Here is a 64,358-nt window from a genome sequence, read left to right as displayed (position 1 = left end):
TTGCCTCAGCGTTAATGTCCAATGAACCGGGAAAAAATGCAACTAGCCACCAAACCCAGTGGAGATGTCAAGATTATAACCTCAAAAAGTGGAAGCAGAATGATCAGCTGCTTTCAAATACTTTAGGAATGACCAAAAAGAAGCCTAAACTGTCGAGTTGGAGGTATGTGTCTTAATCTTCAAGCTCAATAATCTTAACGACGGATGTGTCACCAACTTTTTGGCAGACAACAACTCGGTCGTGTGCCTTTATAACCCCTGACGCTTTTCCATGATCAAGGGCAACCTTCAGGATTGACTCATTCGATGCTCCTGTTGACTCCGCCTGCATGCACACACTTATGACATCAAATTCTAGTCATTACGCATACCATGGAACATGTGAGAATGACAGAGACATGCTCATCAAGCAAGCGGGTCCCACTCCTTCCTCACTGCTCATTCATGCTGACAACTATGGTGCTAAACAGTAATATACCCGGGAGGCCGGGACAATAACACAGTAAATTAATATTTGTTATTACTGTGCATACAGATCTCTATAATGAAGGTTAAGTTCAGAAAACGTAGCCAAAAGATGAATCATGGGAACAGCTAATCAATGTTGGTGGTCATAATCAGAGTTTCACAGATCAAAACTATGGTATTCTCTACATCTCCCTCGAGGACAAGGGAATTCTACGGATCTAACTTCTGACAATGTATTGAAGCAGAACTGTTAGTATGCACACAGCTCTAAGTCCAGCATCTCTGTGCCTACATCTAGATTCAAAGACTTTGCCTCCTCCACGGTAAGATAAACTAGATGCGGAAAACTAGAAAAACAGCAAACAGTAACTTACAGGGTGTCGTGGATCAGCAAGCAAAGGAAAGAGAGCTCTCACTATAAGCGATTGTCTTGCCTGTGACATAGAAATAGAACTTCTTTACAAATTTGGAGATGTTCCCACACAAATGTGAGCAAATTATACTTCATGGTAATAATGAGCGGAACCACAACCAAGCCAGTGAAGCATCATCTTCCAATGTACAGCATAAATACTGACCACATGTGCTTTTATACAAGTATAAAGGATGAGTAAAAGGCTAAAGGCTGAGAATATGTGAAAGCAAAATTAAGCTGCAATGAGGTATTCTAATGATTCCATACACGCAATATTTAGTAAAGAGTAGTATACTAATTACATTAGACGAAAATAAGCTTTCCCACATATCAGTTGACAGTTGTTCCTGGACAAGGAAAAAGGGGGAAAAAAGATTAAATAGTCCTTGTTTAACAATATAAGGCACTGAAATGTTTCTTTAAGAAGTAATAATCAGCTATCAAAATTATTAATAATCATTCTTCAGAAGAACAGTCATATATTCGATCAAAGTCCAAACATAAATTTAAACAGACAAGTGAAGATAGATAAGAATGCAATAATTATCAGAAATTTTCTCACCATATTTAAGCCTGAAAATCAGTAAATTCCAACCATTAAAAAAAGTTGGGGGACCGGGCTCAGCCACATATACAGATAGCTAACAGAAATCAAGCTATAGATGAATCAAAAATCAAGATCGAACCTCAAAGGCTCCAGTAAAGCTCCACTTTAGCTGATCTGTCTTAATTTGAGGGATCACAACAGAGAGAACAGGCATGGGAGGCCTATACTTTGCTATTAATCTGATGAGGAAATGTTGCACGTTCAGAAAGAAAGCCTTCGAGATGATGTGATAAATGAAGGGGATGAAAATAAAACTTGCTCATGGATACCAACATAAGCCACTATAAAATTCCTGAATTTAACTAAATTTGAGACAAGTTAGCTATTTCAAATTTCCATGAATTAAAATATTTAAACTCTTCTGCTACTCATAGATGAGGTACCTTGCAGCCCTTCCAGTTGTAGTGAAGCAAATAATAACAGAAGCCCTCACCTTAATAGCCGCCCGTACCTAACAAAAGAAGAACAAATAAAAGAGGCCTCCTTCTGTTAATGACACAAGTATAAAGTAATACCAGGGAGAGAGATGAGCCAGAATCTGCTATTGTGATACAAAATTAAAGTATAAATACCGAAGAGGATGCGATAGATTCCAAGTGGGTCATTGGTTCTCCAACATATTTGACCGTCTTCTTAAAATAGAGGTCTTGGTTGAAAACTTTCTCGGCCTGCGGGAGAAAAAACAATGAATATTAACTCACATGCAGAGACACACATTAATCCAAGGAGTTCCTCACAAATGATTCACAGAACCGATGCCACATTGATAGCCAGAGCCAGTCCTTCAGTCCAATAATTTGTTTTTGGGGGGCTAAAGAATAAAAAAGAAGTACACGTCCAAGATAAAAGAAAAAATTGAACAATGTAGGTATAAGGGCCAAAAATCTTGGAACCTAACATCTTATCTAGGTATATCTTGATTCTTGTTTTCTAGAACAAATTGAATACATAAAGTCACGGCTCCCTGTTCAACTACCTCCCATGTTATGTTTGCATCACGGTGCACATTCTCAAGAAGTTCCAACACAATGGCTTAATAATCAGAGTGGAACATAAAAATAAACATAAATTTGCATTGGTTGTTAGAAAAACCATATCTGAGCCAAACAGGAAAACATTAAGTGATGACTATGGATGGCCACACTACAGCAGCTAAGACATCTATCACGAACAAACTCAAAGGTGCGTGCACAAACCAAAAGGCTAACTCAGCAAAATAAAAAAAAAAAATCATAAAACTACAAAAATCATTGATCAATGCCAAATCATTAGGAACTCAAGCCATAGCTCAACATTTAACGAGAAAGTTTTTCAGGAATGTCCAGAGAAATTTAAATTAATCACATCAGCATCTTAAGTACTGAATATAATTTAGTAAAAAATAGGATTTACCTCTGCACAAATTCGGCCAACAGTAGAAATAGTCTCGACAGGGTAATTCCCACGTAGGGTCTCAGCACCAAGAAGAATTGCGTCACTTCCTGTATTTACTCATAGCAGCTCAGCAAACATATCCAGCTTAAAGGCATCTGAGTTCTAACTAGGTTGCATTGGACAGAAAGTAACAAAAGAAAAACAAAATAATCGAAGACTTAAATGCTCAATATCAGTATCAAGATAAATTTTCCATGTCTTTGATAACCCAAAAAGGTTAGTTATTATCAAGCAAATTAATACAGCAGAGCAGCCCAAGGCACACTGGATACGAAGGAGAAACAAAATATTATAGAACCTAAATCTACAATTTGAAGAGAAATATTTTCTCTCTATTAGTTAACAACATTTTTAAAAGCTTGATAAATAATAAAGCGCATGACGTTATACAATCTATGTAGCCAAACCCACCTAGTAGGATAAGGCTTATTGTTGTTGTTGTTTTATCAGATAATCACACACGTAAAAGTTCACTGGAAAACATGCAAGCTAATGTAGACATGACAGCATTTTAAGCACTCACCTAACGAGAAATCATAAATCAAGAGACTTACCATCCAAAACAGCATTGGCAACATCAGTGGCTTCTGCACGAGTTGGTCTTAAGTTGCTGGTCATGCTATCCACAACACGCGTAAGGACAGCAGGTTTTCCAGCCATATTACATTTGTAAAGAGCAGATTTTTGAAATAAAAATACCTGCAAAAGCCTTACAGCATATAGTTAACATTTCTTCAACATTCAGTCTGAAACAATCTAAAATTCACTAAATGCAAAGAGTCACAAGCATATGTCATGTTACCCGAGAGAAGTTAATTTCATTGGGCATGTACAGTTCAAACAAAAAGAGTCCCATTTCATTCCAAAAGCATGCAACAACACTCAATGCGTGCTATATATAAATTGTTTCAAATTACTCAAGGAATACCAATCATCACCATGCATAAGAAAGTATAAAGTACATTATAATATGCCATAAGAATCAAATCCAAGAAATCAAGACAAAGACACAACAAAACACAATTCAAGAAATTCAAACTGTGGACACGGATTTCAACAAGGAAACTTGCCTTCTCAGGTGGCAGATCTATGCCCAAATTCCCACGGGAAAGGATAATTCCATCAGCTTCTTGTAGGATCTCATCAAAATGGTTCAATCCCTGGTGGGGGAACAGATGTAAACACAAAATTTGAGGCAGCACTGCCAACAGGAATCTATCTTCTGAAGAGATGAAAATTGTCCAGTACACTATGAAAGTAAGCTGCTAACCTCAACATTTTCAATCTTTGCAAAAATTTGAGTCTGGTTGAGATCACCTAATTTGGAAAGGAATTCCCGAGTCTGCATTACAAAAATATGAAGGCATGTTAATAATAAAGCTGAAACAGCAATAGAAGCTTGAAGTTAAATTAGCAATTATGAATTTGAGGTGATTCAAACCAAGTGATGCCCATGAAACTTACCTCACGAACATCTTCTGCATGTCGGGTGTATGACAATGACAAAAAATCTATTTTATTTTTCACACCCCAGGTGCTTATAACCTGCAAAAAAATTAAAATAATAGTAATAATAAAAGCCTCATGCTCTAACATGAACAAACAATATCCACACAAATACTGAAAAGTTTGTGGAATAATAGGCAGATCAATTAAACGAGCACGTTTTGGACAGAAACTACCTCCTTGTCTTTTTCAGTAAGTGTGGGCAAATCAATATGAATTTGAGAGGCATGCAAAGTGAACAATGCACCAGCTAATGTTGCTGAGTTTTTTATTACACAGACAACATCTGAGCCTCTGACTTCAGTAACCTGCACAAATTATGATAAAACTTATCATACATGGAAAACCTCAACACTTCCTATTTATGCACAAGACCTTTGAGATCAAATTATTAAAAATAATTTTTTTGAGAACTACAATTAACAAAATTGCTACTTTAATAACACAGTATCCCAGTATAGTCCCACATGAAAAAATTGATGCACGCACTGGTAACTCAAGTGAAAAAAATCAAAGCAGATTATTTAAGGCAAGATAAAATGGAGAGCTCCAGCAATAAAGACTCACTGCTATGTTTTTTCAAGTTACCTCTAGCCATACAGAAGTAGTTTCACTGCCAGTGAACAAGTATTGACCAACAAAAATAGTATCTCCCTTCTTCACTGACTGAAAAAAAGAACAAACATTGAATATTGAGTTCAAATCAACATAGACATTCAAAAAGTTGAGTTATAATAATAATTGACACGATCGACTCCAGGCATACACCCCATATAATAACTTGGCATGAGGACGGAAGGCAGAGAATAACAATGAACCTTTGCTAGTCCATCAAAATTGATAGGCAATATTTCTGACGAGGCTTCTTGCCCCTTGTCCGGAGTAAGGACAACAAGACCATCTGCCTGAAGGGATATAGATGTCCCACTTCTGTTAACAACTTGCATCTCTGCACCCACCGTATCCAACATAACCTGACAAAGACATAGAATAACAAACACTAACGCATCCCGTACATGAATAAGAATCTAAGAGAAATGGAAAAACACAATTGCAGAAATGGGTGGAGCATAATTTGAAATTGCTCAGGCACTCAACGTAAAAATTAATAATGGATTGTCACGACCGTCTAGGCAGCGACTTTCTGCTTTCATTTTAACCAACGCATCAGGAAAGCATAGTAGAAAACTCACAGCACAGAGCTTGTTAGTACTCTTGATAGCGGTCTTCAAATTCCCCAAGGTCTCCTGGTGATACTCCACATCACCCCAGGAGAAGTCGAAACGAGCCACTGCAAGAAACAATAAACAATCCATGTAAAGCCTCCCCATTGATGTTATAGCAAAAATAACAAAATGCTAGTCATCTACCAGGCGGGAGGCCACGAGTTTACGAAGAAATGACTATCATAGGTCACGAGTTGAAACAGAATTGGAAAGCACCAGAGGATACCAAAAGGTAGCGTAATCTCATACCAGACATTCCAGCCTTGAGGCAACTAGAAATAACCTCGACAGATCGAGATTTGGGACCCAGTGTACCAACGATTTTTGTCATTGCAGGAAAGAAACTCTGAAAAGGTTCGAAAAGAACGACAAATTTAGGAAGAAGATGAAATATGAATCAAAGCTCAAATCCAACAGAAAAATGAAAAGAAAAGAAAAGGCCCCCCAACAGCACGCCATGGATCAATCTTGACAGACATTCAAAGTGCCACATATCACAACGAAAAAAAGAGAAAAAGACGAGAAAATAACAAAGAAACTCACAGGCTTGGATGGCTCTATAATAGAGACCATCCTAATAGGTTCTTCAAGAAGCAAGTTGGTAGAATGCATGGTCGCTTATCGATGGCTTGGAGGCAGAAGCAACTCCTGTGGAAGAGAAAGAGAATGAAGATCAGAAAGAAGGGAGTTCGCTTAGAAGAAGGGCTTCAAACATCAAAAGCGAAGAATATGCCTACGCTCTTTATGTTTCTTCCCCACTTGGCTTTCCATTTAGCCATTTTTTTAATCACCACATTTATGGGACGCATATTATTAATTATTATAAGGAAACTAAACTAATTCCTTGATATCATTTTATTAAAATAAATAGCCATGGAGAACTCGAACTCTTCATTGCCACACTTTTGGAAAACCTAAATGGGGTCCTAACCTTGTCAGGTTGCTTAGATCATTGTTGTTTTCCGCAATTCTTTTTGTTCTCAACAAAGAACAATCCTCATGATAGTTTTCAGTTTGCCATTATCTATCACCCCCACTTTTTAAGATTATAAAAGAAAAACATTATTTATATCTCAATCTGAGATTTGTTAACAATACTATAATTTTCATAAATAAAAAAATATAATTTTTAAGTTAAATTATGCAGCATTTATGATGTCATTATAATTGAAGCACATAATAATCCACCGATGAAACCAAATCTATGTTTTATCGTTTTTTAAGGTCAATCCCTCGGGAACAGGGACGTGGAAGGTTGGAGTGACCCCATCAGCCGCGGTCGTTTTGCGGTAGTACGGCACCGTGCAACTATTTATTGGGTGTGATGATGGGACGGAGCTTGGTCTGGCGTGGAGGCGTGACGCACGCAGAAGGTGACGCGTGGCACGGGATGGGGAAAAATGCCAGGAGGGTGGGTCCCTCTTGCTCCCTGGTCAGCCACGTGGGCTTCAGGCGCAGCCTACTTCCAGGTCAATTTCAATGGGCCGTCGTTGATGGTTTGGCTCCTGGCAATCTCAAAGGTCCTTTCAATTTTTCATTTAAATATAAATAAAATTTTAAAAAAAATTTCTACACAAAATTGATAACCTAACTGATATTCTTTAGTTTAATAAAATGATTAGAGGTGTTTTATAATAAATATAAAAAAATATGTATAAATTATTGAGTTGTATATGTGCCCCGTCTTTTTTCTTTTTGGTGTTGTATTAACGTGATTCATGAAATCCAAGAGTAATTAAAATGTTTATAAATTTCATATTTGATATTTTGAGGTGCCACTGCATTATATAATAATAGTAGAAATGATAAGCTACGAGGCCAAAATTATGAACGTTTGCGGTCATTTTTCAGGCCTGATGGATGGGAGCTTACCTGATCTTGTCTTATTTTTGATGTCAACATTAACGAGATTGGACTCAAAAAATATACTCCTGTTACAGAATAAAATAATTATAACGTTAATTAACTATCATAATTATATTTAAAAATAAAAAAATTAGACTAAATACTTTATATTAATCAATATAAATATATATTAATTATTTTTTTATCAATGTAAAATATGAGGAGTAATTTGAAAAATTATAATAAATGCTTATTGAAATATATGATTTTATTTATATAAAAAAATAAAAAATAATAATTTTTTTTTCAAATAAAAATGGAGGGAGTACTATAAGTTGATTTTTGGCATCCGATTTGTTGCATGAAACAATACTCTCTTTTTGTCGAGTCTTCATAAATAAACCAATGGATGAGAATACTTCATCAAATCGGGGGGACAAGAAGATTAAGACGGGAAGGGACCACTCGAATGTGGATTGATCTGTCCCCTTTTCACTCGGGGCCAAAAGTTGACCCTAGTTTTCGCATCAACAAAAACTTTGTTATTCTTCAACTCAGACCTTAAAATATTAGAATATTAGAATTATTCTAAAATTCATCGTGTTTCGCATGTTTTTCCGATTTTCATGTTGCCATTAATGCGACTTTGAATAAGCACTGGCACTACAGCCAATAAAATATTGTTAATTTTCTTTTTTTTTTCTTTTTCATTCACAGAAGCGGTTTTTCAGTTTTCACGTTGGAAGTTGGAACATCTCTCAATAGCATCGTGCGAAAAAGTACTGAAAAACAACAAAACTGGTTGACCAAACCAAAGCAATGAGCCAACGGAGCTAAAATTCAACATCATCTACGACTTTGGAACCGGCTTCCTGTAGAAGAGACACAGACATCACAAGCTTGATAGGTTGATCAAGCATGGCATCTAGTGGTGGAAAATTGGGATTTTTTGAAAATTAGTTGAAGGGTAATTTTTTGCCCTTTAAAAATGCACACTTGTTATTTTCGGGTTAATTGTAAGAGTAAGGCACTAGTAATTGATGCAGACAAGCAATTCAACACAGATTTAACTTCGTTGCGAGGATTTATTCCTACGTTGAAATGGGGGCTCAGAAGTTTCTGGATTCTAAATGCCTCCATTACGCCCAAAAATTTCTTGTTTTAAAAATATTTATAGTCAAATCACATAAAGTAATATATCAAAGACTCACTTTCACATTACTCTTGAACATTCAGGAAAATAGTAATATATTTTTTTAAATGGTGATTCCGAAATTCGGACTCCAATAGTCAAGAAAAGCTCCTCTTCTGATCAAATGATTCAATTCTTGCAGCTAACAAGTTTGAATTCATGGCACGGGTCTTGATCTTCTAATAAGAAATTAAACGCATAATTAGCTTTCAAAAATAAATATTTAATCTTACTGGCTCTTGTTACCGCAATTCAACGCAAGATTTGGTGCTCTAGGGCAATTAAAATTCTAGACCGTTGCGTCTCACGGCCCAGCACTGACACAAATACAACGCTTATTCTAAGCTCCACCACAATATCGTCAGATTCGTCCTCGGTGCAACAAGGAAAGTTTCACAGATCTTGGGAAATTTCACAAAAAAAACACATGAAATAACAGAATATGAATAGCTAACCATGTTGATACATATGATATTGCTAACAACTAGCCAAAGTGCAATGAGACAATGCATCAAATACCTGGCAGTGAACAGTCTTAAGCTAGTCCATCTTCAGTGGTCGGAAGGGAAGGTGAAAGCGAATTGCGAGACTCATCATAGTCTTCGCCTAGAGGAGATTGCTCCACCCTGATGTCCTCAATCAACTTAACAACTTCCGCCATGGTTGGCCTCTTCTCTGCCTCCGTCACCACACACGACAAACCCACGTGTAGCATGGACACGAGCTCTTCCTCAATGTTCTTGTACCTCAACAGTTCTTGATCGAACACTTCCGCTGTCCATTCTTCCTTCACTACAGATCGAACCCATTTGGGGAGATCCACGGTTTGTGCATCTTCAACCAACCTAGGACGTGTCGGTGAAGGCTCCTGGGACGGGGTTTTCCCAGTCAGAACTTCCAACAGCAAGACGCCAAAGCTGTACACGTCTGCCTGCTGAGACAGCTTCTTGCTTTCTTCTTGCTCGGGAGATCTGTATCCACCCAATCTTGCGATTGCATGGACAGGGTTCAGAAGCAGAGACAGGCCAAAGTCAGAGATGCAAGCAACGCCATTCCTGTCGAGTACAACATTGGAAGATTTGATGTTGCCGTGAGGTATTTTTGCTGCACTGTATTCAGCATGAATCCGAGCGAGTCCTCTGGCTGCCCCTAAAACCAAGCTTATTCTTGTCGTCCAATCCAATGGGATTCTTCCAGGACCACGGTTCCCTATATATCAAAGGGATGATCAGGTTAGATTATATGAACTCAAGAAATTGTATCTGGAATCAGAAAGACCGAGACTAACCGTGAAGAAGAGAATGCAAGCTTCCGTTGGGAAGATAATCATAGACGAGGAGCTTTTCTTCTCGGGCATAGTAATAGGCTCTGAGTCTCACGATATTGGGGTGCTTGAGCTTTCCAATCACATCCATGTACTGCTCGAACTCCTTCCGAGAGCATGGGTTGGCATCTTTGAGTCTCTTCACGGCCACGGTACACCCATCGTCGAGCACTGCCTTGTACACTGTGCCCAAGCTTCCTTTTCCCAGCATCTCCGCCGATGCTCGGAGCAGATCTTCCAGCTCGAATTGACTCCTTCTGTCAAAGAATACAAGCCTGCTTTGGTCTGTCCCGCTAGTTCCATCACTGTCTACACACCCACTCGCGTAAACCTTCTTCTCGCTTCCATAGCTACTCCCGCTTTTCCTCTTCCCAATCTCACTGCCAACCACAGAATCGGAGGTTCGTCCTCTGGCGCAGCAATGGGCAACGATGAAAGAGGTCAATACCAGCAATGCCACACAATTCGCCACCACAATGGCTACGATAGCTCCGGTGCTTAACCCCTTTCGGGGTTGGTTTTTGGGAGGAGGAGTTGCGCTTGTTTGGGGAAACGGGGTTGGCTTAGAAGGAACTGTCGGAGCCGATGCTGAAGAAGATGGCAGATTCTCTGTTGTGGCGGAACATACCGGCAATGGGCTTGATCCACATAAGCCTTTATTCCCAGAGAAACTTACGTCGCCGAATTTCTTCAACATTCCATCAGGTAAGCTTCCATAAAACTCGTTGTTGGTCATGTTGAGCTCCTTGAGTTTGAGCAGAGAGGCAGAAAAATCAGGGATTTTCCCAGAGAGCTCATTATTCTGTAGCCTGAGCGTGAGAAGCGCGGTCAATTTGGACAGTTCCTTAGGAATGGGACCTCGGATGTTGTTGTCAGAGAGGTCAAGCCTGAGTAGACGCGTGAGCGACGCTATCTCCGCCGGTATCCCGCCGGAGAAGTCATTCCCGGAGAGATAAAGAAGTTCAAGACTCGTGCAGTTAGAGAGAGGCGCAACGCTGCCATTTAAGCGATTATCATGGAGGTCAAGGAGGCGCAAGTAGCCTAACGAAGACAGAGAATCAACAGGGCCTCGGAGATTAAGAGAAGGAAGCGAGACGCCGACGACATGGCCTTTAGGGGAACACTGAATGCCGCGCCAGAAAGCAGCGCAGGCGTCGGCGCCGGTCCAGTTGGCGAGAAGATAGCCATGGGCATCAGCCTGGAAGCGGAATTGGGTGAGAGCGTGGGTGTCATTTTGGGTTAAACCCAGAGATTGTGTGACACAGCAAACTAATGTGAAGGCCAAGGCCAATGCAATGCTTAGAGGATAAGCCTTGTTCATGTTATGAAGAGAGCAGAGCTTAGCGTGCGTGCTCCGGCGGGAAGACGAGGAAATAATGACAGTGTTTTAAAACTAAAAGAAAGGGAAGGAGATTCTCATACCCTTCCTGTGTCCTGTAAATCAAAACACAAAATAGAAGAATTTTTGAGTTAGGTGAGAAGGAATATCATGATTAAAGGGGTCGCAGTGGTTTTGGGATTAGGAACGTGGGTCGCAGTGGTTTTGGGATTAGCGATGGTCGTGTGAATGATTGCTGTTATGCACTCCTTCGTTAGATGTAGAATATGGACCAAGCGATTCGCTTTTCCTTTCGTTTTTGCCTATTCTGTAACAGGGAAATATGGTTATACTTCTTGATTCTTGTGCTCTGCTCTGCTTCTTTGCTCCTTTATTATCTTACCAATGATATAATATAATTTAACTCCCCGTCATTAACCTGATCTTTTGTGATATAGGGAAATAGATTAAACGACGGAATGAAGGATACTGTGCTGAGAGTAGATGAAATAACAAGAACTAGATCAATAAATGAGTGATAACCTTGTTTGATTTTAGAAATTTAGGTTCTGGCTGTCCACTGTCTACTTTAGCACTCTACTTCATTAGTATCTTCTCTTGAGCAAAGAATGATCGGCTCACTGTCGCGACTTTCCTATCCATAGAATGTGAATGTGCGTAGTGGGTATCTACCATCTAACAACACAGTCCTGCATATGCTTACAATGAAGGCATTTGATAAGATTTCAATGAAGATAAACATGATAATTTTACCCTTTTCTTTACCCTTTTCTAAAGGTTGAATTCCCTTACTAATATTGTACTGATTACTGAACAAGAAAGGCTGATGATCGCGTATTTCAATCCATCCTAAATAATTGCTGGTAATTCATTCGCTCTGTTTGCTTTTACTTTTCTTTCGATTGCGCTCACTCGATTGGTCAATTAATATTAATAGGTTAATAATATGGTTGCTCTTCCTCAGAATATTTTATTTTCTGGGCAATCTAGTCATTCTAATTTCTATCAGTGTAATGATACATGTGGCTCTGCTTATTGATTTCGTCCCGGGCATTCACACCCCCCCCCCTTTTTTGAATTTTTTTGGTGGGCGAGGAAACACTTGAAAGTCAATGGTCCATTTTCACCAAAAGTTGGAAAAAAAAATAATGAAGAGACCGCTTTTGAATAAAGATCCTGCTCTGCGTTGAGCTGTGAACCACTGAGGCTATGACTGCATATTATGCAATTTGTTTGTGCTACTTTCACTGCTCATAACTCCTAAGTTTAACCCAAAGAAGAAGCTGGTTAATTATTTTGGGTGGACAAACTTTTTGAGGCTATGGCCTAAAGTGAGTGGCTCATCTCATTATTTGATATGTCAGCTCAGCTGCTACTTCTCCTTTCCATGTCGGAGAAGAAAAAAGAGGTCTCTACTTTAGGTCACGAAGCAGCAAAGTTATTCTCGCACCAAGCTAAAGTAATGGCATTCAATAATAGACTTGCAAATTCAAGGTCGCGACTAAAATTCAAATTCAAACTTCAATTACGTGGATGCACCAACAAATTCAAAGCAGAAATGGTAAAATATTCAGAATCGTCCAGAGCTACCCAAGTGACCAATGAAGAGCTCGTTTTCTTTCCATTTTCTGCTTCTTTTCCTTACTATTTACTCCTTCAAGGGAAATGCTATACGTGGACAGAACATTATTCGAGTATTAAAACTTATTCAAGCTTTTCTTTCCCTGTTCCTGTTCTGTAATTATGGGTTTTTGGGAAAACACGGAGGATAGATAAATGGCACATGGGTGGGGCAACCAATGTGGTAAAACATTTGAATTCTCAGCTTTGAAGTTTCACCAATATGGCAATGCAATCCTGTCGCAAAAAGTGAGGGAAATGTTTCAGCTTTTTACTTTTTCTTTTATTTTGTTAGTTGTTGTTCCAGTTCAATTCGACTCTGCTTTTTCACCGATAAAGAAATAACAAAGAAGCAGAGATTGAAGGCGAGATTGGCGTTCTAAATGTGAAATCCTTATCAATCCGAGTCAGCAAAACACGAAAAAAAGGAAGGAAGTGCTGTGGAATCAAACATATTCCCCCTGTGTTGATCATTGGGAAATGGAGCAGAGAACAAGGGCTCAAGTCGTTTAGGTACTTTCTGAATAAATAGGAGCCTCGGTTGAAGAATTCTTTGGTCATTAGCTTCATATTTCGGGTTCCGACCATGAATATCGGAGACAAAACAAACCATGTGTGTTATCCAAGACAAGAACTTCTTGTCTGCGACAAGATAAGACTCGTCGGAGAGAGACAACAGTGTCAGTGTGTAAAATTACAAAGGCTGCTGTGAAATTTGACACACACATGCACTAATTTGTGGAATGAACTGACGCTTGCTTGAGCAATGAGCATGGATAGGGGAAAAAATAAACACCAGAAATGGGAAAGCAATTCCCAAAAGACAAAAGGAAACATTATGATCAGTGAGATCCAAATGCAGAGGAAATTGCATTGCCTTTCGCGCGCGCGCTCGCGCATATGTATATATGTATACATAATATAGATGTAGTTTAGTGATTGAGGAATGTCTCCACCCAAGGGGCATCGACCATGTTTAGAGGCAGAGCCCAAATTACTCATGGGTTAGATTAATTATTCACCCCAAGTTTCACATATTAATTTAAAAAAAATAATTTTTTAATTCTCTAACTTTTAACTCATTTATAACATAATTTTTTAATTATGACTCACTGTAACTCAATTCTTAAATTATGACCTGTTATAATTAAATTTATTAACTTTTAACTTGTTTATAATTTAATTCTTATTTTTAAATTAAAAAAATTCTTATTAAATAAAATGAATAAAAAAATATTCATACCTTATTTTAAAATATCTTCCATGTGAGATTTCAATTAATATCAAATAATAATAATTCATAATTAAAAGATTGAAAATTAAAAGTTAAAGATCGAGATTTTTTTTTTTTTTAAAGAATTTATATTGAAATGACTCAAGGCTTATCTCCTACAGTCATGTGGGAGCAATGCTTTGGCGATTCACCCCAAAAACAGGCTACCTTCTACGGTGAGGAATTGACAGCAAGGTGGTTCAGATGATAATAATCCGAAAATACATCACTTTTAATCTCTATATTTTATTTATATCTTATTATAAATCTCTATATTTTTTTAATATTTTAAATTCTTAAAAACTGTAAAAATACTGAAAAAAATATAAAAATTTATAATAAAATACAAGTAAAATATAAAAATTAAAAGTTATATTTTTTCTGACAATTAAGATAGTTTAGAAACCCTCCGTTGATAACATTCGAGGATTACATCAAACCCCTGGTTTCCAACTTTTCACGGAGCAATGGTGAAAGAATCCTACACGGGCCAGTCCTGTTGACTAAAACCCTACTTAAGCGGGTATACTACACACAAATCCTCCATGAATACAGACACGCGCGCGCACGATATACAGTTGCATTAGTTTGATTGCCTACGCATCAGGAAGAAATAAATGTTATCCCGAATGTTTGTGGCATCTTCAATCTTCGGAAGATCAGAAGTCCCTTTTAATTGGTCAAATTTCATTTTCACATTCATTGTTGTCGTGTCTTTGCATGAATCTCGATGCCCGCTGCGGACAGCCTGCTGAAGATATGAAATTCTAACGAACTCCAGATTCTAGCAAGAACATCGCAGGACAAATGAGTAAATGCCTCTTTTGCAGCCCTACGTCGTGCTTCCAAAACTGCTTCGTCTGTGAATAGCTCAAGGAGAGCCTTTTCAAGCTCCAGTTTTCCAGAAACCTGCAAGGAGTGACAATGAATAGACCGGCTCCAGAAAAAAGATTAGAATAATTCATGGCCAGGAAAGTTTTCTACTATAAGCAAGAGAAACGAATTCCAACCTGAAGCACAGACAACGGATTCAGTCGTTGCATTTCCTGCACCATGTGGGAGAAATGCCCGATGTGGCAGCCTAATACCAATAATAATGAATTTCAGCGTCTCAAACAGCGTGTTGAAAACCATAAAGAGTATGACAGTCACCTGTCAAAACAGCACAGCCAGCAGCAGCAGCTTCAGATATATTATGACCAGCTAAACCAGGGGAAAAAGAGCCTCCAATCACAGCAATTGGTGTCAATGTGTACATGCGTCTCAACTCGCCTGAAAAAGAAATTGGATGACGCTTTATGATTGGGAAATTGTGTTACACACAACGTACCAGTGTCTAACCTATTTCTCAGTTATAATGACCACTACAAGACATCAAGATTAGATATCCAACAATTGATAAGTGTCAGCAATGCAGGATATCGATGAAGTTTGAGAGAAGAACTGCTTGTCGTTTATAAGCTTTTGTAAACCTGATAATTCCATTCACCCGCATAAGCTTTGAAGGCTATAGACAGGCTCAATGCAACATTCACAAATTGATACATTATTCAAAAGGTCAACATGGTCAACCAACAACCCAGATCAGCTGCTCCCAAATTTCGAAAATTGACTTGGTAGAGAAAGAATCAAAAAAGAATTTGCCAAATCTGCTGAGAGTAACTCTATTTTTAAAAGTTGAAAGTTGATAGCTGGAAAAACAGCTGGTCAATTTTCATATTTGGTGGTAAAATTTATGGGAGGACACTTGTCAATCTCTCCTTGAGAGCACTTAAATATCTTCTTGGCTAACATGAACGAGTGGCAAGCTATAAGGAAGATGGCAAATTGAGGCAAACAATGGAGCGGAAGGTCAGCAGCTATAGAAAAGCAAGTTTTCATTTCACAAAAAGGGAATTTCCCAAAAAGAGTACATATCAGTGAAAATAAAATCATACCCAAAGTGTCCACCACATAAATATGCGTTCCTGGCTTAAGTTCCTCATGTCGAGACCTCAAAGCTACATCCTGTCCTTCTTTCTCCAATTTCTACACTACATGAAGTTTAAGGATAATAAATAATAAAATTTACAAAGGGCGCAAAATGTCATAAAGCATGGCAGTAATCTGTTGTAAGCATCATTTCTGTTCAATGCGACTTAATGGGTATACATTTTACAGTTTGCACATTATTGCTTGTTTGAGCACTCGGTACTGCTGCTGTCAATGCAAGGGGAGATTAAAAAAATTGACTTAATAGATGGTAAATTATCCATGCGGTGGTAAAAATGGTGGTTTCAAAGTAATTACAAAAAACATACATACATATATATATATATATATCACATGGAGGACACTAACCCAATCGTGTTTTCACTGCTGATAAATTAAAATGGTTTATCATATTAACAGGGGCTTTCGGTGTTACATGCAGATAAAGGAAAAGGCTTTGAAGGAAATGCATAAGATAGAAGCAGGGACAAATACTTGACAAAAAACTTACTTCAGCAATCTCTTGTCCATGTCTTGGATGCCGAGGGACAATAATAGTGATTACATTAGGCAGCAGTTGCATGAGAAATCTGTGAACTCCAAATATGACTGCAGAGGGCACACAATACTCTCAGCATTCATTATCTCATTAGCATGTTAAGAAAACGGTTAAGTTAATAAATGCAGCACCAAAGTACAATGTACCACGAATTCAGCCATCAGGCCAGCACATTGTAACATATTCTTTCAGTAACCAGCAACCATGACAATCTTTGCAAAATGCCAGAGTACTAAATGATCAGGAACAATTGTTAGCTACTGTATTGCATACAATTAAAATCAACATTTACCTAAAAAAGCCAAAGTAAAATATTAAAACATAATCTGTTTGACAGCTGCCATATTTATTGCTCAGAAACAGTAAGAACCAGATGAAATTCTTTAAGTTGAGGGCAATTTCTAGCCAATGCATGATCTAACAAAACACCAGGAAGTAGAAAAAAACTGTTACAATTGTCATTTTAAAAATTACATTGAGTAAACCACCAAAAGATATCAATTTCTTGCAGAAACACAATCTAACAAAACACCAGGAAGTAGGAATAAACTGTTACAATTTTGACTTTAAAAATGACAATGAGTAAACCACCAAAAGATATCAAATATGCATATCAGTTATGTTGCTTTCAATTTTCATAATACTTGATCTGAGACCCAAACAAGAACTAAAATAAATGCATCACAAATTATCAAATGTTTAAATATTAAGCATAAATTATCAAAAGTATTCTGGATTCATTGTATGATATAATCAGGAGCAGAGTGGAGGGAACGAACCTTTTTCTTCTCCCCTATGAATGGAGGATGCCATCCAAACCTGGCAGGAGGCAAGCTTTGCTTTCAGTTTGTCTATATTTGTTATCTGCCCTTCATTGACTCCTAAATCTTCTACTACTGAATGAAAATAGTAAGAAAACAAGATTACTATATACCATTAACCACTTCAAATAGACCCCAGAATCTTATAAAAATACAAGGGGGAAAAACAAATGGAAAATGGTCAATAAAGACATCAACACAATGGCTTATCAGTTACACAAATGACAGTGCTGGGAAAGCTTACCAGGCAATGAGAGAAAAACAATGTTGAATGCTACGATGGATTAATATCAACATTAAATGCTAAATTTCATTTGATAAAGGCAAAAGGAAAACGTAGCATACCATATTTTAGGTCACCAGAAAAGTTTATGAGAAAAGGAGCAGCTTGCAGTAGCTGAAAACGGATAGCCTGAGTTGTACTCTAGCATTCAAAAATCAAAATTGTCAAATGGCATAACATTCCCTCTGTTCCTAATTATAAGACCCTTTTTGTAGAGAGGGAAAAGGGTCCTGCTATAAGAAACAGAGGGAGTAAAAGGCATAAACGTTCTAGTCCAAAAAGAAAGGAAGCGCTTACCAATGGGCAAATCAAGGAAAATTTTGATAGCATCAAAGAAATTAATGGCAGAAGCAGTGGACTTGACCAAACTTTAAAGGATTTTTTTGACATCCGGGCATTTAACAGTACAAGTGCTATCTGATGGGGAAAATCCATTTTAATCAATAAGAATAAGTGCAACCATGTGATATGATACATGTATCTAAAGGAGAACTGCAATTAAAATATTTTGTGGTCATGGACTAATGCATAACAAGCTTCTCTCACGTGCCTTTAACAATTCTTTACTATGAAAATGTGGTCTGATATCTAATTCACATGCACATACAACGATCATACATCACACTGCTTTCACTTGAACTCCCATAAATAACACATAGTACTTGAACTAATGAGAAAGAATGACTTACACCATTTTTGGAAGCATCCATAATAAGATTTGGCCAAAGTTCACTTTCCATTAGAACAATTGCTTGAGGTTTCCAGTAATGAAGGAAGGAATGTATGGAAGCAGGAGCATCAACTGGTGCAAGCTGATAAATCAGGCAGTTTCAGAAGACAAAAATAATGTGTTAAAACTGAATCTGTCAAATTGAAAGTTAAAAATATGAAGAAATCAAGTAATGCCTCAATGCAATTTTATATGTATTAGGAACTGATATCAGCAAGGGAGATAAAAGTGGATGACAGTAAGCATTACCGAGGAGGAAGTCATTCCAAGCCACTAAATATGTATTAGACTATTAGTAACTACTATTAGCAAAAGAGATACAAAGTGAATGAAAATAAGTAACGTTATGGAGGAAGACATTCCAAGAGTGCATTAGGTCCTTGGTCAAAAAAAAAGACATACAACCATAAATTTATTGTCTTGACAAGCAAGTTGACATTATATTAAGTTTTTTAGCATTTTTTTTCAAAGCACAGCTTCGATACTTGAGGGCAGGAAAAAATTGTTTCAGAAAAATGAGTATAACTAACAGTAGCTCTCTGTTTCTCAAAACAATTTAAGGAATGATAATCCAGTAGACAGAAAGCCCTAGATTACACACCCAAAAGAATGAATTATTGCACCCCAACTCTCCGTTAAAAATTATCTTTCCCCATTCTATCAACTTACATCAATTGTCAAGTTCAGCATAGCCTAAAGTGTTTCAGAAGTTAACATGAGGTCATTTTGCTATTGACGAGGCCAATAAACTTCATTCTAGAAAAAGGCAGGGTCGCAAACAGTTTACTAAAACCACATGAACATCCCAATAAATACCTGGAAAATGATATCATTTGGAAGCCAATTGTTTAGTACTTGACTGCATTACATCAAAAGGAAACCCCATAAAATAATGATAGAAATAATTGTTTCTTTTCTGGCAAAGTAAATTAAAGGAACATCCATATCAAGAAACACTGGAAGAGATAAAGTTGCTGCTATAGTCTCTCAGGGAGCGTCTGGTTTGATAGATGGATACACATCTTAAACAGTCCAAATCCTTCAGTAATTAATTTAATTGAAAATACTTGGCAAACGCTTCACCGTGCGTGACCAAAAGATATGCGAAAGCTTCAAGTCAAGCTTAAATCATCCGCTATAAGACATTAGCAACTATTCCGCAAGGCACTACATTTATGACGGAAAGTCATAACCTTTTATGGCTTTCCAGGAAAAAAAAAAAAAAAATTGGAGATCATTATATTAATTATTAATCAAGTCACAGCTAGTTCAAACAAGACCGAAGTCCTTTCTTACAATGCAGACATTGTTGTGGTGGTCATCAATATAGTTAAGTTAGGGATCGTCCGAATGCACTGCTTGACTACAGGAATGGCTGCCATTCCTTCACCTGCAAATAAGACAAAACTAAATTTAGAATAGAAGTTCGCCAAAATTTTCCATCCTACGAACGTCCTTCCCACCATTTCCAGAACATTTAGCATGCTGTTATTCTGAAACTTGCATCCGAGATACTCGAGCATCAGATACCAAAGTATTCAGTATTAAAGGAAGATCATTCAAAGGAAATGCAGTTACAGCGGTGTTGGGTTGAAGAGAAGTGGAGGTTAGGCGTCTCCAACAGTGAATAGAGCCAAACCTAATGATACAGCATGAAACCAGATGAGAGGTCCCGGAGGGCGTGGCTGAGAGGGGTAACCGAGACGCTCCGGCCAACGGTGGGGGTGTTCGAGGCCCCGGAAGCGACGCCAGCGCAAGTGAAGGTAAACCAACGGCGAAACACCGTAGCTCAGAGTTCTGTATAACTTGTATTGCAACAAACCTTTGCTTCCCATCAGCTCTCAGGTACCATAGTTGCTGGATCACTTCGGGAAATACTGCTTCAGAATTCATATTTCACCGCCAGCACAGTAGAAGGGCTTTTGGGTCCGAACTGTAGATGAAGGCCCAAGCCCAACTAGACGTGTCTTTCGACTTTTCTTTTCATTGCTCTCCAACATGGGCTTTGTGTCAGAATACCCCTCTGGAAAGCCCAAATATTTTAAGCGCACTAATGCCAACAAACTGGAGCGAAAAATGGACCTTAGAGAAGGAACTGAGAAAGTGGCAGCGTTGTTTGGACTCTGCCACTTTGGATAACTAAAAGCTAAAAAGGGTGGTCCGGTGTTTTTCAGGCATGTAAAATGTTAATAATGATATTAATTAAAATATTATAAAAATTAAATGATATTCAAATACTGATATTCATGCAAATGCCGACTCAGCTACATATCGGCGCTGCTTCTTGGACATGCCCAGGCTACCATGCCTCGGCTAAAGGCAGCGATGTTTCTAAAAAATTTGTTTGGGTGATTGTTTTATCCTTGTCTTGAATCTCTTAAACAACAGCAAATATAAAATTTGTGCCCCAATAAAATATATTTTTTTTAATAAAAGGGCAGGCAAAGCTCAAAGTGAGTACAAATTAGAACATATTAAACACTGTTAGCAAAGTCATCAGCTAAAATCTAACTATATTCAGCTGTAGCTACCAAAAAGGTCATGATATCAATATTAGAGGAATGACCCAATCTTGTCATTTGACAGTTGATGCTTTCTTTACAGCTGTAGTTGACCTCCAGTTCCCAACTTGTGATATATGAGATCTCTAATTGAATCAATGATACTTCCATAAAAATAATTCCTTTCACTACTTCTGAACAAAGTGTTAATAGTTCAAGAGAGTCGATAACTAATTAGATTTTGTTAAATCCATTCTGTTTGCATATTAGTAATTTTGAAAAGATTGGCAAGATCTATGTTGTTAAGAGAGTAGTGTGGTTCAACTTACAATTGAAACCAAAGATCCATTTACCTTCCTGATCTTGAATCACTCATCCACAAGCTACTTGGTTTGGATGCCCAATTGAAGCATCAGCATTAACACAAACAAACTCACATCTGGGTCTGAGCTAAAGAGGGTTATTACTTTTAACTTCTTGAAGCACATCATGATTATAATGGCCATTGGTAGAATCTTCTATCAAGTTGATCATAAGCAAATAGAGAATTTGACTTATAGCAAATTCTCGTGCATGATGCAGTATCCTCGTCTCTAGCTGCAGTATTTCATCTCTAAGGCCCTCATAAAATAAACTCAAAGTAGATCTTGTGCATGATGCAATATCCCCATATCCACACGTGTTTGCTCATTTATGTTGTCCTACCCTGCACCCCTCTTTCTTTCTTCTTTCACTACACACCTCATTTTTGGCTAAGCAATCAGGATCTTCTATTCAACGAGTTCTTGTAGTTTAAAAACGAACAATTATCATCACTTGTTAATAATATAATTTGCTATAAACTTTATTTTTTATATCACTGAATCTCAGGCCCCATAATAACAGAATACAGAGAGCAAGCTACAATCATCATTACTTTATTTTGTTACAAATCCCTCTCTTACACATGCAAAAATGTCGATGTCGATATAGAGAGTTAGTATAGTAATTTTCAATCATATACATTATTAAACCATCCCGTTTGACTACTCATTATTTCCTGATAGGCTGGTATCCCTTCTCGTCTCTCTTTCTCAAGGAGAGCAACATCTCCATTTTATTTTGCATTCGCAACCTCAACCAGAATAGAAGCATGGATAGAACTTATACGTGTCTCTTCAACTAGACATTGACTACACCTATTCCCTGTAACTTATGATGTCTTAGATTCCTGCATATAATATAAGATATATGATGCAGTATCAAGGACTCTTCAATCAAAGACTCACGGTTGGTGTCATAGAAACGAGGCCGCATGCAATAATCTCTACTTACACTATATATCTAGTTTTTTTTTTCATCTCTAGTATTCTTTTTTTTTTTGGTAAAATATCTAGTATTGTAATATATAATTCAATTTAAGCAAACTCAACTATACTTGTAACTAGCAATTTTGTACTCCTATCCAATAACATACTGTTTTTATTTTTAAAACTTATACTCTTCATAATTATTTAAACCCTATATTTTGAGATGTGTAGATAACATAATTGTCTCCAAAAACTCAAGCCATACTGATTGTTATAATTTATGGGTAGCCTTGTTTTTCATGACCAGCGCCGTGTTTTTTTAAGCAGGGTCATGCTCGTTGTTGATGTTTAGTTGATACTTGACAGTGATTTTATGAAAAACACCCACCCACCTCGTTGACTATTAACATTTCTCTCAATAATACATGCATAATTACATAATATAATACTATATGCAGTAGCAACAATGAAGACTTCAGAAAAATTAGTCAGGGATCGATATACATTTACCATCTCAACTTGACTGATCTTGCTCCAAGAACCAAAGCAGGACCTCTGGATTTCTCACTATGGTGTCTTTTATTCTTATCACCGGTCATGGTGCTGCTCCTCCTCCACACACAATCTTGGCCTCCAAGCGTTGCCCTCTTCCAAGACTGATAGGATGGCACATCTTCGGCAACATATTCCAGCTAGGAGACATGCATGCCTCCCTAAACTCCAGCCCATCTCAAAGACTAATATAACCCTGTTGTGTGGCTCAAAATAGGTGCCATCAACACCATGGCCATACTCTCTGCCAAGTCCTTCGTTGAGTTTTTCAAGAACCATGACCTCTCCTTTGCCGAACAAACCGTCACCAGTGTTAGAATTTTTATATTAAGTGTACTTAAAGATGATATATTCTATCAAAATAGTTCAAATCATTTGATTAGACACTTCATAAACTTATATATTTATGATTTATCTTCTAATATTTAAATAGAAGACTTCTTTTATCTTCTAATTTTCTCTCTACTGCTTTTTTTCTTTTTACTTTCTTCTTGTTACTTGGGTTCATGCTTGTTTTATCTTCTTGTTGCTTGAGCTTATACTTGTTTTAGTTTTAGAGGTCTTAAGTCTATTTAATTTCTTCTTCTTTCTTCTTACTTGTTTTTTTTAATCTATTTCTTTTCCTTCATCTTTCATTCTTTCATTTTTTTTCTCTATTTTTTTTTGGTCCCCAATCAAATGGCTGATATCATATAAGATTTCTCAAATTACGCATGATTAAGGATAATATACTCCACCAAAATAGCTTAAGTCATTTGATTAGATATTTTCTAAACTTATATATTTATGATTTATCTTTTAATCTTTAGAGATGGGATTTTTTTTTTATCTTTTAATATTCCTTCTACTGCTTTTTTCTTTTTTTTTCTCACTCTTTTTTTCTTCTTGCCTGAACTTTTTTTTTTTTTGAGTCTCAAAGGACCATTCAATTTCTTCTTCTTTTTCCTTCTTTCTTTCTTTCTTTTTAATTTTTTTTTCCCCTTCTTATCTCCATGTTTTATCTTCTAATAACCGACATAAGGCACGTCCACAACTACGACAAGTCTTTTCTAGCCCTAGCCCCCTACGGCTCTTTCTGGCATATCAAACGACGCCTCGTCATTGTTGACATGTTGGTCGCCAAGTGACTCAACTGAATCGCCCACATATGGTGAAAATGGCCGGACGACATGCTTGTCTGGATCGCGAGGGAAGCCAGCAAGTTAGAGGAGGGGAGTGGCCTTCACGTGACATGTTCGACCCTTTTCTTGACGAGCTTTAACTTGCTGGGGAACTTGATGCTACTACGTGACATGTTTGAACCTGAATCAAATGAAGGTTCGAAGATTTTCATGACGATGATGGGTTTGAGGGAGTGGTTGGCCCACGCTGATGTAGTTGACTTGTTCCCCTGGTTGAGATGGTTGGACCCACAACGTCTTCAAAGGAACAAGGAGAGAGATATGGGAAAAAACTTAGAAATCGCTTTCAAGTTTGTGAAGGGGTGCATAAAGAAGAGTTGTGAGAAGACACGGGGGGTTTCTTGGATGTCTTGCTCGAGCATCTAGGCAATGATACAAACATAGAGTCCCTCAACGTATTCATATTATAAGTCTAGTTAATATTTCATCTTAAATCATCCCTAATTATTAGAAAATAAAAAAAAGTCTCACATTTAAAAATTAGAAGACAAATCATAAATATATAAATTTAAAAAGTATCTAATCAAATAGCTTAAGTTATTTTGATTGAATATAATATCCATAAACATATTTAATATAAAAATTTTAATATGGTATCATAAATCATTTGATCGGGAACAAAAAATGAGAAAAAAAAAGGAAAAGATGAAAAAAAAAAAGAGATTAAAAAAAGAAAGAGAGAAGAAGAAGAAATTGAATAGACTTGAAGCACACTTAAAAAAAATATGAGCTCAGGTAAAAAGAAGGAAAAAAAAAGAAAAGAGAGAAAAAAGTAATATAAATAATATTAAAAAATAAAAGAAAATCTCACATCTAAATATTATTAAAAGATAAATCATCAATATATAAGTTTAAAAAGCATCTAACTGAATTTAAGCTATTTTAATGGAGTATACCATTCTTAAGCATACTAAATATAAAAATTTTAATGCTAATTTGAAGAGTGGAGGTACTTGAAGTTCTGACATATAATTGGGTTGTGGTTCAGGAAACCTTCCTGGTTGGTTCAGAGACTACGAGCATGCAGCATTATCGAATGGGCCTTGACGGAGCTGCTATGCAACCCGAAGACGTTAAGTAAGGCCAGAGCAGAGCTGAAAGAAGTGGTTGGGTCTGAAAGGAAAGTGGGAGAGAGTGACATAGAGAATCTTCCATAGGCTGTAAATAAGGAAACACTTTGTCTGTATCCTCCAATTCCAATGCTCGTGCCTCGAAGAGCGATGCAGGATACAGAATTCCTGGGATATTTTATACCCAGGGATGCTCAGGTTCTTGTAAACGCGTGGGCAATCGGAAGAGAGCCAGATGCATGGGAAGACCCATTGGCCTTTAAGCCTGAGAGGTTTTTGGGTTCCAAGATTTGATTATAAGGGGTATCACTATGGGCTAATCCCGTTTGAGGCTGGACGGAGAATGTGAGTCGGCGTGCCGTTGACTCATAGAACGCTACACTTGGTGTTATGCTCTCTGCTTCATGGATTTGATTGGACACTTGCTGGGTGTGTGACGCCATTCACCATGGACATGAGGGATCGACTGGGCATCACCATGAGAAAGCTCGAGAGCGGTGCCTAAAATGGTTATTTAATGCTTCAATTAAAGTTGAACAAATGTTCGTTTCTTTTAGCTATCTTCCTGTACGATACGTAACTTGTCATCTTGGATGATCTTATGTTTATTTACGTTCCATTAATGTGAGACCTCCTATAGTGTCGCTTGCTTTTGTCTGATATCGTAAAACAATAACGGACGCCACCCTCTGGGTCAACGGAATGTACTAAGAGTACACCTTATCGACAAAGACAACTTACGCACAGAATAATTCACCCAGATCATATCAGCAAGTCAGCAACTCAAGTGATGATAAGCAAACCTTGCAGATAAAGTTCGAGAAATCATATCAGCGAGTCATCAACTCAAGTGAGTAGACTTACGAATATGAATGCGTGGAGATGAAATATTGATAAAAAATAATAAAATGTGTGAAAATTCTAAAAAAAAAAAATCATCTAAATTCATTAATCCCAATTTCAAAAGACTTGAATTTGAGTAGCATAAATCGAAGATCGTCAAGTGTAGGGTCATACTGAATCAGCGTCTGCCACGAAAACTTTCAAAATTACATAAATGTTTGCGCGGCTTTTATTTGAAACCATTTTTTTATATTTTTTATTATTTCCTCTTTCTTATTACTACTAAAAATAATCAGGATATATTTAAAATATATTGATTTAATTATGCTTGATTACCATTCGACTGCTGTCTCATCATTGGCCTTTGAATCTGGATGTCATCCGATTTAATGGCCAGATCAATTTTTAAAACTTCAAAGCAAACTAATAAACATAATATTGAGAACAGGCATGTCGAAGTAAAGACAATTATGTGTGGTTGATCTGGAATCTCCTTCAGAAGCCTTCTTCACTTGCTCTCCCTGATTCTTTGCAAGACCGGCCAAGCAATCCACTTTCTTTGACAAAAAATTTAAATTACTATAGACAAACAACAATACATACCTCACAGTCGCACATGTATTTTTATCGGTGTGCTTAATTATTAATTATTAGTCTCTTAACATTAAAAACTTTGCTATCCTCAGCCGGGCCACAAGCTGCAAACTTTTAACCTGTTCTAAAAGCAACAGAACAATACACGTAATAAGATATATTATTTATTGAGATTTATTAGTTATCAAGATTTATTCTGTTAAAATTTAAATAATATTTTTTATTCACTATTTATTATTAAAATATTTATTAGTTATTATAAGATTGTGTATATATTATGAACCCTTCATGTTAATAGAGTGCAATTTTTTTTTCTATTTTTCTTTTCTTTTCTTCTAACTCCTTTATACTATTCGTCTATTCCCAAATAACATGGCTTGTTCATTAAATTCAATGCACTACATGAATTCATGACCTACTTAGTTTCACATATACTAGTTTTACATAAAGGCCATCAGATTTTCAGAAAACAAATGTAATTAATAATATTTAATAAACTTTTGATAAAACTTGAGTATACCTCGTCGTGCAATTTTTTATTGGGTCTGTGCATGGGATGTCATTTCTAGAGTCCAGTAATTTTCTAATTGTTCGCACTTAGCACTTGTCCGTGGAATATGTTCACAATAAAATCAAGAATATTACCATTCATATAACACTAAAAATACTAAACATATTTACAATGCATATGATAAAATGCTTCAAGCAATGCGCCCGAGCACAGAACAAGGACTCATTAAAGAGAATGACAAATTTACCCCTAGACAGTAAATTTAGAGAATTATATCAATCTATCGTGCAGCAATGATATTACGCGTGTTCTATCAATTTCGGCATACCCTGCATGAAATACAGCTAAAAAATTGCAATCTTCACAGATTTTTTTTTTTAAATTTTATTTCAAGTCTTGACAGGGATCGATGCAACATATTTTTCTACTTCTTGAGAGTTCTCTGAAGAGATCAAAACCATCATAGTATATCCAGAATGACTTCTCCATTCTTATTTCTTTTTCAAAAAAAGGAAAGAACGCGAAAAGCAAAACAAAAGGAAAAGAAACTACTGCGGTATGGTGGTATATATATGATTATATCAAAGAGATTAATTATCTTACCTGGATGATCTCAACCACATGCTTCCTTGCACATGGGCCAGTTGGCCTAGTGAAACAGAACGCGACAGATATCCTAAGCTTTGTGTTTGAGCACATGTTTCAACATTTCGTCTTGGTTCGTAAGTTCGTTGGTCTATCTTCTGAAATCTTGGTACGAAGTTTCAAGTTTGTATCACAAGTGAATCATGTTCCCAAACAATTCAGCAAGAGAAGATCGAGGATGGTTATCTAGATGTTCTAGGTAAACGTTGTATGCAAGATTGGTAGCTGCTATTATACTTGGAGAGAAAGAAATGCTCGGGTCCATATATAATAATACAACTCAACATTTCGATAGAAATTATGAGCAGGATATACTATAGCTGTGCAGGTGTGAAACACAGGAATATTGAAGAGATGTTAGAAAACCATCACCTCAAGCCCATGCAAGCCCGAGTCCACGTATCATGTTGACCGTGTGCGAGATGAGATCAAGCTCGTGACACTGAATCTGATTTATAATCAATATTTGATCATATATGATCATGAGTTAATATGTAGATGTGATACGACTATCTATGTAATTATTGTGTAGATATTTACGATTGTCTCTGAATCTATAAATGTAATCCTTGAATCACTCTCAATACGCACAAGTCATTACCCTCTGATTCTTCTAAATCTCCAACTAAAGAACCTCTTGATAAAAATTGGTGTTGGCAGTCAAAATTAGTCCTTTTGTATAGGCTTTATTCTCTTACAATTCACAGTTTAAAAGATGAATTAGGGAACCCTTCCTAGAAGGTGGTCTCTAATCCTCTAGCTTTCTTATCGGTGTATGCGCATATTTGTACAGTGTAAAGCCTTTAATTTTCTTGTTAGTAATGGAATCTTTGATTTATTACTAAAAAACGGTTAACCCTCTTTTAGGCAATTGGCTGAAACAGTTAAATTATTTATTATCTAATATATATATATATATATATTATATTTATATCTCCGTACATTATAACTCGAATCGGCAAATCTATGAAAGAAAATATATATGATGGATTTTGAACAAAAGCATTTAAACTAAGTACTTGAAACTATACTGATTACATACAAAAATTATTGATGGAATTGAAAGAGTGCTATTGGGTACCATCATGCACTCTCTCGTATGGAGAGGAGCTATACGCAATCACTCCCAACATATATATCCAAACAAGGTATGATTGCCGTGATGTCAGACACTGTAATCCTTAATGGTAGATTTACTTCTCAACCTAATGGCGTTGAAGTCAGGCGAGTCTCTTGAGCCCGGCCGATTGCTTATGAATCCTGAAAATATAGTTTAGACCAACAAGAAGTTCTACAATGGCACCTTCAGCTTTCGCTTGGTTTGCAAAGTACAGAGTCTGGACCAGCAGGATAGTTGCCTTGGGAGTTGCATGCTCCTTCTCAAAATTCCTCTCAGAATGCCACCTTACCATGCTATGAGCTAGTGGAGCCAACCATCCTAAAGTCTGCGTTACCACCACTTTCCATCCTTCTGCGAGGTCACAGCCCGAGGAAGCCTTTCTTTTGCCGCCCCTCCTGAGCTTAGCCCTCAGAGCAGTTTTGATCGTTGTCGGCAACATGATGTACATATTATCCCTGGTTTCAGAATCAACCATGTCAGGTGATGATGCAATCTTCTCGATCAATATGATTACTTTGGCATAGTGGAGAGCTAAAGCAGCATCACCGAGAGTAAACTGTACTGGTCTCAATCGACTATTGATGGATAGTTTGGAATATATACTTATCCTGTTGAAAATACGAGAATTATCTGCAGTTTTGGTTTTCTCAACATATTTCACTCGATAATCATTTGATCTCATAGAACCACACTTTGCTACAATAGGAGAATCAGTTCCTGCTGACACGCATCCGCCTGTACGTCCCAACTGCTTGATTTCTAAATGAAGAGCTTGTTGCTGTTTCTTCTTCCTTTTGTTCTTGTCAGCCACTAACCCGGATGAGTTGAACAAATGCCTCCTCCCAGGCTGTTCTGAATCCAACTCATCCTGATTATTCTGCGAATGGACATAAAGATGCATAGGAGTAGAGAAGGAAAAGGACCGTCGAAGGGGAACAGTATGTAATACACATTCATAATCATCTTCACGCTGCTCAATTGGCTGCTGGGGATAATTTCCGAAGACATGTACGATCCTCTCTAGAATTGTAAATAATGATCTTGCCAACAAGCGAACAATATAGTCATAACTTCTATTCCATGGAGTCATGCCTCTCAGAGTTTTTACTTCTTGGCGCTGCATCGTGGCCTTTTTCTTAAACTTGAGCAATTTGGCTCGACTCATCTCGGGATTTGCCCGCATTCTCTTGAAAGTCTGTTCTCGCTCAGCCAGGACTTCAAGCTCCTGAGACAATCGTGACATGGCTGCTGCAAATCTTTCCATTTTCTTCACCTTTCTATCCATCTTTTCCCATCTATATTCCCACCCTGACCATTGAAAACAGCTCCAAACAGGATTATCTACAAATTGTTCATAACGATGATAGACTTGATCCTCGCACCTCTTGCTCAACCTGGCCACGGACCTTGCTAAGCAATGGTAGTTATTGAGTATCTCATTCAATGCGAGTTCCATCAAGAAACTATCATCGTTAGAAACCAGCATTTTGACCCCGAGTGAGTTCACTATTTCCGCTCTCAAACTCATTACCTCATGGTCTCTTAAAGAGTGCCATAAATTAACCACCTTCAGCATCAACCAAGAAACTTCTGACGCCAAAATTCCTATTACCGCCTTGTCATCTGATGCAGACTTGCGGGAGACAGGCCACAGAGCACTGATCCATGACCCATTCACCGTGTCACCCCTCATTGATAGCCGGTCTAATGATTAAACCTGATCGGCAGTGTCTCAGTCCACACTCAGCACCCTGAATGAAATCGAATGCAACAGTAAAAATTAGAAAGCTAGCTCCCATTTTAGCTGGGAAAAAACCAGAGCTTCTTAATTAGAAATAATTTAACATTACCAGTAAGCATGTCATTTAAAAGCTAATGGTGTGGAATTCACTGTAAGATATGAATTAATAACAAAAACAAAAATAATGTGAAGAAGATTATAACTTATGAAGGGGAAAATATCCTATGCCTCGGGATCATTTTAAGTGTGACTTGTGAAGAACACAGTATGCAGTCCATCTGCTATCAATGAGTTGGATTTAAATGTCACGTTAAGCCGTGCTGGATTGAAACTCCAAAATTCAAAGATTTTTTCAACCTTCAGTGGTCCTCCCGAAATTTCCCACCAATCAGGCAGGGAAGGCCCCAAGTCTCAACCAAAAGCTCCCAGAAACACCCGACGGCAGGGAGGGAGGGAGAGGGAGAGGGAGAGGGAGAGCAAGCGAAAGCCTACCTTTTACGACAAGAAACGTGACGGGTTTCTCTAGCCAGAGGAATGAAAAAGGGAATCAGAAGGAGGAGGAAGAGGGGAGCATGGCCAGGTGAGGACATGGACACGTGAGACGAACAGGAAAAGGAAGGAGTGAAATGGGAAAAAAAACCCTCAGGAAAGGGACAAAGATGAGAGGAAGGGAGGGGACAAAAGTCGGTCAACCCGAGGACAGAGTAGGAATATAGGAGTTGGAATTGGAGTTTATGCCTCTTGGAGAACGTGGGAAATAGGGTTGACAGTTCAGTTCAGGGCTGGATTGCGTTTGGTAATTGATGACTTGATGATCGAAAATGGAAAGGACATTCGGTGGTGGAGTTTCCCATCGTTGCTTCGGACATGGATGTTTGTTGCGGCCCTTCGTTGTAGTGGGAGGATGATTTCGATGAGTTCAAGAATGGAAGATACGCCTGAGATGAGACGCCAACTTGGGGGACAAGCCAGTGAGACAATTGGCGAATTTTGAGGAGCATATGCCTCCAGGGTCAGCTAATGTGAGTGCAAAAAAGTCTTGTATTTATCATGTTCCCAATGTGCCATATTGCCATTGCCGTCCCGTTCATCCGTTCATAACTTGAATCTTCTTTGAGCCACAGACACATCGGCCCATAATTTGTATATTGTTTGAGGCCCATAAATAAAAGCCGTACCCGAGCATTACTTACTTTATGCTGCCTTCTTGCCGTCTCCACGCACGTCTGTTTCATAATCAACCATCTCCATTTCATATTAGTCAAAACTGATAATAATAACATAATTGGTGGTGTGAATTAAATCTTGAATGATTAAATGTATCCACTCAACACGGGAGAGAAATAGTGCTAGTACATTCATGATAAAGAACAGGACTTTTATTCAGACGGATATCAAAATTAATCACCGTCATTTTTTTATGGGTCGTCTTGTTTATCTTGTATGCAAGTACACATGCCAGATCCAACTCATTATTAGAAGATACATTAGACTTGATAGTCACCGAGCTCTGAATTTCATACAAGTAGCTAGCATGGCGACCTTCTCAAATTGTTTCAACACGACAACTCATTGTCTAATGACTTGTATAATTTTACTGGGTTTGACCTCACGATCGTTATCAGTTAATACTTCAATGCTAAATCTATTTTTTTAAAAGAAAAAAAGCAATGCTATCCAAGAATTGCAAATGGCACAACTTATTTCATAAACGCAACAAAATGTAAAGGATTGGCTTCATCTTGTTATTGGTGTTCGTGAATTTCACGAAAAGAAAAACTAGAGTTTTTAATGATGAGGCGCCGGCGAAGGATACAAGGATCGCATGCTCACATCTTTCACAGATGAGCAATTTCAGTTTTTCCCGTTTAGGAGACGGATTCATCGTGATGGATACTTGTGAGTTGCTATTTCATCCTCCTCAAACTTATCTTGTCCACTATGAGACGCCTAATCTTAACTTCTTTCTTGCTGGTCTATCATTTAATTCTATGAGATCCCATGTTAACGATATAAATATTGTCTTCTGATTTCTCGCGCCTTCTTTTTCTTATTCAATTTCGTTTGCCGTATGTTACTGCTGAATCAAACCACATTCACGCGTGAGCATACACCATGAGAGTGTCTGGTTGCTATAAAGGAAGATAACAAAATGAAATGAAAAAATAAGACTAAAAATAAAATAATCAAATGTAGAGAGGAAATAGATAAACCATACGCATGAAGGAAAAGAGTAATTTAATTTATAAGATTGTGTTATTGGATTTTAACTTAGCTTGAGGGGAAAGATAATTGAACTTATTTTTATTTTTATTTTTTTTAATTCATTTCATTCACATAATTTATAATAACCAAATGGGCTCCAACTCCATGGTTTAGTTGGGTGAAAGCAGGAGCCACGTTTTAGTGAATATACTTTTTTTTTATTTTGAATAATTGCAGGAAACTTCATTCAAAAGAAAGGAACTCAAATACAGACTCACCTAAAAAGACAGAGGAGCTAAAAAAGCAAAAACTAGGCCTACAGTTTAAGTGAATATCCTTGAATTCAAAATTATACGCATGCCATGGCTACTTTTGTCAAGGGAAGCTTTCATATGTTCCTGTTGACTTTTAGGATTTTAATGGAGGCACGAATATAAGAGGGGGAAAACAAACTTGAAGGTTTGGCAAACAATTTGACCTGGCAATTTTTTCCTCCGTTGAGCAATCCAGTGGGGGGGAAAAAATCTAGGGGCTTAATTAACTTCTTCTTCTTTGACCTTGATGGGCTTAACTTTACCCAGTCATCATAAAAGAAAATTGTCGAGTCCCTTTTGAGAAAAGATGGAAGCCCGCTTTCAAAGTGGACCCTTATTGCATCATTTTAATCTTTCATAGTCAAATTAGATTTTGAATATCTAAATATAGATTAACAACTTTTGCCTTGTCTTACTAACATTATTTTCTTTTTGTGAGATTATTAAATTGTTTTAAGGGAAAATTTCAATATAGGACTAGGGATGTAACTTATTCACCAATGAGACCCGAAAATTTTTGATAATACAATGTAGGAATTTTGGCCTGAAATGAAATAAAGTTATTGGTGGAAATGATTGAAATGGCCTTCTGGAATAAAGAAAATATGAGAAGCTGAGGGAACGAGAGAAAACACATTCCGGACATGCACTTCGCCATTTCTCTGCACTTCTTTCATGATTCTCCCATCTCCTCCTAGCATGAGCCAATAGGATTCGTCCCGTCATTTGCACATTTCTCATGATCCTTCCTTCTTCTAGTCTGATTCAAAAAAGTGTTAAAAGTATGGGTTCGAGTTCAATGCAGGGAATGGGCATCAAATGAATCAATTATTTAGCATGCAGGATTGTGGGCATTTTGTTGATGTAAAATGTCAACGTTAAAAGTAGAAAGTAGGTGGATTTGATATTAGAGTTGTTTTGTCATTTTATGTTATGTTGTTAAACAGTTAATGGTGCGTTGCAAATATGCTAATTCTAGTTGTAAATTTATAATTAAATTTCTATCTTTTTAATGTGATACAGGTGCAAATCAATTATTTTGCATCTTCTATACAAGGGTCAAATTTGTGAAGGCTATTGAGGCAAGACAGGAAATGAGGGTAGAATTGCAAGTGAAAAATTGACGAGGCAAGCGCATTTTGTGAAGTCTATAAATGTTATATGTTAATCATACAACATGGCTTCTTGTTTCCTTCATGTTACTCGTTAAAACTTTTAAATGATGTTGTTACAACAAATGTGTCAAGTTCATTTTGCAACTCCTTAAACCGAACAACATTATTTATTAATTGTTAATTCTTCAACATTACTTGTTAATTACATAACTTAATTTGTTTATACTGTAACAAGACTTAATTAATACATTTATTTTCTAGCTTTACTTTCTAGCCCCCCTACATTTATTAATTAATTAACATTATGTGTTAATCTAAGATTCCCTAAGCTGAATAACATTACGTGTTAATTTCCTAGTCTTGGTTGTTAGTTCACCATCATCACTTATTAATATTGCCTATCATCACTTGTTAAATGACACTTGATATATTGTTCAACATCAATCATGTAACAAATCCATTATTTGCAAAAAAAAAAAAATTCTTTAAATACATTACATTTCATCTCTAATTACAAAAGAGTAATCATCAAAGACATTCGATATCTAATCACAAAAGAGTATTTGTTAAATACATTTAATTTCTAATTACAAAAGGGAGAGCATAAAAAAGACATATGCTTCAACTATTTCATAGCCTTTTCTTGTAGGCTAGCTCAGCATTTAAAATAAGCGAAAGGGCTGCCGTGGATATTGAATTAGATGGATAGTCCACTAACCACCAAGACAAGTCAATCTATGAGGTAGATAGTTCATACTACAAGACAACATTCACAAAGTTAGCAGTTAGCACATATGCTATCCTACTTATATTAACATTAACTGTAAGAACCAAGATCAACCGGTCAAGCGTGGCTACATGCTGTCAGAACACCAATGAAAGTTATGGATTATTGCTTTAAACCATTACTAGAAATCTCCTCAAACAAATTGACAGCCTCTTGACTATATCCATGTTTAGCATACCCATTTATCGTAGCTGTCCAACATATAGTGTCATTGGTTTTTGTCCCATAAAAATCTTTGTAGCTTCTTGAAGACTTCCACACTTTGAAAACATATTGATCAGAGTACTTAGAATCATGACTTCATGATCAATCCCAAAACACAAGACACGAGCATGCACTTGCTTTCCTTGCTCAAGAAGTACCATGCACCAACACATACTTAGAACACTAGCAAGAGAGAATTTATTAGGCCTTGGTCCTTCCCTTCTCATACATATATTCAAAAGCCTCTTTGCCATAACCTCCCTTGGAATAAACTAAAATTATAGTGAAACTATATCTTTTCTAGGCATGCTGTGAAGAACTAACGAAGCTAAAGTTAAACCCTCATATATTGAATACGTAGTCATGATGGAATTTGCCACCGACAATGCATCTACCAGTCCTAGATGCAATATAGTAGCATGTGACCATTCTACCCATTCAATAATTGCTAGATTTGCACAAGCAAAAATCACCACTGACAAAGTGTATTCAATAAAATGCTGTAAGGCAAATAGTTCAATATTACTTGTTAATTTCATATATTAGAATTGTTAATTTTCTGAATTTATCTGTTATTAAGCTTCATACAATTCACAAACAAACAAACATGCATTTCAGTCAATATCATTTGTTAATTTATTAGATTTACTTGTTATTATACTTCATACAATTTACAAACTAACGAACCCACATTTTATTTAATATCACTTATTTGTATCCTATGTCAAACTTGTTATTCTACTCCAAACAATTTACAAACCAACAAACTAACACACTACTATAGAAATGGGATTTAATAGCATACATTTTATGGCAATAGAAAATGAAACACCACAAAATATAAAAGCAAAGGCAGAGGAGTGATGTTTCTTATATCAAATGCTGCAGCTTACAAATTATATTTTAATTTTAATTTTTTTAAATACATAGAGGTGGCATTTTTTAAAAGAAGTGCCATAGCTTTACCTTGATAAACAATTACGTGGCATTTTAGTAATTAAATGTCACCTCTCTATTTTATTATAAATTAATTATTTTATTTTGTAAGATTATATTAGTATTTTATCATAATTATATAAACAGTATAAATAATCCATATATATAATTACTTAATAATTTAAAATAAGATAGATGTTATTAAAAACGCCACCTCTCTAATTTATTAATTAATTATTTTTACATTATTAATTAAAAATAAAGAGGTGGCGTTTCTGAAAACTGGAAACGCCACTTCTATCATGCAAAAAAAAATTAAATATTTATATATATAAATTAGTAACTAGACAAATATATTATATAAAATTTATACGATAAGTATTTTTATTAATAAGTCTTTTTTTGTTTGACAATAATAATTAATAAATAATTTTAGTGGTTTAAATATTCAAAAATTTTATATATTAATTACTATATATTTTTAATTTATTTAGTTAATAATTGTATCAATTTGTAATATTATTTAATTAATTTAATAAAAATTATATTTTTTATAATTATGAATTTATTTTTAAAAAAATGAGTCCCTTACTTTTCTAAATAAATATTATATGTTATAAATTTTGTATTTGTTTGAATAAAATTATTTATTATTTCTAGTAATTAGAGTATATAAATATAAATTTTAATTTAAAAATAATACAAGTGGCATATCAAGCTTATGGAAATGCTACCTTTATTAAAATAATTAAAATATGTTTAATCAGTATTGATTATTATATTACATAAATAATAATTTAAATAATATTTAATTAATTAATTTTTTTCATAGGATTATATAATTAATATAATATAATAATATAACTTATTTAATCTTCAATTATATAATTTTTTATAAGATATATAATTAATTATTTTATTTTTATTTATTATATTTTTTATTAAATTATTATATTTTTAATAAATAACAGAAGAGAATGGAAACACCACCTCTCTAAATGTTATTAATTGAATATTACATTCATTAATTAATTTCCTGTTATTTATTTAAAATTTATTATTATAATGTTGTAATTAATAAATTCTATAAACTATATTTTTATAATTATCACTTTCTTAGATGTTTAATTATTCAGATATAAATTAATAAATTATATTTTTTGTAAAAATAATTTTTCTAATTAAAAGGAGATATCTCTTATATTTTTAAATAATTAATATATTTATAATTTTATATATTGATTTTAATTAATTTTTTATTGATGTTAAAATTTATTATATACAAATGTAACTTTTAACTTGGAAATAATACAGGTGGCGTTTAGATTTTCGAAACGCCACTTCTATAGTTTATTTTATTTAATAATTAATATATTTAGTAATTTTATTTTATTTAATAATTAATATATTTAGTAAATTTTATTAATTCTAATAAATAGTTAAAATAAATTTAATCGGCATATGCCACCTCTCTCATCTAATCTTTTAAAAGATAGCATATTATTTATTAATTAAATAATATTTTTATAATTTATTATATTGTAAATTATAGAATATATATTTCATTTTTAAAAAACTAAAGACATATAGGTGGCATTTCTTGCGTTGTAAAACGTCACCTCTCTCATTATTTTTTTGTTTGACAATTATAATGAATATTATTTTTGTTATTTTTACGAAGAGGGGTGCCATTTTTGGACACCTAAAATGCCACCTATTTAATTTATAATAATTAAATAAATATTTAATAATTTATTACATTATAATCTAGATAATTACTTAAAAATGTACAAATTTTATTTTTAAAAAATTATTTATAATTAATTTAAATAAAAATTGTTGTTATCATAGTATAAAATAAAAATTAATTTGACTATAATTTAATAATTAATTTTTTATTTAATTATTTTCATAGAATTAGATAATTAACATAATATAATTTATTTAATCTTCAGTTATTATTTTATTTGATATATATAATTATATATTTTGTCTTAATTAATTCAATTTTTATGATATAATATAAATTTTAATATATAATAGAAGAGAATTGGAAACACCACCTCTATAAATTTTATTAATTACTTATTACATTAATGAATTAAGGAATAACATTTTATTATTATTTATTTAAATTGTATTATTATTTAATGATGTAATTAATTAATTTTATAATATTTTATATAATTATATATTTCGTTTTAATTAATTAATTTTTTTATAATATGATATAAATTTTAGTAAATAATAGAAGAGAAATTAGAAATGCTACCTCTAAAAATTTTATTAATTACTTATTATATTAATAAATTAAGAAATAATATTTTTTATTATTTATTCGAATTTTATTATTTAATGATGTAATTAATTAATTCTATAAGATTTTATAGTTATTATGAAGTAATGTATTTAATGATTAATTATTAATTTGTTAGATTTTATTTATTTTAACATAAATGAATAAATTATATTTTTTTAAATATAAAATTTTTTTAATTAAAAGGAAAGAGGTGGCATTTTCAGTTATTGGAAAGGCCACCTCTCTCACTTTTTTAAAAAGGTATTATGTTGTATAAAAATTCAGCTTCTCTCTTGTCTGTGTTAGCCTTGCGCATTGAAAGTAGGTTAAAAATTCAAATTACATTGACAGAGATGGCGATTAGTCCTCCTAAATTGCCAACTTTGTCTTTTATTTTTTTAAAAAAAGATCAGACAGTTTTAATTTTACCTCATCTTCTCCCATATCCATGCATGTAAAGAACTTTACTATTCTATCTCCTTGGCTAAAGAAAACCCTTAGCCAAGCTCCGTAACTTCTAGTTTGATCTCTCAGTTCGCACATGCACCCAACTCACAGCTCTTTTAAAGTTTGTCACCCGGAGGTTGCTCTTCCAGCCCATGTCGTTGCCATGCATTGACTCTCTCAATTATAGGTTACTCTCTTCTTCCGGCTCGTGTGGATTATTTGTAACAGCTCTTATCCCACCCCACGGGGGATATTTTTGGACTGGAGCCTTAACCATTCGCACAGCGGGCCCAACTTTTTTTAAAGTGATACTTGAGTTATTCCTCATCCCACCAAAGAGATCTTTTAAAATCTTTTCAGATTCAAACCCCCAACCTCTACCACCTTAATAAAGTTGAGGCTAAATCTGATACCATTGAGTCAACTTGGGTTGGGTTGAGATTATTCCAACTTATATAAAAATATGTTAAACATAACTCAATTCATATTTTTTCTTAGCCATATGGTCCGACTTGATTCACATTTCTAACTCTAGCTAAAACTCTCTTCATTTTTTTCGATGTTGTTTTATTTTTTGTCAAATAATAAAAGTTAAATGGTGTAATCCTAATCCATTGGGGCTAAACCATATCTATTTTGAGCTTGAAAAAATTCATTTTTATTTGATTTAATATTTTTTTATCCCAACCCAACCCTTATAATAACTTATATGGGTCAATTCATATGACTTGATTTATATTGCTACCTCTAAAAGAGGAATATAGTCAAAAAATAATTATAAATGTTAGAGAGAATTATAATCAAATAACACGCAAGAAAATTAATTATTGTAAGTCAATACAGTTTAGTTTAATTATCAATAAACTTTATAGTAATTAATTTTTTTATGGGAGATTTTAATGTAATTTTTTTAAATAATATTCAATATTTTATATTTTAAATTAAGTAAAATTTTTAGAAAATATTTTATACCGTGACATGGTGGGAGCAACTTAATTTCTTTTTCTAACCAGTGGTCCCATCTTCCACACTCTTCCAAAAATTATTGGTGAGATCGGGACTTTTCAAGGTATTCATATATTGACTATGATTCGACCTGGCGACAGAGGCCAAAAGAAAAAAAGAAAAGAAGAGCTGGCGACCCGTGATTTTTGAAAACCAATAGAACTTACGGTAATTTCTAATTATTTCATCTAAATTACATTATACAAAATTTTTTAATAATTTTATTTAATTTAAAATAAAAAATATTAAATAATTTTTATAATTTTGTTAACTATATCCTTATTTCATTTATTATTACTTTTTAAAAATGATATATTATAATTTTAGTTATAATTATTAAAATATTTATATATATGATATTTAATGGCTGTAAATTTTTGTAAAAAATTAATATTTTTAAAATTTTAAATTAATTATTAATATTCTATATTTTTATGGGGAATACTAAATTGTGACATTTATTTTCAAAGTAATTGATGATGGTAACCAACTTTTGAACTGTCACGGTATTGGCAAAGCAAACATTCAATGACCAAACAATAAATAAAATAATCACAAAAAGCAAAGTTGAAATTTCGAAACTGCTCATCCCTCGGGAATCTCTATTAATAAAATGTTCTTTCCTCGTTTTAAAAAATAAGTTGACGAGCCTTCAAAGCGATTATCATTTATTCATTTTTCATGCGCGTGCTTGGCTAAAGAAAAAGAGAACATTTTGTAGGGTAAAGAAACCGTTTCTTTTCTTCTTTATTTCCTTTTTAGTCTCAAGCAACCATGCCTTTAGTTGATTCCTTTTTTTTAGGTTGATTACTGACAGGCCACAGTCCACAGTACATCCACAGAAAAACTTACATATGTACTCCTCTTCTTTTATTTATAAATTATTTTTAATATATTTTATTATAATTAATAAAAACTTTAAATCTTATTAATTCTGTGTAAAAATTTAATAAATTTTTAATTTTATTTTTATTAAATATATATATATTAATAATATATATTCTTTTTCCAACATTTTAAAGGTAAAAATTTGTGATAAAAAATTAATAACATATTTTCTCTCTCTAAAATTTAATAGAAGATGAATGCAAATGAATAAAACTAGGTGTCAACTAAATAAGTCATTGATATTATTAATTGTTTATAAAAATAATGTAACTTTCACTTTGATGCACTAAAGGTCTCTTTGGATAACTCTTAAAAGCACATTTAAAATGTGTTTTTATAAATCTAACAAATAATTAAATATTTTAAATATATTTTTATTAAATATAAATTAAAAATCAAACACACATTAAAACATGAAAAATAAAACCAGATGATATAGTGCATGAGAGATTAAAATTTGATGAAGGAAGGAAAAATTCAGGCAATAGATGCAGCAAATTTGCAAAGTTTGAGAGTGGTGGAAAGTGACAAAAGCGTATAAATAAAAGTAACAATGGGCTAAGGACATTTAGCAGTGAGAGGACAAGCGGATATGACGAAGGGGACCCTACCAAAATTTCGCTGTCTAGTTGTAGGCTGTATCAAGCCTTTGTTCTTGTGTGTCTTTTGTTTTATGTTGTGTTTCTATTTGCGGCCTACGACATCCACCCCTGGGACCTTCCGTATTTCTCTTACATTTGAACCTGTCTCAACTCATTTTTAAGGGCAACACGAGACGACCCCTTCTTTTTTAATTTAGTTCCGTGTATTTGTTATTGTTATTATTAAAAATAATGAGCAAGGCGTGCCCCCGGAAAAGTCAAGAATTGTGTGCGCATGTTGACAAAGCAATTATTGCCGTCAAAATTTAATAATGCTAGCATTGTTTTTGATTTATTGTTTACCCAAGGCTATAATATCCACAGGTTAAGAAATGTTTATTTTAATGCCAAATATGACACACTGACTACAGCTATTCTCGCTAGGGGTGAGCATCGGTCGGTTCGGTTCGGTTCGGTCTCAAAATATGCAGAACCGATCGATCGAATAACACTGAAAATGAAAACCGAATCGAACCGAACAAGCCAATCGAACCGAACAAGGACCGAACCGAAATTTGATAATTCGGTTCGGTCGGTTAATTCGGTTTTTCGGTTTGGGCCTAATTTTTAAATATTAAAACAAACAACACTATAAAATTGGGCCTTTTTTTCTTTTCGTTTTTTTCAATATGAGCCCATTCTAATTATACTCATATGACATAAAGCCCAAATATTATAAAGACATGAATAATCAAATAAACAACCATAAATAAACACCGATGATTAAATAATAGCCTCATAATTCAGTCACAATACCTACTGATGAGAGTGACTGATTGAAATGGGGTTTCAAGTGATGTTATTATTTTTTATTCTTTATTAAAATAAAAAATAAAAATAAAAATAAAATAATTTATAAATTAAATATAATTTATAAATTAATAAATTATATATAATTCGGTCGGTTCGGTCTATTCGATTTTAAATTTTACTAACCGAATCGAACCGATCAACCGAAATATTTAAAATAAAAAAACCGAATCGAACCGAAAAATCAAATAGACCGAATCAAATAGACAAAATTCGATTCGATTCGGTTCGATTTTCGATTTCGGTTCGGTTTTGCTCACCCCTAATTCTCGCACAATCTCTCTGTTTCAAAAACGGAAAGAACATAAAACTGATTAAAAAAATGATAGGCGAGAAGAACCTGTGATGGGAAGGTGGTGTATTTAACAGGCGTTTGCATTGGGCATGGTGTTATCCTTTCAATTTATTTAAAAATAATTTCTTCCTTTCATATTAAATTTATGAAAAAACATAATTTTAAACTCTTATATTTTACTCACATGTTGCTATAATAATATGTGCACTTTTTTTTAAATATTTCAGGTCTTCTACACTTTTATTTTTTAGTATTTTAAGTCCCTTCATGATACCTACACACTATTCATTTAGGGACATATAACACTAAAAAATAAAAGTAAAAGGATTTAAAATACTGAAAAAATGTACAAGAATTTATAGCAAAGTTCAAGGATCCAAAATTAATTTTTAATATTGTATTTATCAAAAAGACAAACATATCTTTTGGTCCTTTTACTTTACTTGTATTTTGCTATAGATCCTCGTATTTTTTTTAATATTTTGAGTCCCTACACTTTTATTTTTTTTATATTTTATGTTTACTCAAGGTCCTTACACTTTATTCATTTTATTTATTTAGGAACTTAAAATACTAAAAAATAAAAGTGCAAGGACTTAGAATATTAAAAAAATATAGGGACTTATAATAAAATATGAGCAAAGTGCAAGGACTAAAAGGTATATTTTTTCTTTTAGTTTTGTAAAATTTATTAAAATTTATAAAAAAATTAATATTAAAGTAGGATTGTTTTTTGTGCTCATCAATAGATGAGAATCATATCACTCATCGCCTTTAATGAGAGCTGAATTGTTTGAATTTAAAGTTTTTTTACTTTTATTTTTTATCATATTTAAATTTTTTAATAAACTTTTTTGTTATTAATCTGGTCAATATAAATTTATGTTAGACCGACTAACTTACTATTAAAATTTTTTAGTTTTTAAAAGTGACTATTTATATGTACTCTAAATGATATAAAATTAATATTACATTTTTTATAAATTTTTTTAAAATTTATTTTAATGAATATAATGTTAAAAATATTTAAAATAAAGGGGCTTTAGCAAATTTAGCCAACATTATATGGCTAAATAAAATTAATAACTCATCTTTTTTTAAATTAAGATAATGACCATTTTTTAATTTACATTTAATATAAAAGGCAAAACTACCCTTAAACATCACAACATCCTAATTCTCCTTTTTTACACTGGTTTTGCTTTCACCGACCTGAAGACATGGAGACAACACTGCACTCTTAGTCACGACAGCGAAGAAACTAATAGTAGACAATGAAATAGCTCACACTGATGGATAACTGGAGTTAGAAATTCAGCTAGGAGACCACATGAGGTGAGGCAAACTGGAAGCTACAGATTCAGGTTAAAAAATCATGAATGCAAGGTGAGAAAGTTTGAAATTGCAGCTTCTACACAAGGACACACTAAAGCTACAAATTCAGGGTAAGGAAGTTCGGTCGGACTCTATTACAAGAGCCAGAGTTCAAGTAAAGGTTTCTTGAGATTTTGTTTGATCTATTTTGAAAAAATAATTGTGTGTTTTTCGTGTTATTGATCTGCAATACTACATCATTGATATACGACTGTATATCAATTATAAATAAGTTTATGTCTGATTGTCTGGTTATATTGATCTATGATAGTATATCAGTAATATATTATTATATATCACTAATTTTAAGTTATATCAGCGAACATTTATCAATTTGTTTATCATTGACACACAGTCGTATATTAATGATATAATATCGCAAATCAGTAATGAAGTTTTTTTTTCAATATTTAATGTTCTTTTCGTAATATTTAGGAAAAATAGAGAGGGAGAGAGAGGAAAAGTTTTGCGATGAAAATAGTGATCCAGGTAAATTAAATTAAAAATTCTGATAAAGAAAAGCACTGTACAAGAGATAAATAAAACGCTCCAAGCAAATCAGATCTAAAAATTTGATAAAAAAAATATTCAGAGATGATACATCAGAGAGGGAGCATGCATAATATAATTTTTTATAATGAAAGATTCAATCAACTAAAGATTAGTTAAATCAAATATATTCTGTTTTAATAATAAATATGTTCTGAGAATGAAAAAGAAAAATATATCTAATTAATTTTATAAATGAGTTATATTTTAAAATATTTAAAAACTTTATCTATAATTTATAAAAGTTGTATTTTTTGAGATTATTGAGTTAATTTTTTCTAAAATAAATGACAAAAACTATTTTAAGAAAAATTAAATGGCCCAGATCAACGCTGGGTTGATGAGCTGGCGATGCTCAGATGCAGCAGAGGAAGAGGGGGTCCAGTGTGCTGTGTAGCCAAGGACATAGTATATAACGGTTTTCGGACACCCAGGGAAATGACATCGTATTCTGCAAACAACGCTCATTGAATTACTTCCTCCACCTTTATATATTTTTAATCCAATCACATAAATTAATAAAAGTTAATTATTTAATTAAAAAATAATAATATTTTATTTTTATTTTTAATTATTATAAATAAAAAATAAATCTCTTTTTTAAAGTAAATTAATGAGATTGCTTTTTTCCTTTTCAATTTGATAAAAGTATAATGGTTTATTTATTAAAAAAATGCTAATAATTCTTTATATTTAGCAACAACAAAAATTTTAAAAAACTTGTTATATGTGGGGACAAAGGAAGTGTAATATAAGAATGATGGCATAGAGGAAAATTAGACTTGTGTCTTGTTTTGTATGCTGCTTGTATGTGATACTCTCTTCCCTTTAAAAATATAAAACATTTTTAATTATAATTTATTTTTAGTAAAATAATTATTTATCTTTAAATTAACACCAAATTTTTATATTTATTTTTATTTAATAAATTATTTTAGTTTAAAATAAATATAAAACAATTTATTCATTAAAAACAGTTTTAAAAAACAATAATTATGTCTTAAAATGTTAAAAATATATTATATTTTTAAATATTTAACCCTTCAAAAAATATATTATATTTTTTAACTGATCAACCATCAAAGTATCAATATTAATATTAAAAACTGAAGGTTGGAAGATATACAGTGAATATTGATAAGAAAAGTTGGCCCAACAAAAGAAGAAGAAGAAGAATATTGATAAGAAAAGAAGGGTTGGTGTGGGATGATGTGATTGCCAGTATTTAATGCGTGTATATTAACGCACAGGAGTGCTTCAAATAAGATGCCTCCAATATAAAAATAGCTGTAAGAAATTTTAAAAAAATTAATTCACACTCATATCATGCACCAGGAGATCTTAATAAAGATTAAGCACTTGTTTGGTTAAAAGAACAAAAATTAAGGACTTGTTGCGTTTTGTTAATATTTTTTGAATTAATTTTTCATTTTAAAATGAAAACCTATTTGATTATATTAATTTGAAATTAATGACAAGGTTAAAATGATGAATGTAATGTATTTTAAAAATAAAAAATAGTTATAGGATATTTCTGTTTTTATTTTTAAAAATAAAAAATATAACAATTTTAAAAACATTCAAAACTAAAATAATGACCTAGACATTTTTTTTATTTTTAAAAATAAAAGAAATTTTTTAAAAATGAAAATCAAACAGTCCTTAAGATTATTTCTCACTATTTTTATGAAGTATTTAAATCAAATTTATAGTATGCATTTAAAATTTTGCGAGAGTATAATTGATGTGCTAAAATTTAATAAAATAGAATTAATTCAATAATATATAAAGGGGCAGAAGGAAGCATAAAAAAAAAAACACACACACACACACAGAGGTGGATGGAGAGCGTAGGTAATTAGGCATGGTATTAGGTGAATGATGGTGCCGTAGACTCGTTCAGCCCATCAAGCAGCTGCTCCTTTCTTCATTCATGATTCATCCAACTTTTCTCCACCCATCCCTCTCTATGTTTTCTCTTTTTTTATTTTCGTTGGCAATCGTATTTGTTTTTCTTACCCCTTGTAAATTGGGGGTTATTTAATTTTTTGGATAAATTTAACAGTAGGTTCTGCTGACAACCAAAAAAAAAATATTTTCTTTGAAGTACTGAGAATTTTTTTATTTAAAATATTGTATATACAATAACAACAAACCTTATTCTATTAGATAGGGTCGATTACATGAATTATATAATATTATTGTGTTTTATCATTTATTTAAATTATAATATATACAAGGGTTGAAATTTAAAGTGATGTTATAGTATCCATTGCTCACATCACTTTTAGGTGCTAATTAGAAATTAGTTAGGAATACGTGTCTTCAAGTTTGCTATGCCAGTCTATAACTTTAATTTCGTTAGTATATACTACAATCTTTTAACCTGAAATTGTTTTTGAATGACGAGGAAATTTTATTAATCAAAAGCTGCACAGAGTATACAAAGGGCAGGATCTAGGAAAATAACATCACAACCGTACAATTAGGTATGCAAAACCTTAAAATTGGAAAAACTCTAAGGGCTTATTTGGCACGTAGCACTAGTTAAGTGGGACTGGGTTTGGGATTGAGTAATACCAAGCTTTTGTATTTGATAGGTGGTAATGACAAATTTATTTCCAAACCCAATCCCATTTTGGTGGGAATATCTAATACCACCTCCCCCCTAGTACTGCAATTTCAATCCTGGAATTGAAATTTTCATGACTGAAATGCCCTCATCAAAAACTTGCCCAGTCAGCACTCCTCCATCATCGCACACAGATCTCCTCCATCATTTTCGACCTTGCACACTCCATTGAAGATGACTTCGGCAACGCAAGGATAGCTATCATCGTATGATAGGGACGGAACAGGAGTAAGGGAAGATAAAGATGAAGCCATTGTCTACCAACAACGTCAACATGAGTTCGAACAAGAGTAGAGACGATGGAAGAGCACTGCCACAATGCAGAGACAGGGAGGGCACGGATCGAAACATAGAGACAAGAGAGTTCGTGACCTGAATGAAACTCCTTGCAGCGGCAGACGACGGCGACTCCAGCAGTGACGGTGATGGAAGAACGAGCTTAACAGCAACTGGCAAGGACAAACGATTGGCAGTGTGAAACAAAGGAAAGGCACGAATCTCGTTTTGGACCTCCCAATGGTGGCAGACGTGATTGCCCCACCACGCCAATGACGTTTAGGACAGTGGAAGAGGATGGAGATGGAATGATAGAGGTGAAGGTTTCTGCTCTCTCTCACTCTCCTTGCTCTGGATTGTTGGAAACTCAAGCAATAAGAATAGGAGCAAAGATGGCAGAGGTTGAGCGACTCCTTGCCATCCGTCGGTGTTGATGAAGCTTGCAAGAGAGAGGATGATGATGGAGAAGATGAGGGCAATGTTGTCTTTTAGCTATTTTTTTGGATTAAACTTGAGTCTTTTTTTTTAATCCCATGTTATACCAAACATGATTTTAAAACTTATTTTTAATCTCAATCCCAGTCCCAATTTTAATCTCAATCTCAATTTCAATCCTATAAAATTCAATACCTTATATCAAACAGGGCCTAAATGTATGGTTAACTATGGCCTTAGTTTGAATAAAAAAGAGTAATCATCAAAGGTTTCATCTTCAAAAATTATTCGACTGCGAGACTCCCAAAATTTCTTGCTAAGGATGCTAATTCTTTCTTTCCAAGAGACAATTATTGACGACTTGAGCAAGGGGACAAAATTCTTAGAAAAAAATTCAGCACACATATAAGAAGTGAGAACTTTTTTCCAAATTCCAGCAGGAGAATGACATTTCCTGTAGGCATGATTTGAGATCTTTCAAATGGTTACTGCAAAGTGAGTAATTTTGATAAGAGGTCATCTCCCTACGTTTTGAAAATAAATTTTAAATTCTCTTTTTTTAAAAAAAAGGTCATCTGAAAATAGAACGAGAAATCAAACAATTTACAGGCGTTGGGCCAAATTGTCCGTTTTTTTTAACACAGTATGCATGCCAGGTTTTGCCACTGATCAGGAGATTTTTCTGGTAGTGGCAAGACAGTGGGGAGAGAGGAAGTTGATATCCATCTAATATCAAGTGATTTGGAATGATTACCTGCATATATAGTAGCCCTAAATTCAAGGTCAATAAACCAATCATTGAAGTTTTCATTGTTTAGTTTAACGTTGGAATTGGGGATTTTCAATCATGTATTTTCTCCCCTTCAAAAAAGATCCATGCTTCGGAAACCTTGACAGTGCATGATAAAATTTCCAGGTGAGGCGACCGTAAAAGAGGGACCTGAATCTGTACTCCCCTTTCAAATCGAGCACACATCAAAACAAGACGAACATTTTTCATCGACCTCGTTGGTAAAATATTTTGGGGCCAAGGTTTTGAATTTTGATCACTTGACTCCAGAGTCCAGAGCCGGCGATAACTGGACACCACTTGATCCACTCAATCACGATGAAGATGCTCCTGCCCCTTTTGGTAATAAAGCTTCAAGGGGAGAACGCACGTAACGTCCTCTCTTGACACGATAACCGAAAGCGTCAAAGTGTGTTTTATAATTTTGTTATTTTCAATGTACTGCCTACTTAAAATAGATTCCTTTTATTCATAATTTCCTATTATCTGTTCGCGGAGAACTTTTTTTTTTTTTTGTTCTCTTCCTTTTTTACTATAAAATGCTCCGTGATATTTCCATGGAGCTCCCAACATTCAATATCATGTTCCGCCCAGGAGAAAAATTTAAAAACTCGCCATACAATATCACATTTCTTTTTAATTCGCATTGTGTAGATATTCATTTTTGGCAGTTTTGTGACTTTGTCTTTCTTTCTTTCGTTTTACTGCGCGGTAGACTGGCAGTGATTCCACGTCATGGCACAGTTTCTTCTTTTTCTTTTTCGTGGTACATAATGTAGCTGTTGTCTTTCATTTAATAGAAGGCTACAGATAAATGTACTAAATAATAAGTTATGTCATGTCAACATATAAAAATTTTTTACAATTAAAATATAAAATATTAAAAATATGAACATTTAAATTGCCAATAGAAGCTGATAAGCTAACTAATTTACATATTTATTTACCTTCTTAAAGACATGATAAAAATGATTGTTCAATATTTTATGATAACATCTTTAATTCTATTGATAGTTGTAGTTAGAATATGATTCATAAAACACTTATTGCATGTTAATATTAGGGCTTCAGTGGTGTAGCTATTGTATGGCCTTTGGTATATCTTTAATGGAGAGAATTTATTGTAGTAAAGGTTCATAAATTTTCCCTTTAAAATACATATATATTATTGTTAAAAGCTGAATATTAACTTGTATCCTTGAAATTTAATAAAATAAGGTTTAATTTATAACAATAACACACACACGCACACACACATATATATTCACAGTATAACATTTGATATAAAATTTATGGGCCGGTTTATAGCAAAAAATTCGTTGACAGCCGTATTTATATTTTCCCACAAGCATGTAAGCTATCAGAAACTATTGTCTTACAATTTTTTGACATTCATAATCCGTTTTCTGAGTCAAGCAGTCTTTCTCAGTTTTCTTTTTGGTCACCGACTTTTACTAATTTAATACTACAAAATTAGATAATAGTTTTAATATTTGTTTGATTTTTAGTTTTTTATAATTAATTATAAAAATAATTAATTAATATAATTAATTTTAATTACAATTAATTATATTATAACGCAACTGTGAATATTAAAATTAATTTTAATTATATAAAGAATAATAGCTTTTTCAAATTAAATTATTAATAAAATTATATTTAATATTATTAAATTTATTAAATTCTAGTTAAGAAGTAAAATATATTATTTAACAGTAAAATTGAATTTATAAATAATTCTCATAATTTATTTCATAGCATAATTTTAACTTAATAATTAATTATTAATATTTTTTTTACTGTTTGAATATTTTCCCACAAGCATGTAAGCTATCAGGCAGTCCCTATGAATGAAATGAAAGTAATAGAAATCGGGAATCCATAATGTCACAAATTTGAATTATCTTACTTATCCGTTGCCTATTCAAATTACCCGCTCACCCAATCTCGCTCCTACTTTTTAATTAATCTTTGCCCATGAATAATGAATCTAAAAAAAATCAAGGTTCATTAATTTTTGCATAAATATGACATAGATAATGTTAAAGTGAAATAAAAAGTGTATGTTTTTTCATTAGTATTTTTTTTTCCAACATATATTTTCAGTAGTTACACTTTCAAGAATAAATTGTTTAGTGAGAGGTCATATTGTTTTTAGGCCAACCAATGAGAGGTAACATTGTATTGATGATGTCTTTGGGAGTACGATATGACTTTGCAGAGGCTCGTGCCATGTTAATATATTATTGTTGTTTAAATATTGAAGCCATGCAACAAAATGATAGTGGTTTAGACTAAACATAAAAAGTCACTTGCTAAAACGTTTGAGTAAACCTAAAGTCATATAAGTTAAGTGACTTAAGAGTCATGCTCAGTCAACAATGGAACTAGCCCAAAGTTCAGTGGAGAGTCATGGCTAATTAAGCATGTCAAAATTTTGCCAATTGTAAACCCACTTTGTGGACCATTAGTACATAAAAACATAATTTCAAACAATCCCAAATCTTGTAAGAACAACACCATCATGACTAAGTATTTTGGCGGGATGGGTTGGTTAATAAAAATGAAAGGCAACAAGTAAAGACCATGTCATAAGTTTTGTGAGATACCTAATTCTTTGTAAGAACATTACAAGTTTTAAGGGATAAGCCACCATCATTCTGTCATTATAAATAAAGTACCAAAGCACAGAAGAAGAAAAGTCGATACTTAAAAGACTAATATTTTACATCCATAGTTCTTAGATTTATCAAGTAGTTTTATCTTTAATTTAGACTTGTAACCATTTATGTTTTGATAATAATCAAAAATTGTTTCAAGTCTTGAATATCTTTTACATTCGGATAAATTGTGGTAAAGGAGTCCAGGGACTTTTTTGTTATCGATTAAGAGTTAGCGTCTCTGGCATTCTTAGTAACTTGTTGTTCGCGACGAACAATGGTCAAATTAAATACTTCATGCCACATTATAAAATAATTTTAAATGAAATGATGTATATTAATAAAATATAATAATGATACTTTATTAACTTATTTTTTTAAAAAAAATTATATACTTTCAAAAAATATCTTTATATATTAATCATTACTCTACAATATTATTTTAATTCTATTTCCATGTGGAGAATAAAATTAAAAAAATATCATTTATGAAATTTTAATTTTCTCAAATTATCTTATATTTTAAGATAAAAATTTTTCTAACGTTATCTTATAAATTATGACCAAAGAAGTATATTATATATCAAGGGTTCATCTAGTTTTCCAGCTTTTAACATTTGAAAAGAACTTTTATGAATATTAGAAAGTCAAAATTATTTGATTTTCTTTTTTTTTAAAGCACATTTCAAAAGTTCATTTAGAAAGCTTTTAAAAGTCAATTTCCTCAACCTCAATGGCAATAACTTTTGTATTTGGAGAAGTCAATTGAAGCTTGCAATATTTTAAATAATTTTTTCTTTTTCGTGTTGCCCTCCCCACTTCAAATACCAATAAAACCTCTCTATTATGAATAATCTGCTTACCAAATTACTTTTACTATTTTTTATTATATATTCTCTTCATTAAAAAATATAAGACATTTTTAACCGAATCTCACCCTTAATAAAGTAATTATCTATTTTTTAATTAACTTTATTATTTTATATTTATTCCTATTAAACACCCTATAATAAATATAAAATCATTATTAATAGGGGCACTTTTGAAAAAAAAAAGAAATGATTATACCTCGAAACACTAAAAATGTCTCATATTTTTGAACATTTAATTCTTCAAAAAATGTCTTACATTTTTGAATGGATGGAGTATATATTATTCAAGAGAAAAAATTATATTATTTATGCATCCTTTTATTTTATAAATTACTTAACATATCAAATTTTAATGTTATTTAAAATTTTAATCAAACATTTTAAAATATTTCTAATATATTGCATCTATATAATAAAAATTATAAATAATTATAAATCAATGTTTTTTTTATAATTATATATTCAAAAACATATTTCACTATATATAATCTAAATAATTTTTAATTTACTAAATTAATTTTTAAAAATATGTATTTAAATATAAATTTTATTATAACAACTTACTTTTACTAAATAAACTTTTAACAAATTAATTTTGGGCAAACACACACAATAAAAGTATCAATTCTAGAGGAAAAGAAGAACAAAGCATCAATTTCTACTTGATCTAGGTAGATCATATTCAAGCAATGAACATAAATCATTGCACGGGATCATAATAACGTTCGAATCAAAATAATAATTTTTCCTTGATTTTTGATTATAAATCAGCCAAGCACGCACGCTAGTAAGAGTGAGTGCAAAGTGCAAACCATAGCGTAACAAACTGTTAACTTTATCTTACAATTTAAGATTTATGAATAACAGAGAGTGTTAAATAAATTTATAATATTATAAATGGAAATGAGCAGGCTTAGATGAGTAGGGTATAATTAGTGGGGGAAATTTGTGGAAGAAAGACAGGTGGTGGGGATTTCAGAGTCGCAGTTTGAAGAGAGGAAGGCAGAGTACGTGAGACTGGGAAAGAAGAAGAGAGAGAGAGGGGCAAAGGACCAAAACAAGGAAGCAGAGTCATGAACCCTTCATTATACAATTAATAATGGGTTGCGTGAATTGTCAGGCCCGTCAACCATCTCACTCTTACCGACAGCTTTTATTTTACTGTTTCCTACTTTTCTTTCCTTCTTCCCTTTGTTTTTTCCCCGCCACTTAAATAATCTATGGATTTATCTTCTCTCTTTCTTCTTTCCTTTTTTAATTCCACTTTTTATGGGCAGAATTTGGTTTTTCTTTTTACCATTTCCTCTTATAGACGTACTATCTTTATTTAAAAATATAAAATATTTTTTTAAAAAATAAAATATTGTAAACCTCTTAAAATATAATTATTATCTTTTTAAAAAATATCTCTATTAATAAATAATTTTATATTTATTATAGGGTGTTTAATAAAGATAAATATGAAAAGATAAAATTAAATTAAAAATAAGTAACTATTTTATTAAAATAAAATTATATTAAAAATGACTTATATTTTTAACGGACGGAGTATATGATAACACTTTTAACATATATTATTTCTATCCAAAATTATAAAATATTTTTAAAATTTTTTTTGACATCTTAAAATATAAAATAATTTAATAAAAATTAATTTTTATTAGTGATATTTTTATATTATCCTTTTTATATGTTCTTTTTTTTAATATTATTTTATAAATAAAGTATTGAATGAAAAATAATTTTAGAAATTGATATTTTTTTAAAAAATAAAATTATAAAGTATATTTAATAAATTTTATTAATGTGTTATTTTATCCAAAAACGTGTTATAATTAAGGATGGATTAGATATAAAAAATTATTTTTATAAATCTCATAAAAAATTAATGATTCAGTCTTTGTACTAGGTTAGCTCAGTTTCGGTCTTTGTACATATGAAAGCTGGTAATCAAGTTGATAGCTAACCTAGCCTGACCTTACTTTTGTATATCAATCATCAATATTGATATAAAATGAAACGTCACCTGAGGATAGCTAAAATGGGATAGTCTGTGAGCAGAAGTTTATTTTTCAACCATAATCATTATGATGTATAAAAAATATATTAATATGAAATATAATCTATACTTTTTATGTTAAATATACAGGCTTTCCTTCTCACAGTTCCACCTCTTAAATACTCACTTCATTTTTATTTGTTAAAAAAATTATATCACATAATTTTAAAAATTAATTAACTATATTAATAATATTTAAAAATAAAAAAATTAAACTATAATACCTTTTATTAATTGTGTTATTCAAACCTTCATTAATTATTTTTTTTGATCATGAATGATAAAATTATGGAGAATAATTTAAAAAATTTACAATAAATGCTTATTGAAAAATATAATTTTTTTTATATAAAAAAATAAGTTAAAAATAATAGTTTTTTTTATAAATGAAAATAAAGGAAGTATAGTCTTTTGTATGCTCTTGAGTGCCGTTATTTCCTTCTTGAAAAAAATATTAATTTGGGTGCTTGACTTGCTCAAGAATTCTAGTTTTTTTTTTTGGGCCTAGAAAATAAAATGTGGAGTGGAAAACGAAACGCTGAGATGGTGGACTGGAGTGGGGGGTAGTTTAGGTATCAAAATCTGGAAGTGCTGGACAAAATAGAATTCTGATGCCAATTGATTTGGGAAACGTAAGAATAGGGGCTTCAGCTTTTTTCTTTTTTTCTTTTTTCTATTTTCAACTCACTTGGATAACTCCCAAATACTATTTTATTAGCGCTTATCACTTTATCTGAACAACAACACTTTGACCGCAATTTTTTAATGGCAAGCTCCCTCTTCCTACATTCAACCAATCTACGGCAGTGGCCTAATATGTTATTTTACTCAAATGTCCTTCACACTCTCACTATGTTACATTGTTACCTATATTTTCTGGGGCTCTTTTTTATGGAGGGCTACGCTTCTTATTTTGCTTACAAGAATATTCGATTTAATAGGATATACTCCAGACATTTATTAATTTTTTTTTCCCAACGGGTGTCTTTAATATAATATTACTATCCTGACATGGCTCAGTGAGCCTGTAAAACCCAGTTTAAGAATAATAATCTTACGCCTAACTCACTGCTATGATTATATGTCATTTTACCAAGTTTAATGAATGCAAACTATTAGCAATGAATACTGAATACTCCCACGATTTATTTCTGTCTATTCTTCGCCAAAAAAAATTATTTCTGTATACTTTGAAGTTTCTGTCCATAAATTTAAAATATAACTGATATCTCAATTTATTTTATTTTAATGTTGTCTTGGACTTAAAATTAGTAAAAATAAGGATACAATTAAAAAATAAGAATTAGCGTCGTCTTAATCAGTTGCTTTTTTGAAATATAGATAAATAAAAAGAATTTTTTTTTAAAAAAAGAGACGCTTTAAGAAAGGAAAAGGGAAGGAATAATTGTATATGCAGAAACCAAAATCATCTCTTTTTCCCTAATAAAAACAAAGTCTTCCTGCCAAAAGGATTTGAAACACAAATCTCTTGTCAGGTTGTCCATTTGCGGGGATAATTTGGGCATTAAACAAAATCTCGGTTGAATATTTCAAGGTAAGGAAAGAAAACAAAATCTCGGCTGAATATCTTTATTTATCACAGATGATCATTAATGGATTTTTTAAATATTGGAATAAATAAATGAACAGTAGTCCAGACACTCAGTCTGATTTTCCTCCATTAATGGAGAGTGCGAATTCATAATTTCTCCCATCCAAAGATAGAAAAAGCTTTCTACTTCTTCTACTTCTGGCGCCATTTGCAGAGTCTTTCTGGTTCAAACTTGAACTATTCACCTTTCAGGCTTCCGATACTGGAAACTCCAACAACGTCTTTATACCTTCTTTCATTTTTTTACCTGCCTCGTCCAAACGCTTTTTGATGGAAGAAAAAGATGTCCATGTTTTCGGGTCAACTGGGAACTCAGATTCCGGGCAGCCCCTGCAACCCATCGGAGCCTCCCTGTCTCAGGTAACGAACATGGCGGTTAACATGAACTTGCAGAATAGTGGAGGGGCAACAGTTGGAGACGCAGCGACAATGGCATCGCCTGCAACTACCGGAGGAGGAGGGCAAGGGAGTTTCGATTTGTTCGGGAAAAAGAAGCGAGGGAGGCCGAGAAAATATGATTCAGATGGGAAGCCGAGGCTGACGACATCGTACCAGGGTGCACAATCACAACAAGGCTTTTCTTTGTCCCCAACTTCACCTTCTGAATTTTCCTCCAAAAGGGGTCGAGGAAGACCACCTGGCTCCGGGAACTGGAAGCTCCTCGCATCTTTAGGTGAGTTTTGTTTTAATTTTACACAGAACTGCCATTTTTTCTCTGCGGCTGAATTCCAGAATTATATTTTGAGGATGGAAGGGTTCGGTCTCAAATCTGTGCTTAGTTTTTTTTTCCCCCTTTTTTCCTTAAATGAAAATTTTTGCTTATGGTAACTCAAATCTTAACCGTTTCAGGACAAGATACAAGTTTTATGTTTTCCTCTTTGTTTATTTTTCACCAATAATATGGACAAAACATTTAAGTTTAGGCTTTTCATGGCTGAAACGAGTTAAGCTTTGCTTCTCGTGGCCTAGAATCTATGGTTGATATGTTCATCTATAATGGGCAAAGAAAAAGGATGTTTCGCTAAATACATGCCTTGCGCGTAACTTGCGAGTTCTTAGTTTGAAGTCACTGGATATAGCAAATTCTTTGAGCAAGAAATCTTACATCCGCTTGTGATCTTTGAAGGTGAGTTGTTTGCAAACACAGCAGGTGGGGATTTTACACCTCACGTCGTCACTGTTCATACTGGAGAGGTAATGCGTAAAGCACTGAACAATTTTAGCCTTTGCGCAGATTCAAATAAAATTATGATACCCGGTGATTTCACATCATCAATAAACTGATCCCAAAGTATAATCTTTTGGTAAGCGTGACATGGATCCTACTTGATGGCCTCCATGCAGGATGTCGCCGGAAAAATCCTGTCATTTGCCCAGAAGGGTCCCAGAGGAGTTTGCGTTCTTTCTGCCAATGGAGCTATATCTAATGTCACTCTACGGCAGCCTGGTTCTTCCGGTGGCTTATTAACATACGAGGCATGATGACTTCTGAGATCTGCATCCTCTTTCTGATAATAACTATTCTTCGGCTATCGGAATGTTTTTCTTTTCTTATTTAAATTGCTCGCATTTCGACATGATTTTGCCATTCATGATAACAAATGATTACAAAGGCCATATCTTTGGTATTGTCTCTTGATTTTGTTATTTTTTAAATCTGCAAGTTTCTGGGTGAACTTTCTGCCCTGCATAGTTTAATCATGGACTTGTGTAATGATCTGTTCTACCATGCGTTTAGAATATGGATATGTCGAAGACGATAGCAATAGATGCTTCTAGCACAGATGATTTCTGTGTCATGTCTCTCCCAATGTCGGGTTTGGGAAAATGGGTTCCAGCTACCTTGGGGAAATAATTGTTTTACAACATAAAACCCTAGGCGGGACATGACATGTTAAAACATGGGCATGGAGGTACAACGATATGATGCTGATAATTAATTATTATTTATTTAATTAATGCTTCATCATCCAGAACTGTGTCAGAAATTTCTCTTGTTGACCATGTGGTCAGGCTCTGAACCATTTCATGTGCCATTCCTTCTATTTTTAGGATGTCTTACTGTAGACAAAACCACTGCAATTAATTCCGAGCATTTTACAACAATGAAACCTTTCATTTTTTTTAATTCAGGGTCGGTTCGAGATTTTATCTTTGTCAGGGTCATTCACAGTGTCTGATAATGGGGGCATAAGAAGTCGAACTGGTGGATTGAGTGTCTCGCTGGCTGGCCCTGACGGTCGTGTCATAGGCGGTGGTGTTGCTGGTTTATTGACTGCTGCTAGCCCAATCCAAGTATGAAGATCTTCTTTCACTGCTTTGCATCTATTCCTATTCCATCAAGTGCCTTCAAGTTTGAACTTTTCTGTTAAACCTATTTTATTTGGACATTCTGTCATAGCATTTTAAAACATTCTAGTCTAATTAGTGAGTGTGAATCTGATAACTGCGTCAATACATTCAGCTGAGGACAAAAGAAAACACACTAACATGTCACCACTTGGTTAAGGTTGTTTCTAGGTTTCATATGTGGCCGAGATGTTTGAATCTGCACTATGTTGTTTAGCATTTTGAAGGATTTATGGTGACATGTGTGATTATAGATTGTGATGGGAAGCTTCTTGGCGGGGCATGGTCACAAGGCGCAGAAAAGAAAGCAAAATCGTGAGAACACTGTGGCATCTCCAGTTTCTGGTGCAGACTCTGTGATGGCAGCGAGACCTATCTCACAGGCGAATCCCGACGGTGGTGAAAACTGTTTCATTCCCATGGCCCAGCAGCAGCTTCCAGAACAAAGCCACAGAGAATCAGACAACATCACGAGCAGCGATAAACAGAGTTTAGATGCCACACCCAATGCTTGTGATTGGAATGGATTTGAGGAGTTATCTGATCAGGGGCCAACCCCAGACATCAATATTTCTTTGCCTGGGGAATAGAAGCTTAATCAAGGATAAAGTACGCTCTGTTCTTATACATCAGGTGTCTGGTGTGGCATTTGATTTAAAAAATAGTCATGTTAGTACGATTACAGTTTGCCTTGCCATAGATTGTATGGTTTTGTATCTAATTTTTGTTTGTGATTCTGGTTTCAGGTAATGCGGAGGCTGACACGGTAACTAGAATGAAACTAACACTGAAACTTTTGGGGTGACCGCCTGATTATCATATCGCGCAATAGAGATTTGATTTATATAAGAGATATTTGCAGGAATTAGGAAAGGATTTGGACTTAAGTTTGTTTTTTAGTGGTAGAGTTGCTGTTGAACACTATCAATTTGATTTCCGTTCGTTGGAGTGGGGTTAGGTAGGCGGATGATGCTGAGAGATTGTAGACTGCTCGGAGCAGTTGTTAATGCAGTGATATCACTGACTGGTACCTTTCACTTGTGCAGAATCATCCATTCTTTTACTCCTTAGTTGCTTTCTTTTGTTGGATGCATTGCTGATACCGTAAGAAACCTGTGACAGTGGTAATAACTAATAAATTCTTGCCAAATCAAGCTGGCTTTAAAGTCTCGTAAGAGTACAGAAGACGTAAATTTCCTTAAATTCCTTCTCTTCGCCCGAATTAGAAAATGCAAATTTTGATGGGGCATGATTCCTTTTCTCCGCCGAGTCTCGATTCTGTTAATATTGAATTCATTCATTTTGAATTTTTAAATGTCAGTTTGTTGATTTAGATATTAAATTTTTATTTCTTAACTAAATATATAATTATTTTTATTTGTGGCATCTATCTCAAAAAATATCAAAATAAAAAGTCAAAGATCACGGAAACTACCTAATTTGTCTTTATAGTATTAGAATTAGAGTGCCGGTTCTTGGCAGGATTTGAAGTGATGAGGTGCCCTGTATATGAATGATATTTTTTAGCATAAATTTTTATATCATATGTAATATTGCAGTACCAGATTCTTTTTTTTTTCAAAAAAAAAAAGTTTCGGCATGTATAATATATTATGAGACAAAGCATTATGTGAAAATATAGATACATATACATATTATAGATCAATAACAAATATATACTACATTCGTTAAAAAATGTAAGATATTTTTAATTAAATATCATTTTCAATAAAATAGTTACTTACTTTAAAACTAATCCTATTTTTTCATATTTACTCTTATTAAATATCCCATAATAAATATAAAGTTATTATCAATAAAGGTACTTTTGAAAGAAAAAAAAGCAATGATTATACCTCAAAAGACTAAAAATGCTTTATATTTTTAAATATCTAACTCTTTAAGAAATATCTAACATTTTTTAATAGAGGAAATACATTACTGGAGTTAGGCAAACAAGTTACAAGTCAAATTGTGAGGGGTTAGAATTTTGATAAGTTGAGTTGGATTCATCAAATAAAATGGTTGAGAAACCTAATCCAACCTGCATAATGGGCAAAATGTAACTTTGGTTTCTTTTTTCTATCTTCTTAAAATGATTTAAAATTTATATTCAACATATCATATATATATATATATATATATTTAATTAAATCACTCCTCTAAGTCTTGTTGACCAATCTTGTATAACAGGCTTTATTTTTTTATTACTCTTAAATAAACTCATGTTATTTGGCCAAATTGATTGTTTTTTAATAAGTCAATGAGCAAAATAGACTATGATTCTTGTTCAAAAAGTGCTCTGGACCTTCAACTTTTAAAATATACAAAATAAATTTTAAAATTTTAAATTCATAATAAATTAAACCTTATCATTATCTTTTTTTCAACACCGTTACTATTCATTGTGTGCCCTAGTTAGTTAGCGTCATAGACCCTAAATTATTATGTGAATAGTATCCTAGACCTTGAACTTTAAAATTTCAAGCAACTTACCCTCATCATTTATGTGTATAACATTGACTATTGTGCAGGCCAAATTAGCCTTAGTATGGTTCATTGAGGTGAATACATCGTTGATCGTGGCAAACGATTTATAATTTTGTGAAATAATATTTTTTGCCTTTTTTTTGCAATGTTTTTCAAATAATTGATATTTCATGCTTTCGTATATTCTATAATCTGATTTAGTCTTATTTAAATAATATTTATTTATTTAATGGTGAAAACTTATGATGCCATTGAAAAGAAGTTTAAATATAAGAGAATTTGAATTAATCAATTACTTTGGGATTTAAATTCGTTGATGAAATCGTCGACTTTCACATCCATCATTTGTAAAATCATGTAATACTTAAACTTCTTTTCAAGTGGGATCCCAAGTTTTCACTATTAAATAAATAAAATTATTCTAAATAAGAATAAACCAGAGTTATAGAGTATATGAAAGTATGAGATACCAATTGTTTGAAAAATATTACCAAAAAAGGATAAAAATGACATTTCACAAAATTATGAGTCGTTCGTCATAGCTAATGATACATTCATCGCGTGGTGAACCATGCTGAGATTAATTTGATCTACATCATAGTCAATGTGATACTTCCCATACTTGTTGCAATGTGGGGCTCTCATATGTCCAATAATAGTAAGCGCAGAATCCTGCCTCAAAGTCTGGTTCCGACCTCCTATACTTCTAGGTGCACTACTCTTAGAATAAGATCCCTTGGATTAAGACCCTTTTGAAATGATTCCTTGCACTCTCGGCATTAAACCCTCGAAACAATCCAAAACTAAAGCCAGTCTTCTTGCTCACACTGTCGATAGGACCCATGAATGAAGAGAAACGATCATGACCATCTTGCTTCTTATCATCTATTGATCTGCTTATTCTATCAATGGGCCAAAACTTATTACACATCACCTCAAAGGAAGTGATCTTAAAGGCTGCCAATTGCCTAGTACACTCAGGCCGCATCTTATTTAAGAATTGCTCAGCCTTCTACTCCTTATCATCATGGTGTCTCAAATAGGTTGAATACTTGACAATTCAGTGAATTTGGCAATGAACTCCTCCTTGTTTATGTTTCCTTGCTGTAGACAATGAAACTCAAATTCTTTCTCAGCTTGGAAGGTAGGTGGGAAATAGCGAGCAAAGAATCTCTTCTTGAATTCCTTCCATATAAGTAGAAAAGCCATCAACTGGCCTTATGCTCTCCCACCATTGTTTGGCAGCATCCTCTAGTATAAAAGTAGCTAAGAGTACTTGCTGCTCCACATGCAGGTCATCACAAACATATTGTCTCTAACTGGTCTATCCACTTCTTACCAGCTCTATTCTCTATGGAATCATTAAACTGGGGAGGATTCAATCTCATGAATCTTTTGAGTGCGTAGTCGATGGAGCCCTCATGTTCCTTTTCAGTCGGTCTCATAAAATGTATTGACCTTTTTGGTGTACTCTCCTCATAATACTTCTCATTTCCATACCCTTGCACTTCTTCAAGTATCTCAACTCTTTTCTTCTTCTTTTAGTTACCTTCAGTTTTCTCAACCGTACCACCACACCCTTCCTTAGGCTTCTTCTCAAGAATCTTATCATGCTCATCCAATCTCTTCTCAATTCTCTCCATCATTACTCTTAACTCAAGTATGCGTTATCTTTACTCGTAGAGTGTATAGATTGTTCTTGATTTTGTCCTATTTCTACTTTCTCTTCTTTAATTGGGACTACCTCATTCTCCACTTCTATCAAGACTTCTTGCTCTTATGTAGATAAGTTTACTGGAACATTGCCAACTGTGTTTCTTGTTTGCACTGTTCTCCCCTCCTAAAGATGAAATGATTAGTACTAGCTCAAGAGAGGAAAACAATATGTGTATAATGACAATTGCCAACTTTATATGCAAATGCACAAACAACCAGAGTCACTCAACACAATCCACAAATCAGTTCTTATAACCTGAGAAACCGATACTAAGTTTGTAATCTTCCTCCTTATATATCTTATAACTAGTCCAACCCTTAAGTAAATAAGAAATGGAATTTTAGTGGTTGACATAATACCAAGTTTCAATAGTTAATAAAAATGGGGGAACCTAAGTTTACAAAATTAAATCATTTTTCAAAGTCATATAATTAGGTAAATCAGAGTTTCATAAGCATGCAGAAGTATGAAATTATTATATAAGTGAGTACATTTATTTAAAATTGAAACAAGAAAATTTCTAAAAAAATTTTGGCGTGCACTGTGATTTGTTAACATGCGCCGTGACATATTCACCTTTATGACATGCACCGTTGTGTAATTGTATGAATTTTAACAACAAGTTTTGTTGTTAATTTGACAGCATTACGGACAATTTTTGGATGCACCCTAAATCTCCATCCAACGTTCGATTGACATGAATTAGGTGTCTACAGAAAGCTCATTTGAACTCTAACTAATAGCATTAGTTATAGTCTCAAATTCTTTCTAAATCACAAATTGGATACACTTTTTAAAACTTACACTTTTTTAACAATTTTCACAAAACAAAGTGTCCGAATCATTTATCAAAATACCAATAGCAACTAATACCAATTTAACCACATGAAAATTATTAAGATTACTCGTGCAATGCACCATATCACATGAAATACTCACAGATTAAATTTTTACTACTCAACCCCTTAAGTCTCAAAATCATATAAGGGAGAAGTTGCCACAATTTCATCAAGTACTCTATAATAGCTCATAATATACTCTACTCTTACATGCATTAGCATTTTGACCCTATCACAAATAACATATGTCATCAACTCACTTCCTAAGGTTCAAAATATATTTACAACTTACAAATTATAATATAAGTAAGTAAGGATCAAATGAGAATTCCTAATTGACAATTAAAATTATTATACACATATAAATACTCAAATGAAGAGGCCTACTATAATAGGATTGTGGCCCCAAGCCTTTGGGTGATTTCCTTTGTCCACACCTTTGAGCTATTCCTTATAATATTGAAGATAGTAGGGTAAGTACAAACACTCAATAACTAAGGTCCAACTAACCCATATTAATATATGTCAATTAGTTTTATAAGTAAGTGGCATATAAATAATCCTCAAATCAGGTAAAATATTAAGAATATACATCCGTATTTTCAAGCTAATAGAAAATTGGGAAAATAATGCTTATAGCAATTTTCATATCAAGAAAGTTGGTCACACAAGTCATTGACAGTCATCAGAGATAATTAGGCTCAACTCATGATTATTACTATCAGGGTCATAATACAAACAATCATGTGCCCATACTCATATATGTATGATCACACCTCTCGTATATCCTCCTTATTCCTTTAATATGAAATCATGGGCTATAACATAATGGGGATAGTCTATATGTATGACTTTCCTAACCTAAACACTTGTGAGGGAATTACCTGACAAGACGCATCCAACTCACTCATGAAATACGGTTTTCCCCATTTCTCACACTATGGGGTGTCATACACCTTAGACTAGCTTCCTTATTGAACCAATGGATAACTAGTTAGGTCCGAGCCCCTCATTGAACCAGTGGGACATTTCCTCGTAAACAGTGAGACAATATATAATAATATATAACCAATCCAGCAAACCATCACATGGATGGGT

The 64,358-nt window shown here is 33.5% G+C and overlaps 6 protein-coding genes across 11 annotated transcripts in view; 2 read left to right on the top strand and 4 right to left on the bottom strand.

The window, feature by feature from the left end:
* The window catches only part of LOC129304420 (pyruvate kinase 1, cytosolic-like), a 6,539-nt gene extending 159 nt beyond the window's left edge, over positions 1-6,380 (bottom strand). The window contains exons 1-17 of one of the 3 annotated variants that reach the window (XM_054944061.1): positions 6,200-6,380; positions 5,906-6,002; positions 5,624-5,721; positions 5,249-5,404; positions 5,019-5,096; positions 4,607-4,738; positions 4,389-4,469; positions 4,195-4,266; positions 3,995-4,084; positions 3,479-3,623; positions 2,883-2,971; positions 2,063-2,158; positions 1,874-1,941; positions 1,570-1,669; positions 1,186-1,230; positions 843-902; positions 1-325 (exon numbers count right to left, since the gene is read on the bottom strand). The exon at positions 1-325 is cut by the window's left edge and continues 159 nt beyond it. In XM_054944061.1, coding sequence (XP_054800036.1) covers positions 173-325; positions 843-902; positions 1,186-1,230; positions 1,570-1,669; positions 1,874-1,941; positions 2,063-2,158; positions 2,883-2,971; positions 3,479-3,623; positions 3,995-4,084; positions 4,195-4,266; positions 4,389-4,469; positions 4,607-4,738; positions 5,019-5,096; positions 5,249-5,404; positions 5,624-5,721; positions 5,906-6,002; positions 6,200-6,268 — 1,629 coding nt within the window. In that variant the 5' untranslated portion in view covers positions 6,269-6,380 and the 3' untranslated portion in view covers positions 1-172. Of the gene's footprint in view, positions 326-842; positions 903-1,185; positions 1,231-1,569; positions 1,670-1,873; positions 1,942-2,062; positions 2,159-2,882; positions 2,972-3,478; positions 3,624-3,994; positions 4,085-4,194; positions 4,267-4,388; positions 4,470-4,606; positions 4,739-5,018; positions 5,097-5,248; positions 5,405-5,623; positions 5,722-5,800; positions 5,850-5,905; positions 6,003-6,199 lie in introns of those variants that run through there. The other 2 variants (XM_054944063.1, XM_054944064.1) reach the window with 2 other exon arrangements.
* Positions 6,381-8,878: 2,498 nt separating this feature from the next.
* Positions 8,879-11,642, bottom strand: LOC129305068 (leucine-rich repeat receptor-like protein kinase PXC1). 2 transcript variants are annotated; one of them, XM_054944983.1, is made up of 3 exons: positions 9,982-11,642; positions 9,213-9,902; positions 8,879-9,094 (listed from the first exon to the last, which is right to left on the bottom strand). In XM_054944983.1, exons 1-2 carry the CDS (start codon positions 11,336-11,338, stop codon positions 9,229-9,231), a joined length of 2,031 nt encoding a protein of 676 aa, XP_054800958.1. In that variant the 5' UTR covers positions 11,339-11,642; the 3' UTR covers positions 8,879-9,094; positions 9,213-9,228. The 2 variants fall into 2 exon arrangements, with proteins under 2 accessions (XP_054800958.1, XP_054800957.1); XM_054944982.1 differs by having other exon boundaries at positions 8,879-9,902; positions 9,982-11,640.
* Positions 11,643-14,604: 2,962 nt separating this feature from the next.
* LOC129305069 (probable 3-deoxy-D-manno-octulosonic acid transferase, mitochondrial) lies at positions 14,605-20,467 on the bottom strand. Of its 2 annotated transcripts, none has more exons than XM_054944984.1 (12): positions 20,253-20,467; positions 19,910-20,003; positions 19,430-19,472; positions 18,573-18,695; positions 18,181-18,300; positions 17,946-18,024; positions 17,559-17,675; positions 16,732-16,829; positions 16,187-16,277; positions 15,402-15,521; positions 15,260-15,330; positions 14,605-15,158 (listed from the first exon to the last, which is right to left on the bottom strand). In XM_054944984.1, exons 1-12 carry the CDS (start codon positions 20,446-20,448, stop codon positions 14,949-14,951), a joined length of 1,362 nt encoding a protein of 453 aa, XP_054800959.1. In that variant the 5' UTR covers positions 20,449-20,467; the 3' UTR covers positions 14,605-14,948. The 2 variants fall into 2 exon arrangements, with proteins under 2 accessions (XP_054800959.1, XP_054800960.1); XM_054944985.1 differs by having other exon boundaries at positions 17,559-17,672.
* Positions 20,468-24,124: 3,657 nt separating this feature from the next.
* Positions 24,125-25,500, top strand: LOC129305611 (cytochrome P450 76A2-like). The gene is made up of 3 exons (XM_054945596.1): positions 24,125-24,426; positions 25,125-25,247; positions 25,395-25,500. The coding sequence occupies exons 1-3, from the start codon at positions 24,125-24,127 to the stop codon at positions 25,498-25,500; spliced, it is 531 nt and encodes a 176-aa protein (XP_054801571.1).
* A 3,360-nt stretch (positions 25,501-28,860) lies between these two features.
* Positions 28,861-30,102, bottom strand: LOC129305610 (uncharacterized). Its single transcript, XM_054945595.1, has one exon. It carries the CDS (start codon positions 30,100-30,102, stop codon positions 29,020-29,022), a length of 1,083 nt encoding a protein of 360 aa, XP_054801570.1. The 3' UTR covers positions 28,861-29,019.
* Positions 30,103-55,901: 25,799 nt separating this feature from the next.
* On the top strand, positions 55,902-59,284 carry LOC129304889 (AT-hook motif nuclear-localized protein 7-like). 2 transcript variants are annotated; one of them, XM_054944723.1, is made up of 6 exons: positions 55,902-56,538; positions 56,992-57,059; positions 57,210-57,341; positions 57,999-58,160; positions 58,469-58,847; positions 58,961-59,284. In XM_054944723.1, the coding sequence occupies exons 1-5, from the start codon at positions 56,136-56,138 to the stop codon at positions 58,802-58,804; spliced, it is 1,101 nt and encodes a 366-aa protein (XP_054800698.1). In that variant the 5' UTR covers positions 55,902-56,135; the 3' UTR covers positions 58,805-58,847; positions 58,961-59,284. The 2 variants fall into 2 exon arrangements, with proteins under 2 accessions (XP_054800698.1, XP_054800699.1); XM_054944724.1 differs by having other exon boundaries at positions 55,904-56,538; positions 58,469-58,823.
* The last annotated feature ends 5,074 nt before the right edge of the window (positions 59,285-64,358 follow it).

Source organism: Prosopis cineraria, unplaced genomic scaffold (assembly GCF_029017545.1).
Source record: "Prosopis cineraria cultivar Desert tree isolate PC_DT_omini unplaced genomic scaffold, ASM2901754v1 PC3, whole genome shotgun sequence".
NCBI classification, from domain to species: domain Eukaryota; kingdom Viridiplantae; phylum Streptophyta; class Magnoliopsida; order Fabales; family Fabaceae; genus Prosopis; species Prosopis cineraria.
This window is presented reverse-complemented; position numbering and strand designations above follow the sequence as displayed.

Coding starts and splice junctions, on each gene's coding strand:
- LOC129305068 (XM_054944983.1), bottom strand. CDS start 11,338: ATGAACAAGGCTTATCCTCTAAGCATTGCATTGGCCTTGGCCTTCACA. Junction 9,903..9,981: donor CTTGCATTCTCTTCTTCACG/GTTAGTCTCGGT, acceptor TTTGATATATAG/GGAACCGTGGTCCTGGAAGA.
- LOC129305069 (XM_054944984.1), bottom strand. CDS start 20,448: ATGGGAAGCAAAGGTTTGTTGCAATACAAGTTATACAGAACTCTGAGC. Junction 19,473..19,909: donor ACCACAACAATGTCTGCATT/GTAAGAAAGGAC, acceptor GATGTAATGCAG/TCAAGTACTAAACAATTGGC. Junction 18,025..18,180: donor TTTCCTTGATTTGCCCATTG/GTAAGCGCTTCC, acceptor TTTGAATGCTAG/AGTACAACTCAGGCTATCCG.
- LOC129305611 (XM_054945596.1), top strand. CDS start 24,125: ATGCTTGTCTGGATCGCGAGGGAAGCCAGCAAGTTAGAGGAGGGGAGT. Junction 24,427..25,124: donor AACTTAGAAATCGCTTTCAA/GTTTGTGAAGGG, acceptor GTTGTGGTTCAG/GAAACCTTCCTGGTTGGTTC. Junction 25,248..25,394: donor GAGCTGAAAGAAGTGGTTGG/GTCTGAAAGGAA, acceptor TTTTATACCCAG/GGATGCTCAGGTTCTTGTAA.
- LOC129305610 (XM_054945595.1), bottom strand. CDS start 30,102: ATGCGGGCAAATCCCGAGATGAGTCGAGCCAAATTGCTCAAGTTTAAG.
- LOC129304889 (XM_054944723.1), top strand. CDS start 56,136: ATGGAAGAAAAAGATGTCCATGTTTTCGGGTCAACTGGGAACTCAGAT. Junction 56,539..56,991: donor GAAGCTCCTCGCATCTTTAG/GTGAGTTTTGTT, acceptor TGATCTTTGAAG/GTGAGTTGTTTGCAAACACA. Junction 58,161..58,468: donor CTGCTGCTAGCCCAATCCAA/GTATGAAGATCT, acceptor GTGTGATTATAG/ATTGTGATGGGAAGCTTCTT.